The 71092-nt window shown below is 50.2% G+C and overlaps 1 protein-coding gene across 1 annotated transcript; it reads right to left on the bottom strand.

Moving 5' to 3' along the window:
* Window positions 1-26600: 26600 nt before the first annotated feature.
* NKAIN1 (sodium/potassium transporting ATPase interacting 1) lies at window positions 26601-70588 on the bottom strand. The gene is made up of 7 exons (XM_022575041.2): window positions 70123-70588; window positions 33648-33785; window positions 32148-32228; window positions 30928-31125; window positions 30509-30569; window positions 29390-29471; window positions 26601-29234 (listed from the first exon to the last, which is right to left on the bottom strand). The coding sequence occupies exons 1-7, from the start codon at window positions 70174-70176 to the stop codon at window positions 29225-29227; spliced, it is 624 nt and encodes a 207-aa protein (XP_022430749.1). The 5' UTR covers window positions 70177-70588; the 3' UTR covers window positions 26601-29224.
* Window positions 70589-71092: the final 504 nt, after the last annotated feature.

Genomic DNA, 71092 nt, shown 5'->3' with positions numbered 1-71092 from the left:
CATGTCCTGGCTATTGTAAATAGAGCTGCAATGAACATTTGGTACATGACTCTTTTTGAGTTATGGTTTTCTCAGGGTATATGCCCAGTAGTGAGATTGCTGGGTCGTATGGTAGTTCTATTTTTAGTTTTTTAAGGAACCTCCATACTGTTCTCCACAGTGGCTATATCAGTTTACATTCCCACCAACAGTGCAAGAGGGTCCCCTTTTCTCCACACCCTCTCCAGCATTTACTGTTTGTAGATTTTTTGATGATAGCCATTCCGACCGGTATGAGATGATATCTCATTGCAGTTTTGATTTGCATTTCTCTAACGATTAATGATATTGAGCATCCTTTCATGTGTTTGTTGGCCATCTGTATGTCTTCTTTGGAGAAATGTCTATTTAGGTCTTCTGCCCACTTTTGGATTGGGTTGTTTGTTTTTTTGATATTGAGCTGCATGAGCTGCTTGTAAATTTTGAGATTAATCCTTTGTCAGTTGTTTCATTTGTAAATATTTTCTCCCATTCTGAGGGTTGTCTTTTCGTCTTGTTTAGGGTTTCCTTTGCTGTGCAAAAGCTGTTAAGTTTCATTGTCCCATTTGTTTATTTTTGTTTTTATTTCCATTTCTCTAGGAGGTGGGTCAAAAAGGATCTTGCTGTGGTTTATGTCATAGAGTGTTCTGCCTATGTTTTCCTCTAAGAGTTTGATAGTGTCTGGCCTTACCTTCAGGACTTTGATCGATTTTGAGTTTATTTTTGTGTATGGTGTTAGGGAGTGTTCTAATTTCATTCTTTTACATGCAGCTGTCCAGTTTTCCCAGCACAACTTATTGAAGAGGCTGTCTTTTCTCCAGTGTATATTCTTGCCTCCTTTATCAAAGATAAGGTGACCATATGTGCGTGGGTTTATCTCTGGGCTTTCTATCCTGTTCCATTGATCTATATTTCTGTTTTTGTGCCAGTACCATACTGTGTTGATGACTGTAGATTTGTAGTATAGTCTGAAGTCAGGGAGCCTGATCCCTCCAGCTCCATTTTTCTTTCTCAAGATTGCTTTGGCTATTCGGGGTCTTTTGTGTCTCCATACAAATTGTGAAGTTTTTTGTTCTAGTTCTGTGAAAAATGCCAGTGGTAGTTTGACAGGGATTGCATTGAATCTGTAGATTGCTTTTGGTAGTAGAGTCATTTTCACAATGTTGATTCTTCCAATCCAAGAACATGGTATTTCTCTCCATCTATTTGTATCATCTTTAATTTCTTTCATCAGTGTCTTATAATTTTTTGCATATAGGTCTTTTGTCTCCTTGGGTAGGTTTATTCCTAGATATTTTATTCCTTCTGTTGCAATGGTAAATGTGAGTGTTTTCTTAATTTCACTTTCAGATTTTTCATCATGTGTATAGAAATGCAAGAGATTCCTGTGCATTAATTTTGTATCCTGCTACCTTACCAAATTCATTGATTAGCTCTAGTAGTTTTCTGGTAGCATCTTTAGGATTCTCTATGTTTAGTATCATGTCATCGGCAAACAATGACAGCTTTACTTCTTCTTTTCTGACTTGGATTCCTTTTATTTCTTTTTCTTCTCTGATTGCTGTGGCTAAAACTTCCAAAACCTTGTTGAATAATAGTGGTGAGAGTGGGCAACCTTGTCTTGTTCCTGATCTTAGTGGAAATGGTTTCAGCTTTTCACCACTGAGGACGATGTTGGCTGTGGGTTTGTCATATATGGCCTTTATTATGTTGAGGAAAGTTCCCTCTATGCCTACTTTCTGGAGGGTTTTTATCATAAATGGGTGTTGAATTTTGTCAAAAGCTTTTTCTGCATCTATTGAGATGATCATATGGTTTTTCTCCTTCAATTTGTTAATATGATGTGTCACATTGGTTGATTTGCATATATTGAAGAATCCTTGCATCCCTGGGATAAATCCCACTTGATCATGGTGTATGATCCTTTTAATGTGCTGTTGGGTTCTGTTTCCTAGTATTTTGTTGAGGATTTTTGCATCTATGTTCATCAGTGATATTGGCCTGTAGTTTTCTTTTTTTGTGACATCTTTGTCTGGTTTTGGTATCAGGGTGATGGTGGCCTCGTAGAATGAGTTTGGGAGTGTTCCTCCCTCTGCTATATTTTGGAAGAGTTTGAGAAGGATAGGTGTTAGCTCTTCTCTAAATGTTTGATAGAATTCGCCTGTGAAGCCATCTGGTCCTGGGCTTTTGTTTGTTGGAAGATTTTTAATCACAGTTTCAATTTCAGTGCTTGTGATTGGTCTGTTCATATTTTCTATTTCTTCCTGGTTCAGTCTCAGAAGCTTCTGCATTTCTAAGAATTTGTCCATTTCTTCCAGGTTGACATTGACTTTTGACACATCATCTCATCATGGTATCTTTCCCAGACAGGAAAGGAAGGGAACTATTTGTAGTTGAGTACCTACTAGGCCCTTGACATCTATTATCTAAATTGGTCCATGGTGTTGTGGTTACTCCCCACCTCTCACATCCATTCCACATCCAGGTGATGCAGCCGAGCTGGTCATGATAATTCTATCCCCCTTGACCATGATGGCTCAAGAATGATCATGGGAACAAATTCTGTCCTGACAGGGCTCTGCTGGTGGGCTTCTGGGTAATGTTTTCCCTGAAGAGAGACTCACAAGATGATATGGATCCCCTCTCCCCCTGAGCACTGTGGTGCTTGGACGTAAGGGCTGGAACTGTAGCTCCATCTTTCAACTGGTCTGAGGATGAAGCCAACACTAAGATTGGCAGATCAGAGAGATGGGCAGAACTTGGGACCTGGATGGCATTGTGGAGTCATCAGCCAACCTGGAAGCCCTCCCAAGTCTGGGCCTTGTTTAATGTGAAGTAATAAACATCCTTATCCTTTAAGCCAGTTTGAGTTGGGTTATCTGTTCTGTGCAACAGAATGCAGTGCAACTGATTCATACCAATATTGTCAACAGCCCTTCATCACACAGGTAGGCTGCTGAATTTGGATCAAAACGTAAAATGCTTTTACTATGCTTTACCTGAGGATACATACTGTTACCATGATGTCTGGCAGACAGATGGCTGAGAGGTGTAACAACTTCAGCTGATGCCCAGGAGAGATCCTGTCTGGACTGTAACATGCAAGATGTTAGCCTTCTGAGTATGAGAGAACACGGTGAAAGCGGGAATTGTTCTTCTCCAACAGTAAAACAGTTCTAAAGGCACCTGACCCAGCATGATACCTGTGAGTGTTTTGTAGACATCATGCAATGTCAAGGTTCTGTGGTCATATTGCACTGTAATTACCTCTAATTTGCATGGTGTGATCATCAGTCTTTACATTCTTTCAAGGTTGCTACCAAAAGTTCTTTAAATTTAAAATGTGAAGGGACTTCCCTGGTGGTGCAGTGGTTAAGAATCCGCCTGCCAATGCCGGGGACACGTGTTTGAGCCCTGGGCAGGGAAGATCCCACATGCCACAGAGCAACTAAGCCCGTGTGCCACAACTACTGAGCCTGAGCTCTGGAGCACACGAGCCACAACTACTGAGCCCACGTGCCACAACAACTGAAGCCCGTGCGCCTAGAGCCCATGCTCCTCAACAAGAGAAGCCACCGCAATGAGAAGCCCATGCACCCCAACGAAGAGTAGCCCCCGCTCGCCGCAACTAGAGAAAGCCTGCGTGCAACAACGAAGACCCAACACGACCAAAAATAAATAAATAAAATAAATTTTTTTAAAATGTGAAATAAACATAAAAAGGTCAAGACTGAACCACTGCTATATAACAATGCTGTGAGTTAGCAATAGAGGCTCAAAGAGCTCAGTGTCAGACCCTGGGCTTGACCTCAGACCTGTTTGCCTCCAAAATCTTTCCTCTTTCCAGTACAAACTGTAGGCACAATTTTCCAGGTTTAACTACATAAAGTCATAATGGAATGGCCAGAATTTTTTGAAGAAGACTTGTTGCACTGGCCTGCCCAATACTCCTTCCCTATCCTTTTGGGGATAAAAACCTTTTTTTTATAAGGATCTATTCTATGTGGTTTGACTGATTCTAACTCACCTATTCCTGCATGATAGGGGTGGGCACATGACCATGCCTTGCCCAACGGAGTATCCTATTGGCCTAACCTCAGTAATTGGATCAGGGAAAGAATGGGCTCTTGCCTCTAGGTGAGTCAAATGAGTGTTCCTGAGAGATTTTCTCCCAGAACTTTTTTTTTTTTTTAACATTTGAATTGTGTCATATTTAATTCTGCATGCTCTTGTAAGTCAGCAAAATATTCCATATATCATTTAAGTTGTCACTTACTTTTTTTTTTTACATCTTTATTAGAGTATAATTGCTTTACAATGGTGTGTTAGTTTCTGCTTTATAACAAAGTGAATCAGTTATACATATACATATGTTCCCATATCTCTTCCCTCTTGCGTCTCCCTCCCTCTCACCCTCCCTATCCCACCCTCTCCCAGAAATTTTGGAGAAAATTACCTCTTTTCCTTAAAGTTGCTAAGCTAAATCTTGGACTGCTGGAGGCCGTCATACTTCCCACTTAGACATCCTGTAAGACAAGAGGAATGGAAGGTATCATTTGAGCTCCTGGATCCAGCCATACCTGAAGCCAATAGTGTCATATTTCTAGTGTTCTAATCTCATTTTTCTTCAACTTATTTGATCTGAGTTTCTGCTCCTTTCAAGAGAATCAGTCCTATCATACATCACAACCTACAATACTGACACATGTGCTCCTTGAGTCTCTCAAGTATATGAAGAGATTTTTACGTGTAACTCAGGGTCAATACTAAGAACTTGCTTGAGAACATTTGGATGTCATTCATTTTGCATAGGTAACTTTTGGGGGTGATGTAAATAGGTGGATGGGATTCTGACCCCTTGAAGGTTCCTTTGGAGTATAAGGCCTCACCCTGATCCATGGAACTAAAAAGGCCTTGGATCCTCCTTTATGGTAGAGCAAAAAGAATTGAGTGCCAGCCAGGAATGTGATATTAGGCAGAAGGGAGGGGGGAAGGGCATAGTTTACAATCAGTGTCCTGTAGGGTTAATTGCACAAGCTTCAGGGTTAGTGACTCTGTCTGAATCCCATCTCTACCTCTTAATCTCTGTATGGCCCTGGGAAGTTCACTTTCCCTCTCTAAACCTCAGTTTTCTCAACTGCAAAATTGGGTTAATTATAGTGGCAATCCCATAGATTTTTTTTTAAGGATTAATGAAATAAGGCACATAAGCTAAGACTCACTTCATTTCCAAGTGATAGAACCCCAAATCAAACTCTCTTTAATCATAAAAAAGAATTCATTGGCTCATATAACTGAAAAGTCCAGGAGGGACAGCGTCAGGCATAGCTGGATCTAGGGGCTCAAATGATGTCATCAAAAGCAACTCTCTAGTCTCTGCTTTCTTTCTTGTATTTTATTTTATTTATTTGGCCACGCCACACAGCATGTGGGATCTTAGTTCCCTCACCAGGTATTGAACCCGCACCCCCTGCATTGGAAGGGCAGAGTCTTAACCACTGGACCACCAGGGAAGTCCCTCTGCTTTCTTTTGCTCGGCTCCATTCCGAAATGAGCCATGCCAAATCACTCTATTTTTCACCACAGCTACTACCCTAGTCCAAAGCACCATTGTTTCTACCCTGATGACTATAACAGCCTCCCAACTGGTCACCCTTCTTCGTACACCCCTACCCCTCACTCCAGTCTCAACTCCACAGAGTGCTCTTTAAAGAGCATGAGTCATTACATGACTCCCCTGCCCAAAACCTTCCAAAGATCCTTGGGGTAAAATCCATATCCCTCTCTAAGGCCCACCCGGCCCTTCAAGACTGGCCTCTGCCTGACCCCCTGACCTCATCTCCTGCTTCCCTTCTCTCTCACTCTACTGTACTGGCCTTCTTCCCATTTTTCCTCATGCTGGGGGTGTTCCCTCTGCCAGGAACTTACCCCTGTACCTTGTTCCCTAACTTAATTCAAAGCTCAGCTTCCTTGATCTCATCCCTCCAGTCTTCCTTCCTCACAATTCCAAGTCCGGTAAGAAAAAGAGAGCTCTCTTGCCCGACAGTTTATACACAAGTCCGGGGCTAGCTTTCATTGGCCCAAATTGCACTCTGGGCACATCCCTGAACCAATCACTGTTGCCAAGGGACTGAGATGACCTGATTGGTTAGGCTCGAGTCACATGTCCACCTGGACCTAATGCAAGTGTGGCCTGCCCATGGAGGAAGGCAATTCCCCAGAGAAAATTTGAGGCCATGTTACCAGATGGGTGAAGTAATGCTAGGCAGCCGAAATAACAGATGTCTATTTTTTGTGTTTTCATAAGTGCTTGACAAATAAGTGTTTGGGGAAAAGGAAAGAAAAAAACAAAAAGGGAAAAGAAAAAAGCTAGCAGGCATTGCCTGCAAACGTCCCCTGGGATCTTCAACAACATTCATTCATTTAACAAATTTTTATTGAATCACTCAATTCCAGGCTCTGTCCTAAGGGACTCTGCTACTCTCTTAAATCAAAATGTGATAATATAATAGATTATATGACTTGTCTAGAACAGTGCTGCGCATTCATTCAACAATATTTATTGGGCTTTTATTAGCATTGGGGAGGAGCTCAGATCACAGCGGTGAACACCATAGGTGGTCCCTCTCCTCCTGGGGCTTATATTCTAGTGAAAAAAACACAGATAGCCAAAAAGAACATTTAATCTTAAAGGAAGCACACGACATCCTTAATTAAGTCTGATACTTTCTAGAGAGAAAAAAGGAGTGGCCTGGGCCTCTTCTTCTTTTTTTTTTTTTAAATTAATTTAATTATGTATTTATTTTTTGGTTGCATGGGTCTTCGTTGCTGTACGCGGGCTTTCTCTAGTTGCATTGACCGGGGGCTACTCTCCGTTGTGGTGCGCTGGCCTCTCACTGCAGTGGCTTCTCTTGCTGTGGAGCACAGGCTCCAGGCATGCGGGCTTCGGTAGTTGTGGCACGTGGGCTCAGTAGTTGTGGCTCACGGGCTCTAGAGCGCAGGCTCAGTAGTTGTGGCGCACGGGCTTAGTTGCTCCGTGGCATGTGGGATCTTCCTGGACCAGGGTTCGAACCTGTGTCCCCTGCACTGGCAGGCGGATTCCTAACCACTGCACCACCAGGGAAGTCCCTGGGCCTCTTCTTTACTGATGAGCCTTTTGAACCTTTGGAATTGTGTACTCGTATTAATCATTTAAAAAATATTGATTCATTATTTTAAAAAGTAATGCCATAAGGAGATACATTGCACCCGCTAGAATGGCTAAAGTGAAAAGATTGGCAATGCCAAACGCTCAGGAGCACGTGGAAGAACTGGAACTCTCTTACATCGCTGATGAGAATGTAAAATGGTACAACCACTGCAGAGAACTATTTGGCAGTGTCTTATCAAATTAAACCTACAACAACCCTATAACCCAGAATTCCACTCCTTTACCTAAGAGAAATAAAAACTCAGGTCCACAAAAAAAAATTGAGACGTTCATAGCTTAATACTAGCCCCAAATTGAAAACAACCCAAATGTCCATCAACAGAAAAATGAATAAAGAAATTATGGTATGGCTATATAATGAAATACTACTCATCAATGAAAAGAAACAAATTACTTATCATACGATATGTATGAAATCTCAAGAAGAATATGCTGAATGAAAGAAAGCAGACTCAGAAAAGTCATACTGTATGCTTTAATTTATATGACGTTCTAGAAATGGCAAAACGTATCCAGGGTGATAGAAATGGGAACAGTGGTTGCCTGGGGTGGGAGGTGGGATTCATTGGGAAGGGAACTTTCTGTGGGGCTGGCAATGTTCTCTGTTTTGATAGAAGTTTAAGTTACAGGGATATTTTCCTTTTTCGGTTTTTGGTTTGTTGCTGTTGTTGTTTGGCCACGCAGTATGCAGGAATCCTACTTCCCCCACCAGGGATCTAACCCGTGTCCCCTGCAGTGGAAGCGCAGAGTCTTAACCACTGGACAGCCGGGAAAGTCCAGGGATGTTTTCAGTTTCTCAAAACTCGTGGAACTGCATGTTTAAGTTCTGTTTGTGCATTTCATTGAACGTAAATTATACCTCAATTAAAAAAAAAAAAAGTAGTTGCAAGTATTTGAATCGGGGAAGTTACTGCCTACTAGGAAATGTGTGACAGGATGACTCCAGGAGCCTGTAGGTGCGGGGGAGATCAGGGAAAGCCCTTACTGAGAAAGTGCGATTTCAAAATCCTGAGGATGGCCAAGAATTGTCCGTGCAAAATGGGATGAAAGGAAGGAGGTGAACTCAACACATAAGTGTTAGCTCTTTATCAGTGGCGACCTTCCAAAGCCAGGTATCTAGCGTTCACTTTGGGCCTGCAGCTTTCATAGCTGTGTTTTCGCAGTTAATCTCCCAGATGACGCTTCGATAGCAGCATTTTGGTTCCCATTTTACAAGTGAGCAAACTGAGGTTCAGGAAGGTCAAAAGACTTACTCAACGACTAGGACGTGGCAGGAGCCAAGTTTTAGGGCTGCATATTTGGTGTCACTGTCCCGAAACGTAACCTGAAACAGTAACCACAGACTCCAGGTTGGGAATGCTGGAGCAAAGGAACGTTCTCTGAACAAAAGAAGGGCGGGGCCGGCGCGGTCGCACCTCCCACCTCCCCAGGCGCCAACCTCCAGTTCTCTTGGGAGAGTGGGGTAGGGGTGGGGCGCCAAGGTCTGGTTTCATTCCGCTGAGTCAGCAGCTCCCAACACCCGGGAGCCTTGGCTCTGGAACAAAGGAGTCCATGGGGCTGAGGGGCGGGGCCCGAGCCGGGGAAGGAAGGGGTGGAGGCCGGGGCGGGGCTCAACTCTGGGGAGAGGGGGCGGGGAGCGGCGGGGTAAAGTGCGGAGTGGGCGGGGCCCGAGCTGGGGGAGATGGGCGGGGCTCAGAGGGGCCCGGAGCCTGGGAGACGCGCTCCACGGGGGTGGGGTTGGAGGCGGGGCCCGAGCTTCGGGAGCTGAGGGCCGGGAAGGACAGTAGTGGGGGAAGGCGTGAGGTTGGAGGGGCGCAGTGGGCGGGACCCGAGGGCCGGACGCCGAGTCTGAGCGCCTGGGGGGGTGGGCCCAGACGTTTCCAGGAAGCAGCTCGCTCCGCAGCTCCACCTGCTGGTCCCGCCAGATCCGCCCGTCCTGAGGACCAGAGGTCCGATTCTCTGCTAAGTCCTGGAGCAAGTCCTCCCCCTGCGCGGGTCCTGCTCCTCTACTTGTGGTCACAGGTACAGTGACCACGACCTGTCTTGTTTCGCAGGGTCGTTGGAGAGTGGATTGGGAGAATGGAAGTGAAGAAGACGCCTTGTTGTCAGCCCCGTAACCAACATGCATTTTATATACTTGCTAGGAAGAATTGTATTAATAGCTGTACTAATACTTCACACAATTTCCATTTTTCCCACACGACAATCAGTAGAATAGGTAATATTATCATCCTGTTTTACACTGAGAAAACTGAGGCTCAGAAGCGTTTATGTGGCATGCCCACGTTAACACAGCCAGTAGGTGGCAGAAGCACTTAAACCTGGGGTCTGACTTAGCATTTTTGGAGTCTTTCTTACCCTAAAGCCCATGCTCTTAACCACCATGTAATTACTGCCTAATTATTTATTCACTGATTCATTCATTTAAAAAATATTTATTGATCACCTACTCTGTGTTTGGTCATATAATGGGTGGAAGGTATGTAGTGAAGAGTTTCTACACAAATAAGGCTTACAGTCTAATTGGAAGACAGTGAAAAATTAATGACAAGAATAATTACTCAATTAAAATCGTGACATGTACTTTGGTGGAAAAGTATAGGGAACTATAAAAATGGTGTTTTCTGGGCGATGCGTGCCTATTATGTGCCAGGTTCATGCTAAACCTTTTATGAGTTCACTTGGGTCTCCTGCCCACTTAAGATCTAGATTAGACTTGTTTGAACATTGTGGTAACCAGGATTCTAGCAGTTGCAAGTGGCAGAAACCTACCACAAACTAAAGCCAAAAAGCGTTGGTGGTGGGCGGGGAATTACTGACAAGCTCTACAAGTATACTAGTTTGAGGTATGGCTCCATCTCTCTCATCATCCCTCAATTCTCTTTTCCATGCAGCCAAGCAAGGTGATTACAAACAGCCCTAGGCTTTCATTGAGTTTACAGCTCTCAGTCCCAGAAGAGAGAGCCTACTTCCGCCCAGCTTCAGCATAAGAAAAGAAGTCTTGGGACTGTTTCCCCTAAACTCCCTGAAGTTGTCCTAAAACCTTGCAAAAGCTGAATCCCAAAGCCAGGTCTGTCTGAGCTCCTCACTGTCTCCTATCTAAGGTTACAGCATTAACTGTTTTTCTTTTATAACAAGTATTGAACTTAATGCCTGTACCATTTGGCTTTAAATTAAGCATTGTTTTGTCACATTCTGGATTACGACCACATTAACAGGTTTTGATTCAGCTCCTCCCCCTTGTGTGTTGGGGGATAGGCACATGGATGTACAATTTATTCATTCGGCAAATATTTGCTGAGCTTTTGTTATGTGCTAGGTAAAAATCTTCTGGTGAGGAGAACAGACCCCAATCTTGCCCTCATGGGAATTTATTGTCTGGTGGCGAGACTGATAACAGACACTAAACACAAATGAGTATATAACTATTCTTGTGAGTAGTGCTAGGAAGAAGGGTAGGATGCTCTAAAAGCTTCTAAGCAGGGACACTGGCCTGGTCTGAAAGGTCAGGGAAGACACCCCCCCTCCCCCGCCAGAGGAATGTTTGATGTGACATCTGAAGGATTGATAGGTTAATTAGGCAAAATAGGAGAAAGAGCATTTTAGACAGAGGAACCTGTATGTGCAAAGGTCCTGGAGTAAAAGGGAGCATGGTAATGTCAAGAACTTGAAGGAAGATCAGCGTGGTGCATGCAAACAAGAATGAGGACTGGCATGAGATGAGGAGGAAGGGGTGATCAGAAGCTGGTGGATTTTCTCAAAGCTTACAGTCTGAGGAGACAGGGGCTGTGCACAGAGGCTAGTAAGGATAGTGGCTACCATTTGTGTGTGTGTGTGTAAATCAAATGAGGTGATGTGTGAAAAGGCATAACAGTGCCTGGCATTCAGACAATAAATGGTAGCTTCTAATATTGTCCACTGAACTGTGAATTCCTAGAGGTCAGGGATTGTATCCAATCCATTTCTTCTCTGTGTCTACAGGCCCTCTATGGAGGGAGAAGACTCAGCAAATATTTGTGAACCAAGCTGGAAAGGGTGGCATTTAATCTATGTCTCAGAAAACGAGGAAAAGAAAGAGCACTTCTAGCCAGGGGAGGGTATAGGCCACGGCCTGGAGGCAGGAATAGACTTTATTTGTTTGGGGAAGGGGGAAGAGACTTTGAGGTTGGTGGAAAGTGGAGGGGGTTTGTACCATAATGGGCATTGGTGGATTGCCTCCCAAGCAACCATTCCCTCTGATTATTTTTTTAATATAAATTTATTTTTTTTATTGTTTTTGGCTGCGTTGGGTCTTTGTTGCTGCGCGCGGTCTTTCTCTAGTTGCAGTGAGCGGGGGCTACTTTTCGTTGCGGTGCGCGGGCTTCTCATTGCGGTGGCTTCTCTTTGTTGCCAAGCACGGGCTCTAGGCACGCAGGCTTCAGTAGCTGTGGCTTGCGGGCTCTAGAGTGCAGGCTCAGTAGTTGTGGTGCTTAGTTGCTAAGTGCAGGCTTAGTTGTTCTGTAGCCTGTGGGATCTTTTTTTTTTTTCAGCCTGTGGGATCTTCCCGAACCAGGGCTTGAACCCGTGTCCCCTGCATTGGCAGGCAGATTCTTAAGAGGGAAGTCCCCCTCTGATTTTTATTTGGAGATCTACCAGTTCCCCTGCACTTAGACAGGTAAGGATGGAGCTACATCCTCAGCATCAGAGCACATGAGGTGGCTTGGCCAATCTTTTTTTTTTTTTTTTTTGCGGTACACGGGCCTCTCACTGTTGTGGCCTCTCCCGTGGCGGAGCACAGGCTCCGGATGCGCAGGCTCAGCGGCCATGGCTCACGGGCCTAGCCGCTCTGCGGCATGTGGGATCTTCCCGGACCGGGGCACGAACCCGTGTCCCCTGCATCGGCAGGCGGACTCTCAACCACTGCGCCGCCAGGGAAGCCCTTGGCCAATCTTTATATCCATTTTCTTGGCTGTGGTGATTGGCTCATGTGTGGGCACATGACCTACACAGGTCCAATCAGAATGGGTTTCAGGCAATGGCCTGGTGAGGATGGGGGCTGGAGCATCTCCCTACCATGAGGGCCTGTCTGAGATTTGGGCCAATCCAGAAGCCTTGTCACCGAGAGATGAAGAGGGAAAAACCAGTCTTTGGGGACATTATTCGAGAGCCTGCAGCCAGGCCTATACCTGGGCTGTTCAGCTGTGGGACCAATAACTTTGTGCTTCCCCTGGTGGGCATTAGGCTTTCTGTCACTTGGCTCCTGAGGTTAAAAAGTTGGTGAAACCAGTCTGGGAAGAGCCTGGATGTGGGTCCAACCTGACTTCAATGAGGAGACAAGTCAGCCCCATGCTATGTCTTTTTTGACCCACAGCACAGGAACATGGTGGAGACAAGGGTTCCCAGTGCAGAGTGAGCAGCAGGAGAGGAGCAGGCAGTGGAGGTGTGTGAGCTGAGACAACTGCAGAGACCTTGATGATGACAATTTTGTAGAGAATGGCCTGGGTCCTTGAGTAACTGCAAGGAACAGAGCTGGCCACCCCCCTGGATGATTAACAAACTAATTCATTCTGGCTTGACACAAGCTAATTCATTCTCCCTGTTGCCCAGCAAGCTCCTTCTCATCCTTTGAGGCACAGCTCAAATGTCCCCTCCTCCAGGAAGTCTTCTCTGAACTCACCCAGAGGAATAATCAGTTCTCCCTGCTCTGTGTTTCAAGGTTGTGCTCCTAAGTCCCTCCTTCAGGCCTCCGTCACCGGCCACATCTGATTCCGATGTGCTCCAGTTTTGTAGAGGGTGCTTCCCCTGTTGGATTGTGACACACTCCCCCACCAAGGGCAGGAATCGTGAACCCAGATTGTGATGGATCATTTGATTCCTCCATTCATATACTCTGCAGAGGTCCCTACACTTGCAAGATGTCTGCAAAATCCTGGAAATGCAGTGTGGGGATGGAGCTAGGGATTTGAGCCCCTGTTCGTGCTTAATTAGTTCAGCTCATGGAAGTATCTCCATCCTGTTCTCCTGTCTTCTGGTACTAATTTTTTAAACCAGATCTAGAACTCAGCCTCTTTCTCTGATTCCCACAAATCCCCCTCACACAGGCCTTTGTGTGGGTAGCAGACTACTGAAGTAGTTGTGGCACGCGGGTTCTAGAGCGCAGGCTCAGTAGTTGTGGCGCACGGGCTTAGTTGCTCCACGGCATGTGGGATCTTCCCAGACCAGGGCTCGAATCCATGTCCCCTGCATTGGCAGGTGGATTCTTAACCACTGTGCCACCAGGGAAGTCCTGCAATTTGTAATTATTATGTTTTTTAAAATATTTTATTTATTTATTTAGGCTGCGTCAGGTCTTTTTTTAAATTTATTTATTTATTTTTGGCTGCCTTGGGTCTTCGTTACTACACGCGGGCTTTCTCTAGTTGCGGCAAGCGGGGGCTACTCTTCGTTGCAGTGCTTGGACTTCTCCTAGTGGTGGCTTCTCTTGTTGTGGAGAACGGGCTCTAGGCACACGGACTTCAGTAGTTGTGGCACACAGGCTCAGTAGTTGTGGCTCACAGGCTCTAGAGTGCAGGCTTAGTAGCTGTGACGCATGGGCTTAGTTGCTCCACAGCATGTGGGATCTTCCCGGGCCAGGGCTCGAACCCGTGTCCCCTGCACTGGCAGGCAGATTCTTAACCACTGTGCCACCGGGGAAGCCCTGCGTCGGGTCTTAGTTGCAGCACACGGGATCTTTCATTGTGGCACGGGCTCTTTGTTGTGGCATGGGGGCTTCTCTCTAGTTGTGGCATGCGTATTTTCTCTCTCTAGTTGAGGCACTGCGGCATGTGGGATCTTAGTTACCTGACCAGGGATTGGACCAGCGTCCCCTGCGTTGTAAGGTGGATGCTTTACTGCTAGACCACCAGGGAAGCCCTGTAATTACTATGCTTATCTGTCTTTTTACTTTTTGTTTGTTTGTTTGCGTCCTCCACGAGACTGTAAGTAGGGACCTATCTTGCTCATCATCATGTTCACAGTGCTCAGCACTGGTGGACAGGAGATAGACATCAGCTGAATGAATGAATGAGAATATTAGACATCTGTCTGAAAAGTTCTTCTTCCATCGGAAGATCTTCATCCAGCTCACCCCCTGCAGGTTTCCCAGACCTTTTCCCCTTTCTCCCCTTCTTCCCAGTTTGTTCCACAGGGCCTCCAACTTTCTTCTCTCCCTGTACGTGGAAGATGTTCCATTCTCTCTAGCCCCTACTCCCCTGCAAATCCACCCCCTTAGGAATTCAGAAGAAACAAGACGCCTTCTGTACGAGAGAATCTTCACTCCTTAGGACACAGCCGTAGCTTTAACCGTCCCCTCTCCTCCGCCATTACCATTTCATCTTTAGTACCCTGTACATTGGCACAGCTGGAGCTGAGACTACCTATGTTGTATTAAATTCAGGGGAATGGAGAGACTTTAGATGGTGTGACAGATTGAAGGTGACCACAGATTCTTTGCCAACCCTCTCATTAACAGGTAGGGTCAGGAATTGCCTGGCGGTCCAGTGGTTAGGACGCCGCACTCTCACTGCCGAGAGCCTAGGTTCAATCCCTGGTCAGAGAACTGAGATCCCACCAGCCGCGTGGTGCGGCCAGAAAAACAAAAGAGGTAGGGTCAGTGGTTCCCTCTCTTGAATCTGGGCTGGCCGGTGGCTGCTTTGACCAATGGACTATGGTGGGGGTGATACTGTGCCAGTTCCAAACCTAGCTTTTCTGAGTACTCGCAGTTACCACCTTGGTTTCTTGGAGCTCTGAATCACCATGTGAAACTCCAACCATTCTGCTGGGGAGACCACGTGGGAAGACCCTGAGACGACACGGAGAGGGGCCCAGTTGAGCTCAGTCTTATTGCTGTTGCCACCAAGATGCCAGGCATGTGAGGGCAGCCTCGTGGGTGCCTTGGATCCTAAGACCAGACTAACCTGACCACTCACTAAATATTGCCCAGTGGCCTGGGTTGATGCCATGGAGCAGAATAGCCCAGCCGAAACCTTCCCAAGTCCTGGCCCCCCAGATTGTGAGATATATTAAAATGTTTTAAGCCACTACATTTTGTGTTGATTTGTTAGGCAGCAATAGATCATTGGAACAGAGGGAGCAAGCCCTTTGGGGAGCCGGACCAAGGATGCTGGCTGGGCCAACACCAGGACTCAGGAGGGCAGGCGAGTGACACTCTGGTGGGAAAAGAGAAGCAAAGAGAGCTTCATTTGCACCCTGATAGGGCTGTGGCTGGAGGCACAGGCAGTCACCGGCCACCCCGTCTCTCCCTGGCTGGCCTAAGCTGAAAGACTCCTTGGCGGTCCATGGCATTGGCTTCACAATGGAGGTGCTGATGTACCTTGTACTGATGACATGGGACAGAAAAGGCACATGTATATTGAGTTCCTACCGTGTGCCAGGCACAGTGATGCATGGCTCCTTACAAACCCAGTACACCCCAGAGACAGACAGAGGAAGAGGGAGAGAGGTGTGCAAATAACAGGTCTGTATAAGTAAAACAGAGGCTTGCAGAGGGAAAGTGATTTGCCCTGGGGCGGAGCTGGGATTGGAGCCTGTGCTGCCTCTTCCAAAGCTCCAGCTCCGGAACTGTGGCCTGGCCACATCAGAGGGGTCAGAGGGCCTTGAAGACTTCATGGTGGCAGTGGTGGTGACCGCAGATCCCAGTGGGGCCGACCCGTGCATTCACCCAGGGAATTAGGTCAGTTCTTGCCAAGCCCTCGGAGAGCAGGAAATGCTGCAGGACCCAGGCAAAGGGGCAGAATCTCCACCCAGAGAACAGTGGGTTTAGAGTCGGAGACCAGGAGACCGGCCACGGCTGCGTGGCCTGGCGAGGGAAAGGGCCCTTTGCCTCACCAAGCCTCAATTTCCTCATTTGTAAAAGGGAATAACCATACTAGCCGCCCTGCTGTTCTTTCACACATTCGTTTAGTCATTCATTCATTCTCTTACTTACTCAACAAACACCTACTGGGCACCGACACGACCAGGCTGGACACCTAAGGTGCGGCCCCAGCAGCAGTGTGCCCGTGACATCCAGACCCCCGGCCAGTCCTTGCAGGCATGGAGTGGGGAGGCATGATGTTCCCCAGACCTGGAACAGTTCCTTTCCCTTCCAGGGGCTCTGTTTTCACTTCTGGGCAATGGGAGTACTTATCACAGTGAAGGCTCAGGACACTTCCTGGGGCCTCTGGACAAAGGCTGCAGGGAGGTGAACAGATCATGGGGTGGAGAGAAGGCAAAAGGAGATGGTGGCTGGTTCTCAGGGCCAAGGCCTGTGACAGTGAGATGGGTCCTTTGCCCATTGCCATCCCAGGAGGGCAGACTGGGCCTGCAGAGGCAGATGGAGGAGGCCTCTGTGAGCCCCACGGTAGGTCCGAGCTGAGACTCAGGTGCCACCAGACTGCTCCAGAGTGTGGGGTCTGCCAAGGAGGCCTCAGGCCACTCCCAAATATAATGAGTTCTTTCCCTGTGTACAGCTTTTACAATTTCCAAAGCCCTTACCCTATAGGGCCTGAAGATATAAATTATTAGGGTCATTTTACAGATGAATCTTGAGGCTCAGAACAGCAGCTGACTTGTCTAAAGTGACCCATTAAACTGAGAAAAGAACTCACCTTCCTGGTCGCTCCCAGTGCTGTATGTCACCGTGACTCCTCCCATCTCCCCATTGACCTTCTCCCAATGGGGTCCCATTGACCCCAGCTCCCCATCTGCCTTCTCCTTGGGCCCCTGAAACCTCCCTGTCCCCATCCATGGTAATTCATGAGATGTTATCTTTCAGGAAGAGGGGAGATGCCAGGGAAGGGCAGGGATCCAGAGGGCACAGGCTGGAGTCCAGGCAGGCAGAGAGGACACCTTCTGTGCCTGGAGGCCAAGGGAAGGGAACTCACACTTCATATGTTACATTCAGTACCACCTGTGATCCTCAGAGAACTCTGCCCAGTGAGGGATTTTACAAGTGACACAATGAGCTCCTGAGAAATGTTAAGACTTTGGCCAAGATTACCCAGTTAGTAAGTACCAGAGCCAGGACACAAACCCTGGTCAAACTCCAGGGCCCATGATCTTTCTGAAGCCGAGAACAAGAAAGGAGAGGGAGAAGGAGGACACTGGCTAGGCCGCAGGATGGCCAGGCATTCAGGAGGACATGGACCCAAGGGTGGGCTGGGCGGTCCCCTCCCAGTCCAGATGTCTGGAGGCAGCACAGATGCAGCGCCAGCCAGCAGATGTCGCTGTGACAGCCGCGCTCCCCAGTTTTCTTATGGAAGGTGGCAGAGGGAGATAATGCGAGAGCAAGATTAAGATTGTGAAAGCAAGCGAGAGACAGCAAGGGTAAAGCAGGGGCTGTACCTCTGCTGGAGATGGTGGGGAGGATGAACGATATCATTTATGAAGAGGGCCCAGCCTGGCGCTCAACAAACAGGCGTCTTCCCCCTTCACCACCTGTGAAATCTTAATTTCTCTATGCCTCAGTTTCCTCATCCATAAAATGGGAATTACAGCAGCAGCTTCACAGGGTCTCTGTGAGGATTAAGGGAGTTAATGTAAGTCTGGAACGTTGAGAGGACTCGGTGAGTATTTAATATTGATTATTTTCCTCCTGTCAGTAGCATCCTACCCTGTTGGGTCCCAGGCCTTTAGTTCCCACCACCCTCACAAACCCCACCAGTCACACTGAGGACCCTCGCTAGACAGAAGAGCAAGAGGCCAAGAATGTGGACAGAAATGCATATAGGGTGTGTTCACCTGGAGAGTGAGAGAGTTTGGAAGTCAGTGTCCTTGGCAGGTGTTCACCTGGAGAGTGAGAGAGTTTGGAAGTCAGTGTCCTTGGCAGGTGACATGACACGATACTATATATAGAAAACCCTAAAGACTCGACACAAAAACTACTAGAACTGATAAATGAGTTCAGCAAGGTAGCAGGATACAAGATTAACATACAAAAAATTGTTGCATTTCTTTACAATAAAAATGAAATATCAAAAAGGGAAAGTAAAAAAAAAAAATCCCATAAAAAAAAAAAACTTCAGAATAAACCTGACCAAGGAGGTGAAAGACTTATATGCTGAGAACTATAGGACATTGATAAAGGAAACTGACAATGATTCAAAGAAATGGAAAGATATCCCACGTTCTTAAACTGGTAGAATTAATGTTGTTAAAATGGCCATAGTACCCAAAGCAATCTACCAATTTAATGCAATTCTTATCAGTGTCCTTAACTACGAAATGGACACGATATCACTGAATGAGGCAGCGGCGCAAGTGAAACCCCAAGCCCCGTGCCTGGCACAGTAGCTGCAGGACTTGGTGTTGGTGCTGGGGGCTTGGGAGTCCCTGCTCTCATATGATCATTAACCGATTTGTGATTCTTTTTTTTTTTTTTTTTTTTTGGCAGTACGCTGGCCTCTCACTGTTGTGGCCTCTCCCGTTGCAGAGCACAGGCTCCGGATGCGCAGGCTCAGTGGCCATGGCTCACGCGCCCAGCCGCTCCGCGGCATGTGGGATATTCCCGGACTGGGGCACGAACCCGTGTCCCCTGCATCGGCAGGCGGACTCTCAACCACTGCGCCACCAGGGAAGCTCACCGATTTGTGATTCTTAATCTGCTATTCGGAAGCCTCTGGTGACAGAATGGGGTCCTTGTGCTCTCGTGGTATTTCTGAATCCAGAGGACCATCCCATATTGATGTGGGAAGAGGTTGTCAAGCCAAGATGGGAATCTGTTCTGGGCTGGGATCACCAACTCTCTAGCAAGTCATGTGGTGAGTCCTGCCCCACAGAGCTGGGACAGCTGCCTTGGGCAACTGGGAAATAAATTAATCATTAATCAATGCTCTCTTTTTAAAAATGGGACCAGGATGAGGGTGGTAACTTAAAAAGTTGGGAGTCATTGATCTAGCTTCATTCCTCTCTTCACCCCAGTGCCATTGTGTGGGCAGAGACACCGAGGCACTAGTTTGGAGCCTAAGGATCACAGTCTCAAAAGCCGCCCGTGGTTTGACGAGACTGGGGTCAGGGGTTGTCATTTTTGTCTTACAATGGAAAGGAACTAACATTTATTGGGGGCCTTCTATGTGTCAAGTGCTTTATAGGTATTCTCATTAGTTACCACAATAACCCTTTCAAATATTGTGCCATTTTACAGATGAGAAAAAGGAGGCTCAAGTTAAGTGTTTTACCCGAAGTCTCACTCACCCCTCCTTGATGACTTAACACACTTTATTTCCTCTGTCTAGAGAGGTAATTCTCCACCAGGGGCAATATTTCCCCTCAGGGATATTTGGCAGTGTCCGGGGACACTTTTGGTTGTCACTGCTGAGGGTGGGGTTACATCTTGTGGGCAGAGCATGGGGTGCTGTTAACCATCCTCCAGTGTACGGGACAGCTTCCCGCAGCAAGGAATTATATGGCCCCAGATTGGAATAACACTGAGTTGGAGAAACTCTGATCTAGAGAAATCCATGCCCTTCCCTCTGGGTCACTCCAGGAGGCCCTCCCTGAGTCCCCTGGGAGAGGTTGCACCTCCTTGTAGCCCCTGCAGCCATCACCTTCCCTAATAGGTGCTGATCGTGCTGCCTCGAACCAGCTCTTTGGGTAAATGGAATTGGATTGATAATCAGTAAATGCTTCCTGCCTTGACACACAAGGTAGTGCCTGTCTTTCTTTTCTTTTTTTAAAAAAGTTTATTTATTATTTTTGGCTGCGTTGGGTCTTTGTTGCTGCGCGCGGGCTTTTCTCTAGTTGTGGCAAATGGGGGCTCCTCTTCGTTGCGGTGTGTGGGCTTCTCATTGCGGTGGCTTCTCTTGTTGTGGAGCACGGGCTCTAGGTGCACGGGCATCAGTAGTTATGGCACGCGGGCTCAGTAGTTGTGGCTCGCGGGCTCAGTAGTTGTGGCTCACGGGCTTAGTTGCTCCGCGGCATGTGGGATCTTCCTGGACTAGGGCTCGAACCCATGTCGCCTGCATTGGCAGGCGGATTCTTAACCACTGCACCACCAGGGAAGCCGGTGCCTGTCTTTCTATTAAGGCTTTGCTTCAATTAGGCTGGTGATTCCTAGCATTTCAGGACTGGAATGAAAGACCTCCACGGCCTCTTTGTCCTGGCCGGAGAGATGGTGAGCTTCCCGTCACTCCAAGTGTGCAAGTTGAGGCTACGAGACCACTTAACAATGCAGATGTAGTGCAATGCAGAGGTTAAAAACACAGGCTTGTATGTCAGAAAGATCCTGGTTCAAGTTCCAGCTCTGCCACTTACTCACCGTGCAGCCCTGGCCATGGTACTTAACCTCTCTGAGTCTCGGTTTCCTCAATTATGAACTGGAGATAATCATAATAGGCACCTTATAGGGTTGTTGTGAGGTTCAAATCAGACAGTCCGTCCACAGTGCTTAGCACGGTGCCTGGCGGGTGGCAGTCATCTGAGAATGTTGGCTATTACTATTATGAGGAGAGGCAAGGAGCACTGGGGTTTCCGCTAAATAATACCAAGGTTCCTTCTAACTCTGAAACTCCCCAAACATGCTAGGTTCTCTCACACCTCTACGTCTTTGAACAAGCTGTTCTTTTGGCCTGAAATGCCATTTCTCTCCACACAAGTCTTCCAAACACACTCCTCTTCATTCTTCAAGTCTCAGGTCAAAGTGCCACCTCTTCTATTAAGCCTCCCTTGATTGCCCTCTTCTTCTGTGCTTCCACCATGATTCTCCACTGCATCCCCAGATCATACTGCCACTTATAGCATCTATTTTGCTTTTTGTTTTTTGTATTAAATTTCCCCCCCTCCAGTCTGAGGGCTCCCTCTGGGGACAGGGACTAGGTCAGCTGTATCTTTGCACCTTAGCACCAGAACAGACATGTGGAGGCAGTTTATGAACCCATGGGTTCATAAACCCATGGAATGAACCCATATGTCTGATTATAGGAGGTCCTCCAGCAGGTGTCTTCCATAAATATTTATCAAGTGTCTACCATGTCCCAGGCACCATGCACTCTCCACCAATGAACAGATCAGATCCCCTTTTCCCTAGTGCTCAAAGTTTTGAGTTTTTGAATCCAGGTCACAGGGAAGAGTGGAGGAAAGGAGACCGACAGTCCATTTCTTCTATGCACCTGTTTGGTTTCTTAAAAATATTGGGTTGGCCAACAATTTGTTTGGGTTTTCCCATAAGATGTTACAGAAAAAGCCAAACGAGCTTTTTGGCCAACCCAATAATGTAAACGTATTATAACAACAATCAGAGTCGCTTTTAAAGTATGTCTACAAATTCTTTGACAATCTTTCCCTCAAAAGGTGAAGACTAATTGCTTACTCATTCATGTGGATTGGACTTAGTGAGTCAGTTCCAACCAACAGAATGTGGTGGCAGTGATGGTGTGTGACTTCTGAGACTAGGTCTTCCTAGCCTCCTTGCTCTCTCTTTCTCTCAGATCACTTGCTCTGGATCCACTTTTTATGTGGCTCACTTCCTCCATGTGAAAGGGAACTGACGCCTTCTATCAACAGCCGCGTGATTATGCAATCTTGGAGGTGGACCCTCCAGCCCAGCCAAGCCTTCACACATCTGCAGCCCTGACCTAACTCTAAACTGCAAGTTCATGAGAGACCCTGGTCAGCACCACCCAGCTAAGCTGCTCCCAAATTTCTGACCCATAAACTTTAAGACAGTGTTTGTTGACTTAAGCTGCTAAGTTCTGGGGTAATTTGCTATACAGCAGTAGAAAGCTAAGAGTACCCTAGAGCAGTGGTTCTCAGCCCTGCCTGGGCACTGGAATTCCCCATGAGGCAGTATGTGTTCAGTGGTTAGATAATGAGTCAGGGGTCAGAGTGGCTGGATTTAAATGCTGATTCTGCCACTTACTAGCTGGGTGACTTTGAATAGGTGACTTAATCTCTCCCAGCTTTAGTGACTCCATCTATAAGGTGGTGGTAATGGAAATTCTTAGGATTGTTAGCAAGACTAAACAAGAAAATATATGTCATTTCTGCCTAGAAGCTAAATTGTAAGAGAGAAGGCTAAAGCGTTGTCTGCGTTGTTCATTGCTGTAGCCTCGGTGTCTGGAACAGTGCCTGAAATATAAGAGGTGCTCAGTAAATATTTCTTGATAGAGAGTGAAATCAGTAAACTGAGTGAACTCAAAATGCTAGTTTGTATCAGCTCCCTGGTTTGCCTACCTCAGCCTTCTCTGCTGGTTCCTCCTAATGTTCTCCAGCTCCAAATGTACAAGTGCCCCAGGACTGTCTTCAACCCTCTTCCCTGTCTACATTCACTCTCTTGGTGATTTTATCTATTGTCGACTTGAAACACCATCTCAACATCAATGATTCCAAACTTCCTACTTCAGCCCAGAACTCTCTTTTATACCCAACTGCCTCCTTGACATCTCCACTTGAATGCCTAACAGGCATCTCAAACTTTAGGTGTCCAAAACCAGAACACGGGAGTCTGTCCCCAAACTTTCTCCTCCTGATGTCATCCCATCGCAAGGGCAACTCCATCCTTCTGCTCACTCAGGCTGAAAACCTTGGGGTCCTGTGTGACTCTGCTCTTTCATTCACATCCCACAGCCAACCCCCCAGCAAATCTTCTTGGTCCTACACTCAAAATATATTGGAATCCAGCCATGTCTCATCTCCTCCACTGCTGCCACTCTGACCAAGCACCACCATCCCACACCTGGATTATCTTGATAGTATCTGACCTGGTCTCTGTGTTTCAGCCCTTGACCCCTTACAGTGTATTCTCCACACAGTATGCAAAGGGATTCTTCCCAGCTCTGTGTTTTCCCAGCTCAGATTAAAAACTGAAGCCCTTATGGTGTTCTTCAAGCCAATACAGCACCTGACACTCCCCCCACCCCTTCATCTCTCGGACTTCATCTCCTACCACTCTCTCATTTCCTTGCTTTGAACCACCCTGGCCTCCTTGCTTCCCTCCAGTATTCAGGCTCTGACTCAGAACCTTTGCACTTGCTGTTCCCTTTGTCTTCTTCTTCAGGTATTTTATCAAAACTTTTCCTCAGTGAGACCTTCCTGACTAACTTGATGTCCAATTTAAAACCAGAATCAATCCCTATCCTGTGTTCCCTTCCCTGCCCTGTTTTGCTCCATGACACTTATCTGACACACCATATACTTTACTGGTTTACCCATGTATGTCTGCTTCCATAGATATCCCCTACGAGAGCAGGGATTACGTTCTGTTTTGTTCACTGCTGTATCCTCAGTGCCTGGCACATAGTAAGTTCTTAATAAATATTTGAAGGATGAATTCAGATGCTTTGGGTCCAATGAATTAGAATCTGGTACATGAGTGGAGCCCAGAAATCTGTTTTTTAAAAAGACATCCCAAGTACAGTTAGGATGGAGAAGCCCTGTTCCAGGTCAGCAGAAAAGAAGCCCAGGAACATTCTGCAAAGTCCAGCCCTCTCGTTTCACTGAAGTCACCAAGACCGGAGGCGGGAGGAGTGGCCTCAGGTCCCAGGATGAGAAAGGGGCAGAGGGAGAACTCAAACTTCGGTTTTGGAGTATTTCAGTATTGGATGCCCAGCACAGGGCTCTCTCTGCAGCCCCAGTCGGCCTGGGCCTGAGCAGTCTGGTTGAATCGCTGAATCCCTGGAAGCAAGGCTCAGGGTGGGGTGTGGTCCCCGGCACAGGTGGTGGCAGGCAAACTCAGACCTGCCTTTGCTCAAACTAACCAAGTGGTAAAGTTGTCAATGTTTAAGTTCAAGAGTTGATCCTAGACTTTGAAATTATTAACCCATTTTTTAAAAATTTAAGACTGTAACAATTATTAACAAATGCAATTAAACTTGGGGGAGAGAGTCTTAGAGTCGAGTTCTGATGTGAGGGAGCTGGCAGGCATAATTTGGTACGCCTTCCATGACACTGGAGGAGAGGAAGTTTCAAAAATGTTTGAATGCCTCTTTACCTGGGTCTAGGATTTCCCAAACCTGGATCTCCTGGGGCACTAGTGAAAAACACAAGTTCCTTCCACTGCCCAGATGTTGGGTTCAGTGTGGCTCAGATCAGACTCAGGAATTTGGATTTTTAAGAGATGCTTATGCTCTGCAAGTTTGAGAAACCCTGTCCAGGGCCATGCCTGTGGAGTACTGAATCTTATAAGGCAATAAGGTCTTGCTTGGTGTCAGGCCCTCCCTCATGCCTATAGTCTGTTTAGAAACAGCAAGACCCAATTCCAACGCATTCAAGCAAACACTAGTCTGTCTACAAATCCCAGGAGACTCTTATGCTTGTCAAATGCACCTTGGGGAATTTGTATTCTAGTGCTTCAAAGAATGGCTTGGGGGGACTTCCTTGGCGGTCCAGTGGTTAAGACTTCGCCTTCCAATGCAGGGGGTGTGGGTTCGATCCCTAGTCAGGAGCTAAGATCCCACGTGCCTTGGGGCCAAAAAAACAAAAACATATAACAGACCAATATTGTAACAAATTCAATAAAGACTTTAAAAGTGGTCCACATCAAAAAAAAAAAAAAAAAAAAAAAAAGAATGACTTGGGCACCGTTATGACCCAGCAGTTATTGGAAGGTATGTCCTACCTGGATTATTCGAACGTGCAGAGGTTGCCGGGAGATGGCCCCAGGATGGCAGGAGCCCCACGGGGCTTTGTGGGAAGGCCAGCTTGACTGGTTCCAGAGTGATGAACGGGGACCCAGGGATGTCTGACACCTGAAGTTCATGCTGACATTTACCTCCCAAGTTTACACACATACCCACAAGAACATACATACATTTACACAGGGAAGTAAGAAACCCTAGGCCTCTTCCAGACAAAACACTGCTTCCTGCTTCCTTTCTCCAACCCACCCTTCCAGCCCTGCCAGTTCTCTCTACAGAACAGTTCTAATTGAGTAGCTTCTGCTCAAAATCCTTCAATAGTTCCCCCTGCCATCACACCAGGCCGATGCACTCTGGTTTGACATTCAGGGCTTCTGGATACGACTCCTTCCCTGGGAAGGCAGAATAATGGCCCCGCAAAGAGGTTCACATTCTAATTCCTGGAACCTGTGAATGCATTACATGGCAAAAGGGACTTTTTGCAGATGGAATTAAGGACTTTGAGAGGAAGAAATTATCCTGGATTATTCGAGTGGGCCCAATCCAATGACACGAATCCTTATAAGTGGAGAACCTTTCCTGGCTGTGGTTAGAGAGATGTGATGGAAAAAGGGTCAGAGGTTGGGACTTCCCTAGTGGTCCAATGGTTAAGACTCCACGCTTCCACTGCAAGGGGGCGTGGGTTCGATCCCTGGTCAGGGAACTAGGATCCCACATGCTGCACGGCCAGGGAAAAATCAAAAAGGTCAGAGGGCTGTGATGTTGCTAACTTTGAAGATGGAGGAAAGGGGCCACGAGCCAAGAAATGCACATAACCTCTAGAAGCTAGAAAAGGAAACGGATTCTCCCCTAGAGACTCCAGAAAGAAGTGCAACCCTCCAGACATCTTGATTTTACCCCAGTGAGACCCATGTTGGACTTCTACTGAACTGTAAGATAACAAATCTATACTGCTTTAAGAGACTAAAGTTGTGATAACTTATGACAGCGATAGAAAACGAATACATTCCCCACTGAGGCTCCCTCCAGCTAGTTCGTCTCTGGCCGTTTTTACCCCAGACACTACGGGTTTTCCTCCCTCCACACCTCTGTTCATGCTGTTGGTCCATCCAGGATGTTCAGATCACCTCTCTCCCGAGCTCCTATTAACCACCCTTCACGCTAAGCTGTCCTCAGCATCGACCACCTGCTATCAGCGTCAACTTCTGCCTGCTCACCCCCTGGGCTCCCCACTAGACCATAAACTCCTTATTTCCCTCTGACTCCACGACCAGGAATGGTCCACAGAGGTTTGAATAGCGGACCTGGGCATCCTTATGTAGAACCTCTGGCTCTTGGCCCCTAACTGCATCAAGGTCACCTGGGGATCTTAAAAATCTCAATTCTACCAAATCATTGTGGAAGAATGGGAGGTAGCGCCACATGTGTTATGGGGAGAAGATTTCCAAGATTCAGGGTTAGGTGAAAGAAGCAGGGAGTTGAAGAGTGAGTAAAATATGTTACCATTTGTGTGAAAAAGGGGAAAAAAATTATATAATTAAAAAATTTTTGACTATCTGCGGAAAGATATGAAAAATAAGTAAGAGTACATAGCCCCCTGGAACTTTCTGAATCCTGTACCACATATACTTATTACCTATTCACACACAAAAGTAAAATTTTAAAATTCAAAATACTGATTCTTCTTGTACAGTCAGAAAAGGAGCCAGGATGTCCCAGTTGGGATGCAGGAATCTGTGTCTAAAGTACTGTCTGCCAGCTTATTCCAAGTCAGGGACTGAATTTTTAGGAAGAGGACAGAGCCAGGATGCAAAGGATATTAGAAAGCATAACCTTAAAAGGTACTTAATCGGAAAATAGAAAGCTCTCCAAGGGATTGCAAAGCCAGGTTTGGGAACCCACTGATTTAATCCCTTCTCTGCATTTTATGGATGAGGAAAGAGAGGGAGTGTGACTTGCCCAAAGCTACACAGCCAGCCAGAGGGACAGGCCAGTGCCCCAGCAATGTCTGATAATGACAATGACAGATTCCCAACCTCTGCCCACCCTCCATGCAAAGACTTCTCCCTTAGAAGACCCTGCCGACTCACAGGGCAGGAGGACAGAAAGAGAAGAAAACACCATCTTTTTTTTTTTTTTAATTAATTTATTTATTTTTTGGCTGTGTTGGGTCTTTGTTGCTGTGCACGGGCTTTCTCTAGTTGCAGCGAGGGCTACTCTTTGTTGCGGTGCATGGGCTTCTCATTGTGGTGGCTTCTCTTTGTTGCAGAGCACAGGCTCTAGGCACGAGGGCTGCAGTAGTTGTGGCACGTGGGCTCCGTAGTTGTGGCTCACGGGCTCTAGAGTGCAGGCTCGGTAGTTGTGGCACACGGGCTTAGTTGCTCCGTGGCATGTGGGATCTTCCCGGACCAGGGCTCAAACCCATGTCCCCTGCATTGGCAGGCAGATTCTTAACCACTGCGCCACCAGGGAAGTCGGAAAACACCATCTTTAATCAACCCACCTGCACAGAAACCAGGGCAACACTCCCTGCCTTGCAAGGTCCCAGTGAGAAGAAAACAGTCTCCTTGAAAAAACCATCTTACAAAAACAAAAGGCTTCAAAGCACCAGTGGCTCAAGTCGTTGAGTAGAAAGGGGCTTGGGGGTGAGATGACAGCTGGCTGGGGGTGGCTCTGAGAAGAGAGGGCTGGAGGCAGGACTTGGTCCAGGAGCAGACCAGCAGCCAGGCCTGAAGGGAACTGTTGCCCTCCTGAGCTGTACCCATAGCTAACCAGGCTCACCATTTGGGACCTTGGGCCCTGTAGTGACCAGAGGGACTCCTGGGTTAGGCTCTTTGGCACAGACCTGCAGATGGAATGGTGGGGTGGGGTCCAAGTTCAGGATATTTTGGCCTTAGATGGGAGGGAATGCTAGATCAGAGGGTGGAGAGCAAGGAATGGTCCACATGGATGGGCTCAGGTGTGCAACCGTCTGTATTTCCATCGGGTTCCCCCGTGCCTCCCACCCTCCTTCCTAAGCCAGGACCACTCCTACTTCACAAACTGGAAGCTGAGGCCTGATCCTCCTGCCCTGAGATTCACCAGCCAGCGCACAGGATGCAGGGTCCTCAGAAGGGTCTGTGGAGGGAGGCGAGGAGAATGGGCCCTCATCTCTACTTGCTCTTAAGGAAGGGTGCTGGCCCTCCAGACCACCCACTATGACCCCCACCCTGCCTCTTCAGAACAACTTCTGGATTTGTTAGAGGTTGCTTCTGCACACCGGCGTGATCATCAACACTGGTGATCTTTGAACACTGTTGACCAGGCAGCACAGATGAGCCCTTTTCCACTCCGGAACCACAGGTCTTCCAACTGGTGAGGTGGATAGAGCCACCAGTGGTTGGCAGAGTTGCTGAAGGGGTGGGGGATCATGGGTGCAGCAGGCTCAGGGATGTGGAAGGGGGTGGGGCGACTGAGTCGTGTCCCCCCTTTGCTAGAGAGAGCTTGAAAGCTTTGCCAAGGGTGGACAGAGGCCGAGTCTAAGAAGGCTTCCCTGTGGGTCAGGCTGAATTCAGGGCTCTGGGATCCGTCCATCCTGTTCCCAACAAGAGAACGAATATATTGCTTTAAGAGAGGAGTTAGCAAGTGGTGGTGGTGGTATGTGAGTGTGGTGTATATCACATGGGTTCTAGAGTGTCCAAGCTGGAAGGGGGCTTGGAAATGGGTTTTGGAGTCTGAAACTACAGATCATATTCAAGGCCTGCCGCCACCAAAAGCCCAGCTGTGTGGCCTCAAGCAAATTGCTTTACATCTCTGGGCCTCAGTTTCCATATCTGCAAAATGGGGATTATGTAAAATCCCAGTATAGTCCAGGGAATTGAGAGTCAAATGAAAAGGCTAGAAAGAGCTCCATTTACAAAGGGATTATTTTAATTATTTGAGGTCGGAAACTGAGGCCCAGAGAGGGCAAGGGCTTTGCCAGATGTCACATAGAGAGTTAGTGATGGAGCTGCGATTAGAACCCAGAACTCCTGCTGGTAAGAAGTTCAGGGTAACTTTCCCCAGGGCTGGTGAATGAATGTGGTGAGATGGGGGTGAGTCTGTCTGTCCTGTCCTTTCTCTCTGGACGGGGGACAGGATGCTGGGTGAAGAAGGGTGAAAGGGAGAGGCTGGAGAAGGGCGGGAGGCTCCGGCACACGCCAAGGTGGAGATAAAAAAATACAAACCCCGCGAACCCCCTCCCCCGCCCCACCCCTTAAGTCCAGGCGGCTAAGCGCCAAGTCCATGTCCGCTTCGGACCCATGTCAAGACGACCCAGGCTGCAGTCCGGTCAGCGAGCCGCCAGGGGGCACGCCTGCCATCTTGGCCAGAGCTCGCGGCTGCGGCGGTCAGTCTAGCCGCCGCGGGGGTGGTCCTGGGGCAGAAGCTACTACCCCGCCCTGCAGGAAACAAAGGCAGGTTAGGGAAGTGGACCCCTAAGTAGGGAGGCGGAGAGATCCGGCTGCCCTCTCCGCTCCTCCCTCCCCTTCTTTCTCCTACACTAACGCCCGCGCCGGGGTCCCTCCACCCCACCCTGCTCCGCGCCATGACCCACGTGTACAGAGGCTGCAGTTGTAAATGCGACGTCTTCTGAGGCGCCTGGTATCCATAGGAGTCAAAACCGCCGATGAAATCAACTGCGGAAGGGCAGATGGCACGTGGTTAGAGATGGGCCTGTGAAGGGGGCAAGTTATGGGAGGCTGGGTCCTGAAAGGGAGGAATCTGAGGCCAGACCCTGTACAGGGCCTTAGGGGTTGGGCTTTGTTCCAGTGTCCTGATGGATGGGCCAAGGCCCAAGAGGATAGAGAGCTGGGGGGTGGATGGGGAGGGTGGCCCTTTAAGGGAGAAGGGTGCGGGGAGGCAAGACCTGTTGGGGGTGGGAGTGGGACGAACTGGGAATGGGCGGTGCTTGACAGGAGTGGGGCTGTGGAGCCCCTCAGAGCGACAGGAAGGGGCCTAAGAGGGGCAGGTAGGGGGGCAGTGCTGGAGCCTTGGATTGGGCACCTGGACGTCTGGGCCTCAGCCCAGAATGGGCTGGCTATGCCATCCCCACTCACCCTGCTGCCTCTTCTTCCCCAGCCCCCAGAGGGGCCCCTTAAATCAGGGATCCCCAACCCCCAGGCCACAGACCGGTACTGGTGTTAGGAACTGGGCCGCACAGCAGGTGAGCGGCAGGCAAGCAAGCGAAGCTTCATCTGTATTTACAGCCGCTCCCCATTGCTCCCATTACCGCCTGAGCTCCGCCTCCTGTCAGATCAGCGGTGGCATTAGATTCTCATAGGAGCATGAGCCCTACTGTGAACTGCGCATGTGAGGGATCTAGGTTGCACGCTTCTTATGAGAATCTAATGCCTGATGATCTGAGGTGGAGCTGAGGCCGTGATGCTAGTGCTGGGGAGCGGCTGCAAATACAGATTATCATTAGCAGAGAGGTTTGACTGCACGGAGGGCATAATAAATCAATGCACTTGAATCATCCTGAAAGCACCCCCCCACCCCCCGTCCACGGAAAAAATTGTCTTCCATGAAACCGGTCCCTGGAGCCAGAAAGGTTGGGGACCGCTGCCTTAAATAACCCAGGGCTCCCTCCTGCTCTGGCCCCTGTCCAGGGTGCTGACTGCGTGGGGTGGCACGCGGCCGGGTTTCCCCAGTTCCCTAGGGGCTCCGCACTCACAGCTGTCCTCCTCCTCCAGGAATACTTTGCTCACGTAGCAGGCGAACACGAAGCCGAACAGCTGGGGGAGGACACAGCGCGTCAGGGAGGGAGGGAGGGAGGAGAGGGAAGCTCTTCCTTCACCCCCTGCCTGGCCCTGCCCACCCCCGCTGGGGGGGCCATGTGTGCTAAGAGGAAGGCAAACCCATAACAACTCCAAGTCAAATGACTGCGCCTTAAACTTAATATACCTGGTTCTATTCTTCATTCTGGGAGTATGATTTTGGACAAGTAATTATTTTACCTCTTTGAGCCTCAGTTTCCCCAGTTGGACCTGGGCAATACCTTACTGGCTTGTTAAGAGGAAAGAGGATCATGTAACTGTGTGTGTAAAGTGCCTAGGGCAGGGCTGGGACAGGCAGGGGGACAGGAGAACTCACAGCCAGGAAGATCTGCAGGGCACTGCTGAGTGCTTCAATGTAGGGATAGTCAAGCAGGCAGCCGGTGACCGAGATGACATGGTGGTCCTCCAGGGCCAGGCGGGAGTTCAGGACAGGTGTCACCAGGCAGCCTGGACCGTTCTCCATCCACCAGGAGCGGTGCAGGGATGTGTTGAAGGTCATGATGAAGTCCCGGTCCTAGGGGCAGAGGGGCCTAGGATACTGAGCTTGGGCCGGAGGCGGTTGGGGGGGGGGAGGGGCAGAAATCCTCCCTAGGCTCCAGGAGACTTCTTTTTTTTTTTTTTTTTTGGCAGCACCGCACTTCTTGTGGGATCCTAGTTCCCTGACCAGGGATCGAACCCGGGCCCCGGCAGTGAAAGTGCCGAGTCCTAACCACTGGACCGCCAGGGAATTCCCTCCAGAAGACTTTATATAAGGTCGGCTTCACACCTGGGTTGTAACAGCTTCCTTTCCTGGCTTGATTTGCGAAAGGTATGGAGAAAGTCTGTATCTGCAAGTCTATATTTGGCCAGTAGGTGGCGCTTGATGACCATGCAGGCCTCACCCCTCTATCAGAGATGGAAGGGGCTGGTTCAAACCCACAGGAGTCTCAGAATTTCAGGGCTGGAAGGGACATTAATGGTGATCGGGTCCAATTATCCAGCTGTTGGTGAAATCCTCAATACAGACCCCTTCACAGCCCATTCAGCCTCTCCACTGCTCCCTGTGTGTGACCCTGGGCAAACCTCTTTAGACCTTGGTCTCCCCTTTTGAAATGGAGAAGGGGCTGGCCTACATCAGAAGTTCTTACCCACGTGTGCATCTGTTTTCCTCAGTCCATTCACTCAGGCAGTCTGTTAACTGTGAAATATTCACTGCATGCTGACTTGGTGCCAAGCACTGAGATGTTCGATCTCCTTTCATCCCCTCAGCAACCACATGAAATTGGGGTTTCTATTAACTATACTTACTAGATGACGAAATTGAAGCTCAGAGAGGGTAAGCCACCCTCTGGACCGCGAGGGAATTCCCCATCATTTGTTTTTAAGAAGTACGGAGGATGCCAGAAATGAAAACGTAGGGGTGGGGGACAGGGAGCACAGATTACTCGAATGTGTAGAGGGCGGTCTCTCCCTGAGACCCACACCACAGGAGCCCTTGGGGCAGGGGATGGGGAAGGTCAGTCTCTGCTCTCTGGCACTGCCAGGCCTGAGGCTTACCTGGGACAGCTGTCCAACCTCCAAGTAGAAACAGATGATAAACGCATTCCAGCCAACCCAAAGCACCAGCCAGGCTGCATACTGGGGAAAGCAGAGGTGGGATCAGGGTGGGGCCTGGAGGAGTGGGGATGGGGCGGGTCAATGGACGGAGGAGACCTTTGCAGGGGAAACTATGACAATGCCTCACTCAGAAAGCAATATAGTTTACACATCATTTTACAACCATCCAGTCCTTACCAGAGCCCTGCAGGGAAGGCGCTGTCTTTCTCTTTAAAGATAACTAAGTTAAGGCTCAGAGAGGTTGACATTTTCCAAGATCACACAGCTAGGAAGAGGTAGGGCTGGCATGCAAACCTAAGTCCTCTGGTAGCTCATCCTATCCACTCTGCAGAGAACCACAGACACCAGACGGCATCCTACCCATGGCAAAGAACTAGAGAGGAGCTGGATATTTCCACCCAAATCCTATGCCTAAACCAGCGGCAGCCGCCTGGCAGACAGTGCCATTTACAGTGGTGCCGGGAGCTTTCCTGAGAACTGGAGAGAAGGGTCCTCTTATCTCAGGTGAGGGAGAGCTTCGGAAGGGCCCTGTTCACCTGGCTTCTGGAACTGAGCCTGTGGGAGGTGTGGAGAAGCCCTAGAATGAGCGTGAGTGGGCTCTGGGGGTGGGGCATGACATTACACGGCATTGTTACTTTGGGTGTCAAGCATTTCTGTCGTAAATCTATTGGAAAGCCTTTTCCCTCAAGAGAGGTGTATAAATGAGTCACTGAGGAAGAGCAAGGGACAAGGATGAGACTAGTTGAAAACAGGAGTTTGATAATCAAGGACCAGAGCTTGGAAAGAGGAAGTAGGAGGAAGGAGCCAGGGACATAATGCACTCCTGGGATTGGGGCACGGGAGGCACTGGCCTCAAGGCCACACTAGCCACACTAGACCACATTTTTGATGAACATCAAGGGACAGAAGCCAAGCCTTCCTGAAGCAACTTGAGAAACCAAACAAGACAAAGTCCATCCCTCGCACGGGCTTACTGGGCAGCGTGGTGATGCGGCAGGAGCCTTCGCTCTGGACAGGATGCTCTAACCCTGCCACTTATTAGCTGTGTGACTTTAGGAAGCCTTGTCACCTTTCTGAGCCTCATTTCCGCATCTGGAAAATGGAGATAAGATATACTTCGAAGGGCTGTCGTAAAGATAAGTAAAGCAGGTGAAACTCTTAGCACGTGCCTGGAATATGGTAGGCACTCACTAAATGATATACCTTGTTAATATGTGGAATTTTCTGTAGAAAATTCTTTAGGAAAAATACTAATTTTGTCTCCACTGAGCAAAGAAGCATTGGGATTTGAACATCCACATCACCAGCTGGGCTGGAGCCCAGCCAGAGGCAGGGGTCTAGGTGCCCAGGGTGGAGGGCAGCTTTGGCTGGAGAACAAGGTGGGAACGGATGGGGATGAGAAGAGGGGGTTGGCTTGTGGAGAGGCCAAGTGAGCCATACCAGAATGAGGTACCGGGAGCGGTACTGCACGGTACCAAAGATGCCCAGGATAACTGCCATGATGTGCAGGAAGTTGGCTAGGATAGGAGCCCACTGGTAGCCCAGGAAGTCAAAGATCTGCCGCTCCAACGCAGCCACCTGTGGGAAAGAGCAGGCTGAGGCCACAGTCACCACCTAAAAAAGGACAGGTACTCCTTTTCAACCCTGTGGAGCAGGTGACACCAGTTACCATGGTGATGAGGAACCATGACCTGATTATACACAAGTCTCAGCGCCATCCCAGCCCCGCAGTACCAAAGGGATGCTGGGAGGTGAGGACAGGTCGGTGAGGATGAGCGGGACAGAGCCCTGTTCATCAGTTTGGGGTGGGCGAAAGGGAGACGGGAGCCGGGGTTCAGAACGCCTTCCTCCCTGCCAAGAAGCTTCCCCATTGGCACCTGGGGGGCGGGTCTCTGCCCGTGGTCAGGATCCAGACTGCCTGCCCCTAGCTCTGGCCTAGGGCTGAGCCAGGGCCCTGGAGACCCCGGGGAAGCCCGGGGGCTCGGTCACGTTCTTCCAACGACCCCTATCTGGAGGTTGCCCTGGTCCATGGGATCCATGGGCTACAAAGAAAAGGGATTTTTTTCACTCCCTGTCCCTGAGGGAGCTGTAGTACGTTGCACAATTGGCCTCAAATTCTTTCTCTTCCTACTTCCATGCTCTTTAGCAGTGCCCTCCCACACTAATTTTGTGCTTGGTCATGTGACTTGCTTTGTTCAAGGGGACTTTAGCAAAGAGGAAGCAAGTGAAGGCTTGAAAAACGCCGGTGCATTGGAGCTTGCCCACTTGTTATACTTGTAACACAGAGAACACCTTGTGAAAGAGCTCAAGCCGACCTGCTGGAGGAAGAGAGGCCACAGGGAAAAGAACCAAGGCACCCCAGCTGACAGACAGTCAACCATCAACACACACGAGTGAGGCCATCCTAGATCATTCAGATGCTAGCCAACAGGTCGCCAGACCAAAAAATCTCCCAGCTGACCCACAGAATCGTGAGCTAAATAAAATGGTTGTTTTATTTTTTATTATTATTTTTCTTCAATTTTTGGCTGTGCCACGCGGCTTTCACGATCTTAGTTCCCTGACCAGGGATCGAACCCAGGACCATGGCAGTGAGAGTGCTGAGTCCTAACCACTGGACCACCGGGGAATTCCCTAAAATGGCTGTTTTAAAAACCACTACATTTTGGAGGGATTTGTTACGCAGCAAAAGGTAACTGATATAGGACTCAATCAACACTCCCTTTCCAGAAGCCCCTGGTTCAACCTTTCAGCTGATACATTTAGGAACAAAGGTACCAAGGATACCAGTTGTTATTGACTGTCCCATATTTCTTCTTCTGTTGACAGAACTTATCTCTTTGTTTTGGAAACTGCCTCCCAGACCCTCAGTCCATGTGGCTTGGGTGGGGCTGAGCCCACTTCTAATTTCTTTTTTTTTTTAAATAAATTTATTTATTTTATTTATTTATTTTTGTGTTGGGTCTTCGTTCCTGTGTGCAGGCTTTCTCTAGTTGCGGCGAGTGGGGGCTACCCTTTGTTGCGGTACGCGGGCTTCTCATTGCAGTGGTTTCGCTTGTTGCAGAGCACAGGCTCTAGGCACGTGAGCTTCAGTAGTTGTGGTATGCGGGCTCAGTTGTTGGGGCTCATGGGCTCTAGAGTGCAGGCTCGGTAGTTGTGGCACACGGGCTTAGTTGCTCCACGGCATGTGGGATCTTCCTGGACCAGGGCTTGAACCCGTGTCCCCTGCATTGGCAGGCGGATTCCTAACCACTGCGCCACCAGGGAAGTCCCCCCACTTCTAATTTCTGCAGTGGGCTAGTGACCCAAGTCTAAGCAAATAGGCAACACACAGTGATCTGTCCAGGGATGGGCACTCAGCCTGCGCCCTGAGAGTTATCCTGGATACTTGCTGGGGCATCAGGACAGAGATGCCACCTGCCAAGATACCTGGATGGGCATAGTGTCAGCTAAGAGCTGTTGGTGGCTGTCTTTGCCACCACTTGGGGGACAGCCGGCTTGAGGAGGAAGCCAAAGCTAAAGGAAAGAGAGTGAGGAAGGAAGAGTGAACAAACAAGGGGAGTGTCTGGGAGACATCGTTTTAGGTCTGAGGATCTAGCCATGCCTAAACAAATTCTCCCTCCTTGTACTTCTGATTCTGTCACTTGCACCCAAGAGTCCTGACTACATAGAAGGAGAGAGAAGAGGGTCTGCCTAGGGAGGAAGAAAGAAGATCCTGATAAAGTAAGAAGATCCCAGAAGGCTTTTTCCTGGCAGGGAGGCAAGAGGAGATGGAGCTGATGGTACCACACAGATGGCAAAGCTTGGGCAGAGACCCAGGAAGCTGCAGGCCCAACCCTGGCACCCACCCACCTGGCACCAGCCTGCCTCTTGCTGGTGACTCCCCTCCCAGAGCTCTGCAGATTGTAAACAGCCTTCCAAGCTCATCTCTCACTGGATACTTCTTGGCAGAAAGGCACTGCTGAGATCATTAACTCAGAAGAAAGAAACCACGAGGCTCAGAGAAGGGAAGTGACTTGCCCAAGGTCACACAGCAGGTTGGTGGCAGAGCCAGACAGCCATTCTACCTTTGTCTGCCTCCTGTCCCACCTTGGCACCAACACACCACCTTTCCCAGTTGGCACTGGCTCGGGAGTTAAGACATGTGGTTTCTGGTTGAGAGTCTGACACTGATTCCTGGCTTACTTGGGCAGGCTACCTTCTCTGTGGGTCTTGAGATCCTCTTACATAGAGGCTGCCAGACTAAATGACCTCTAAGGGCCCTTCTGGTTTTGAATCCAGTGGCCCGCCAACCTTGGGGGAGAAACTCCCCAGGCTGCTTCCCCTCCCCAAAGCTCCTGCCCCACTTCTCTTCTCCTTTCTACCCTGACTCTGTTAGGCCTTAGGGAGTCCTGGTGGTTTGCGGTCCAGCTGGATGCTCTCGATTCAGCTGGCACAGGGTCCTGGCAAGGAGGGTGAGACAGAGTTGCCCAGGCTCATAGTGTAGTTGGGGAGACACCCTGCCTGGATACAACTACCTAAACCTGACATCACCCCTACCCCCACTCTGGCCCTAGCTCAAAACTCCTGTGTTCTCAGGGACCTCATTGATAAAGTGAGCAGCACTGGAGTCACTAAAACTCAAGTTCAAACTGCAGTTCTGCTGTGTGACTTAGGGCAAATTACTTTCCCTCTCTAAGCCTATTTCTTTAACTATAAATGGGGAAGATAATCCCTCCCCTAAGAAGTTGTTGTGAGGATATGGAGACATCACATAAACTAATAATTAGACTTAATATATGGTGGTTAATTAGTAGGAGACCTAACAGTCAAAGCTTCTTAGTTGGGCTTTGAAGGCTGCTAGGATCTGGCTCAATTCTTTATTCCCAGCCAGTTCCTGCCCCCAAGCAGCTGAAATAACAGTTGAGGATCCACCATCATTTCCCTTTCCTTATATCCAAGTCCTCCTTGGTTTTCAAAACATAGCACAATTTTCTCCGTTCCTAGGAAGACGTCCTGACTGGCCCAAAGGGATCTCTCTTTCCACTGAATATGGAGCACTGGCTGTTCTTGTCACTCTGAGCCATCCCTCCAGCCTCCCTCCAGCCTCCCTCCAGCAACTGCCCACTCATTCATCAAAACACCATCCACATCCATTTACTCCTCCATCTGACATCTGACATGCCCTCATCCATCCAGGGTACATCATTTATTTATTCACAGAACGTTTAGTCTGTTTCAGACCCTGTGCTGGCGCGGGGATGCTGAAATGAATACGTTGCAGTCCCTGGCCTTTGGGAACTCACAGCCTAGGAGGGGAGACGGATGGAAAACTGTACAGTTAAAAACCACTGTGATCAGCGGGATAACCCAGGCCCGAACGATGCTGCCTCTCCCTCCAATGGTGAGTGCAGAAATCGATGTAAATAAATAAATAGTTTAATTGAGATTCAGTGTCTTATAAATAACCCCAATTCTAAAGTTGTTATCTTTTATTCAAAAACCAAGGCAAATATTCCAGAACTCCTGCTTCTGCAGCAGTGACCTGCAGGTAATTAACAAATAAAGATAAGAACAAAAAACAGGAGGAATATCTTCCCCATCTGGTTGCAATGGCTTAGGAACAATAATCTCAGGGCTGCAGTGGTGGTAAATCATAACTGGCCTTGGAGTGTCTCTTTTTTTCTTCTTCCTTCTGGCCGCACTGCTCTGCATGTGGGATCTTACTTCCCCAACCAGGGGTCAAACCTGTGCCCCTTGCACTGGAAGTGCGGAGTCTTAACCACTGGACCACCAGGGAAGTGCCTAGTGTGTCTTTTTTACTTTGATGGGAGGACCTGTGTGGAGACAATAGCAACCTACTCTGTTGCAAAAAGTTCAAGTACATGTGCACTGAGAGGGAAAAAGTGACTTCGGGGGGCTTCCCCTGGTGGTGCAGTGGTTAAGAATCCCCTGGCCAACGCAGGGGACACAGGTTCGAGCCCTGGTCCGGGAAGATTCCACATGCCACAGAGCAACTAAGCCCGTGCTCCACAACTACTGAGCCTGTGCTTTAGAGCCCACGAGCCACAACTACTGAAGCCCACGTGCCTAGAGCCCGTACTCCCCGACAAGACAAGCCACCGCAATGAGAAGCCCACGCACTGCAACAAAGAGTAGCCCCTGCTCGCCACAACTAGAGAAAGCCCACACACAGCAACAAAGACCCAACGCAGCCTAATTAATTAATTAATTATTTTTTTAAAGAAGTGACTTCAGGGATATTTTTTCCTGGTTAGCCTACAAGTTAGGTGAGGCTGGCTTCTTGGGTCTCTCTCCTAAGTGGGCCAGCACAGAAGCTTCTGTGGGCAACTGCTGTAGCCTCCCGCCTCATCTCCTGGCAGAAGGAGGCTGCCTACCAACCTACCGAATGCTTTTTCTAAAGCACAAATCTGGTCGAATCACTCTTGTCATCAATGCAGCCCAGAGAGCCTGGGGTAATCCTTATGGCCTCTGGGCCAGCCAATCCCCCAGTCACAAGGACCCCAGATAAGCGGGATGAGTCCCCTGACTGTAGTCCCAGAAAGACAGATGAGATCCAGTGCCCCCAGCCTCACAGCCCTGTCTGGATCTGTCAATGCCCACAGAGTAAGTCCCACTTTCCTGCCCATTGGTCCTCTCTGCCCTTGATCTCCACAACGCTCTATGCCGCTTCCTCTGACCCAGCCCTCCCCTGGCCCCCGGCCCCCTTTCATGACCCCTTCCACACCAGCAAGTGTCTCTACGGCCTCGGCGCCTTCCCTAAGGGGTCCCCCCACCCCTTAAACGTTGCACCCAAGGACGCTGTTTTCCCTGTAGTCTTCTCAGTGACTCTGTTCCTCTTCTCTCATCCCATGCTCCTCAGGCCCAAAGGTGGGGTTGGTATCCTCTGGGGTCCCCAAACTGCCTGCAGGACTGTGCGACCCAGTGGCTACCACCCTCACCCGCTGCTGGACTCACCACCCACTGGCCTCCGGGTCCCGTCCCTTCCTTGAAACGATCCCACGACCACGGCATCATCCTGGTCGACTCTGACATCTGGGGCCACCCCCTCCAGCACCCTAACCTCTCAAGTCCTCTCCCATGACCTTTGCTTCCATTCTTCCTCGTCCATGGCCACTTCTTGGAATGTGTCATCACCCATAACTGCCCTGCCTCCAAAGTCGCCAATTTGAGAGCCCCTCTCAGACACCCCAGCTTCTTCCCAACACCCTTCACGATGACGGGCCCATCAGCCTGCTGGGATCACATGATCCCTCACTTCACCATCAGCTTTGCCTGTAACCCGAACTGCCATACTCCTCCGCCTTTTCATCGCGCCTGTGAGGAAAAGCCCACACCTGGATAAGCCCGATTAAGAGCTTCCTCAGCTCCCGCAAAGCAGCCAAGCACTTCTGGAGAAAGTCACTCCACGGGGCAGACTGGGGCCACTGGAGATCCGGAATAATCGACTACAAGAAGCTCCCCGATGCTGTCCCACAACCCAACTAGGCTTCTCTGAGGAACTCACTCCTAATATTTCAGATCTTCTTGCTGTCCTCAACCCTCCTGGGTCCCCTTCGCCCCCACCCTGGTAAAGACCTGGTCTCCCCCCACCCCCTATACTTGACGCTCTGTCCCTCCCCGCACTGAAAGTCAATGCCTCCTCCTGCATTCTGAACCCCGTCTCCTACCTACTCGGGAACCCACATCATCCACGATCTCTTCTCTTGTAAACCCAACCTCTTTCCCTGCCCAGAATCCTTCCCACTGGCTCCTAAACATGCTTAAGCCTCTTAAAAAAAATAAATAAATAGAAAGTCCCCTTTTCCCCCTCCAACTAGTGCCTTATCTAGCCCAATGCTCTCACATCCAAAACTGTTTAAAGGTCTCCACGCCCTCCCTGCTACTCACCCCTCCACCCACTTGCTACAATTTGGTCCAGGGGTTAGGAGCAGAGCTGGGTTAGAATCCTGGTGCCGCTGGTTTTTCTACAACTCTGGGAAGTCACTTAACCTCTCTGTGCCTCAGTTTTCTCACCAACAAAATGGGTATGATTCATAGTACTTCCTTCATCTGGTCGTGAGGAGAGTCAGCATTATTTAAAATTATATTCCGCTGCAGAGCTCCCTGCCTCCCCCGCCTCCCCCCTTGCTTTATTTTCTCCACGGCACTTATCATTGACTAACATACTATTCACTCCTTATTTACTGCCTCCTGCATTAGAAGGCAAACTCCAGGAGAGTGGGGATGTTCACTGCTGCATTTCCAGCGGCGAGAGCCGTGCCTGGCGCACACATTCTCCACCTCCTTGGCCTGATTCCGGTGCAGCCTATCCTCCTGTGCAGTCAGGCCCCCAAGTATCAGAGCACCTCAGGGCCACAGCCCAGCCCCTCTTCACACTCCACGTGTCCCAGCAAATGCATGTCCCCCCCCCCAGCTTCAGTTCCTTCAGCCTCCAGCCCCTTTATAACCAAGTACCCATTGGATGGTTCATCATGAACTTAATACATCCAAACCTAGTCCATTTGCAGTGATGTGGGCCCCATGATGTGTCCGGCTGCATGACCAAGAACGGTAAGCTGTAGGCCCTGGTCTTCCTGCTGCTCACCTGCGTTCCCAGTCTGTCATCAACTGGCTCTCTACTCTTCTGAATCTCTCTCACATCTGGCCACCTTCCTCCCTCTACCTTCTCTCACCTGGCCAACTGCAATACCAGCCCCCAGTCTACTTCAAGCCTAACCCACCCCTGTTTCCGGAGTGAAGCTTCCACGAGGCTCCCCTGCTGCCCCTCCCCCTGCCCTTAGCTCCCCACCCCCATCGCTGATTATTTATTTATTGGGTAGCTGCCAGCTGAGGAGGATGCAGTTGCCATGGGAACTTTCAGTCAGGGCTGCCTCTGCTCTCAGTAGGATGCTCTTGTCTGTCTAGACGCCAACCCCAGGAGCCCAACACCAGGTGGGGGGTTGGGGAAAGGGAGTGAGAAATGAATAATGCAGGTGGGCCCACCCCGGCCCCCAGGAAGCCGGCTGGGAGAGAGGGCGGGCAGAGGGCTGGGCTTGGGGCCACAGAACCCGTTAGAAGCCTCTTGTGCCCAAGCCCTTGCCAGCCAGTTCCGCAAGTCAACTACTTTCCTGTCCAAAATTCCAGCCATATCGCCAGGGGACTTAGATACAGAAGTCAGGCTGTCTGGGGAATGATGAGGAAGGGGCTCCTGACGTTTCTGGAGAATAGTTTGGTCGCGCCTGGTCTCCTTTACTGACTTTAGTTCACATAGATGCTGAGGTGGGAAGAACCCGCCATTGGGGGTCAGGCACACCTGAGTTCCATTCCCAGCTCAGTCCCTGACTCACTGTGTGACCTCAGGCAAGTTACTCCCCCTTTCTGAACCACCTGTTTCCTCACTGGGAAAACGTCCTGAGGATTTGGACAGTGCATGTAAAGCTCTCATCCCGGTACTTGGTACACAGTTGGTGCTCAGGATATGACTACAGCCTTTGCTGCATCCCCAAACTCAAGCCCCCCTTTTCCCAATGGATTTCTGAGGCAGCTGACAAAATTAAACTTGACTCAGCCCCTCATCCGTGAAATGAGGTAGTGGGACTGAAGCTGCAGATGGCAGAACTGGAAGGACCCCTGGAGATCTGTTGGTCCAACCCCCTCATTAGAGAGGTGAGCAAACTGACAGCAGAGAGGGGCAGTGACTCGTCTAAGGAGAGGGTCTTCTCTCTTTCTCTGAGCTCTGTCCCCATCTCCAGGGTCCATCTGGCGTCCATGCCATTTGAGTATGAGTTGAAATAAACACCCAGCAAGAGATTAAAAGGAGTACAGTCATGGAGACCAGGTAGTCTCTGGCAGGGTCAGGGAAGATGGGCCTAAAAGGGACTCAATTCAGCGAACAAATATTTCTTGAGCACCTACAGGGTATACAGCAATGAGCAAGCTGGTGTGGTTTCGGCTCCATAGAGTTCTAGTCTAAAGACAGATACCACAGTCCTCTGGGAGCTGATGAAGGGGGCTTCTCTGCCTGGTTTCCCACCCACTGTGCATAGTGACCTGTGGGGAGTTCTTTCTACCCCCAACACACGCACACATTCTCTCTCTCTCTTTCTTTTCCAGGGCTCCCACAGCCGTTCTGCCTCTCTCTGTCACAGCCTGGATCCTGCTGGAAAATGGCCAAGGCTATCAGAGTTAAGTGAAAAAAAAAACAAAACAAAACAAGCTGCAGAACAATGAGATTCCATTTATGTAAAAAAAACAAAAGCAAAAAAAAAAAAAAAAGACATGAAATGTGTGTGATTGTAAATGCAGAATCAAGAGCCTGGGAAACATAACAAATGGTTATGAGAACTTCTCTCTAGGGAGCGGGAAACTTTTACTTTTAAATACATAAACTTTGGTATTTCTAAGATGTTTTAAAACAAAGCTATAATTTTTAAAAAGTTAAGAGAAATGTTGTAAGATGTTGTTGACTCATTGTTAGACTGTGTGAAAGAGCACTCGGGTGGCTCAGAGGATCTGAGGTCTCCTTCTGTGATGTGAATGTGCTTTGGGACCCAGGGCAAGGCTCCTCTGGGCCTCAGTGTTCTCATCTGTACAATGGGGGCCTCTGCCGCTCCAAGTCGCTATCTAGGCCTGGTGTTGCTGCAGCCCGCCTGCCTTCAGGGGGACTGCCACTGGGGTCCTGTGACCTCTGCTGAGAGCCTAATGGCCCATCTTCACCAGAAGGTGGTTCTGCCAGTCCCTGGTACAGCCTGCCTCTAGGTTCTGCCTGGGTTATCAGAGCCCTGCCTCTCCCTGACTACACACAGATCCACCATCACCCCTCCTCCAGGTGCCATCAGCCCTCTCCCCACAGCCCTAGTGTGGCCACCTTGATATGAGGAGGCTCAGTGTGGTCACTTGAGTCTCCTGAAGTCACTCAGACAGGATGTGGCAGAGCTAAGGTCTGAGCCCTGTCTCTACACCCACTGCTCTTCCCACTCACCAGACACCTCTCCAGAGACAGTCACGGGCATACGAAGGGACAGAGTGGAGGCGGGGGCAGAACCTGCTCTGCATCAAAGGGCCTCTCATGAGCCACCCAGCCCAGCCTCCCATGGGCAGTGAAGTAACAGCTAATGTTTATTAACCTATTAGTGCCAGGCACTGTCCTAAGTACTTCACACCTGTTCATTCATTCATTCTACCAATTCATTCATTCATTCTACCAATTCATTCATTCGTTCTACCAACAGTTCTTGAGCGTCTTTTCTAGGCTTAGTGCTGAGAACTCAGTGGTGAATACAGAGGGCCCAGCTCCTGTCCTCACGGGATGACAGTCCTGCCCGTAGCCTCCTCAGTGCAGTCATCAGAACACCTGCCCCAGGCCAGAGAGCAGGGGAAGTGGGAAAGGGGCAAGAAGAGAGGAAGCTCTTTCCCACTAGAAAACTAGGGAATTCCCTGGCAGTCCAGTAGTTAGGACTCCGTGCTTTCATCGCCGAGGGCCTGGGTTCAATCCCTGGTTGAACTAAGATCCTGCAAGCCGCGCGATGCGGCCAAACAACAAAACTAAACTAACCTCTCCCAATGGGTCTTAGAATTGTAGTCATTTATTGAGTACCTACTGTATACTACCCCTCATACTCGGGTCACATTTCTCTTTTTTTTTTTTGGCCTGTGCTGAGTGGCTTGCAGGCCCAGGCCCCCGGCAGTGGAAGTGCAGAGTCCTAACCACTGGACCACCAGGGAATTCCTGGGTCACATCTCTTAATCTTCCCCCTACTGATAGATGAGGAAACTGAGGCTCAGGAAAGTCAAGGGGCTTGCCCACGGGCACACGGAAGAGCTGGGTCTGCAACCGGTCTGCTGGGGCAGAGCCCTTGGTTCCCCACCAAGTGGTTCTCTGAGACTAGGCTACTCTCACCCCTACAGCCCTGCTCCATGGCACCTTCTGCTCTCAAGGGTAACCTTCCTCCGCTCAGTGCTGCGCCCTCCTCCTCGGACAGCTCCCCAGCCCCCAAGTCTTCAGACTGCCATCTGTCTGTCCTCACACCCTCCCACTATGGCCCAGCCCCCTACCTCAGTTGGGCCTGGGGGAGCCAGGGAGCAGCTGGTCACTACCTTCCACGTAATTAGCCCTCAGAGACCATGCCTGGAGCTGTTAGAGAGGCCCAGGACTGTCTCAATGGGCTAGTCTGGCCAGCCCTGAACCTGTCAGGAGGCAGCGGCTGGGGCTTGGCCTGTCTCCATGGCAACCCCATCCCCTCATCCCAGTGATTACTGACCCGTCCACAGCTGGGGGGCTCCTCAGGCCCCTTCTGGGCAGACCTATCCCACTATACCTCTGAGCTGGCAGCTCCATTAGAACAACAGGTCTGGTAGAGGTCTAATTAGCATATATCTACATTAATTTGCATAACTCCTGGGCCTAGCAGCCCAGGGTGATATCAAGGTCAGTCTAAAATCAAAGGGTCCCTCTAATCTCATGGGGTGCCTAGCTCCTCATCGACCATCTGGTCCAAACTCACAGGCGCCAGACTAGGAGGTGGTGTGGGCAGTGCAGAGAAGGGCCTTCAGGCCAGTGACTCTCTGTGACTCAGTCTCCTACTCTGTAGAATGGGCACAAGGTGCCTACTTCACAGCGGTGTTGAGAAGATCAACACCAGGACTTCCCTGGTGGTCCGGTGGTTAAGACTCTGAGCTCCCAATGCAGGGGGCCCGGGTTCCATCCCTGGTCAGGGAACTAGATCCTATATGCCGCAACTAAAAGATCCTGCATGCCGCAACGAAGACCTGGCGCAGCCAAATAAATAAATAAATTTTTTTTTTTAAAAAATGATCACGGGGTCTTCTAGATTCATTCCCAAGTCCAGGCCTCACCCCACTCCTCCAACCCCCAATCTCCACTCCTGGAGCGCTCTGCTTCCTGCCTGTGGGGCAGGCCCTTCTTACAGGCCCATAAAAGCCTGCAGGAACCTGCTCTCCCCCAGGAGGCTCCTCCAACCAGGCCCTCCCTCAACCTTAATTTCTGGGTCCTGGCTGGAAGTGGATTAGAAGCTGCAGGCTACCAGCTTTGGCCTTTCATCAACAACGCTGGGCTTTGACCTGGTTGGTGCACAGCTGAGAAGCAGGGGAACAGAGGGCATCTGGCCTCACCCTGGCCCCCAGCACCACCCACTCCAGCGCACCCTTTGGAAAACCATGTGAGGCAGTTTAGGGCATGCTCTGGAGTCACACTGCTTGGGTTTATCTTCCAAATGAGCCTCAGTGCCTCCATCTGTAAAATGGGGATAACAAGCCACACTTCTTGGAGTCATGAAAATTAAATGAGATTATGTATGTCAAGTGCCTGACATAGTAAGCACTCCATAAATGTTAACTGTTATTATTAAAATAATGACAGTAATAAGAAAGAAACCTGAGACCACCTTGAGGGTCAAAGAAGGGTTTACAGAGGAGGTGATATTTAAATTTGGCCTTGAACTGACTATAAAAAAAAAAAACCAACAACACTGCAAACACTCTGGATGTCCATCAGAAGGACACACAGTAAATTATGGCATCTCCCTGTGATGAAACCAATACAGCCATTACAATGGTGAGGAAAGAGGGCCAACCTGCGTGGTGTGAAAAGGCTACAGGGCCACTTGAGATGTATGATCTTATTTTTGTGTAGAAGAAAGAAAAAGAGGCTTCCCTGGTGGCGCAGTGGTTGAGAGTCCGCCTGCTGATGCAGGGGACACGGGTTCGTGCCCCGGTCCGGGAGGATCCCACATGCCGCGGAGCGGCTGGGCCGTGAGCCATGGCCGCTGCGCCTGCGCGTCCGGAGCCTGTGCTCCGCAACGGGAGAGGCCACAACAGTGAGAGGCCCACGTATCACAAAAAAAAAAAAGAAAGAAAAAGAATCATCAAACTGATAACTCTGGAGAGTGAAATTGAAAGGGGTCTTTGAGAGTCAACTAGAGATATTTCTGTAAGGTTGTTACATTGATGAGTAATACTTTTATAAGAAAACAAAATAAAGAAGAAATTACTAGGGGATGAATGAGCATGGGCAAAACCCCTGAGGTGTGGGCGGGGTGACCAACTGTCCTGGTTGGCCTGGGGCAGTGGAGTTTCTTGAGGTGCAGCACTTGAGTGGATAAACCCCAAAGTCCCAGGCAAACTGGGACAAGCTGGTCACCCCAGATGTGGAAGGGTATGGACCACTTATGGGCCTGGGGACAGCTCTGGATGGATGAAATGAGGGGTGGCAGGGTGGGAACACTGGGCTGGGCCTCAGACCTAGAGCTTTATCCTGCTGGCCCCAGGAGCCAGGGAAGGTTTGAGCAGAGGGACATGGAAGCTGGATGCTTCAAAGCACGGGGCTCTCTGGCTGGGGAGGAGGCTGGAGGTGGGCGATCAGGTGGAGACGCAGAGGCCTTCCTTGGATGGCTGAGGGCAGGGCCCAGAATCCCTCTCCATGCTCGCGGTCCCACTCTCCTAGAAATCCCACCTTCTTAGAGATGCCCTCTCTACCTCTGCCCCTGTCCCCGTGTCCAAACTGTTGGCACAGCCCCAGTGCCAATCCTCCAACAGGCTCCGGAGCGGGCAGTGAAGGCCTGGGAGGAGGGCGCCCTCCAGAGAGAAGCACTTCAGACAGGGTGGAGGGGAAGACAACCCAGATGGAGAAAACCCACCAAAAACCAGGCTCTCCCAGGAGATGCCAGCTGCAGACAAATGGACATTTGGATAAATATAAAGGTGATTAACCAGATCTCCCCATTAAGTATAATGAATGACACCACATAATTAAGTCAAAAACTCATGGCAGAAAGCACCTTAATGGAGCAGGCACTTAGGCAGGGAGAATTCATTAAGGAGGTGTGGAGAATTTCAGGAGTGGCTATGAGGATGGAGGCAGATGGCAAAGACCAGAAGGTTGACAAAAACAATCGGGAGTTAACATCTGTCCAGAATGGGACTGAGAACAGAGCCCAGGAGTTATCAGCTCAGGCTCTGGAGTCAGGCAGACCTGGGATGGAGTCCCAGCTCTCACTTACAAGCTGTGGGACCTGGGAAAGTCATTTCTTGGAGCCTCAGTTTCCTTACCTGCAAAATGGGAATACTACTATTACTAATACCCACTTCCTGGGGTTGTGAGGATTCAGTGAGGTAATGTGAGTAAAGGACTTTGCATATAGTAAGTGCTCAGTAAATTATCATTAATTGGACAAGTCACTTTCCCTATTGGGATCTTAATTTCTCACTGACAAAAAGAGGATAATGTCCTATCTTCTTCCCAGAGAAACTGGAGGATGAAGTAAGATCACAACCGTGAAAGCAATTGCTTTACTATAATATGCTTTTTAAACTGTGAAGTGCTCTACCCACATCTGTCATTATTAGGATAATTATTAAGTCCTTGGTTTCATCCCAAGGCCAGATTCTTGCTGTTTCTTCCCAAAGAAGCTATACAGTGTAGTGGTTAAAAGTGTGGCCCAGAAGCCAGACTGTCTGGGTTTGAACTTGACCTTTAACGCTTACTAGCTGTGTGACCATCAGCAAGTCACTTAACCTCTCTGTGCTTTAATGTCTCCATCTGTAAAATGAGGATGATGATAATAGTACCTACCTCATGGGGGTGTCGTGAGGCCTAAATGACGGAAGATGTGTAAAGCATTCAGAACATTTCCTGGCCGACGGCTATAGGTAAAGCCAGGTTAACTGCGATGATTGTTACCCATCGTGTAGACTCCGGGCCTGAGTCCCTCACAGGTTCAGAGGACTCCTGTTCTGAAGGAGACGAGACCACAGTCGTCCTGGTATGCAGGCCCCTTTGGGGCCAGGTATTACTCCATGCCCCCCCCAAACCCCCACCTCACTCCATCCAGTCCAGCAGCTGCCTGGCCCAGCCTGGCCCCTTGCTCCACCCTTGCTCTTCTCACTCACCCACCGAGTATTCGTGGACTGGCTCTGCGCCAGGCCTGCACTGGCTGCACAGACGACCAACTCCAAGTGTCTGTGTAGTGAGAGCAGAGAAGACAGCCAGGCCTCCACTCTGGGCACCTGCCCTGTACACGTGGCTTCATGTCCATTTCACTGACTCCTTTCACTCTTGAGAAGTGTCATTTTACACATGTGGAAACTGTGGAGCAGGGAGTAAAGTCACAGACCCCAGGTCACAGAGCAGGATTCAGACACACAGCTGTGGGCTCCAGAGCCTGCACACCGCCCCACGTTTCCCTATTAGCTCCTCTGGTCCATGCACAGCATCGCTGCCACCGTGGCCTGACCACCTCCACCCCGCCACCACTGCTGAAACCGGTGCCCTCTCAAAGGATCCGTGACAGCCACGGAGAATGCTGAGATGTGTTCTGTTCGAGCCCATCATTTGGGGACCTCCCTGGCGAGGCAGTGGTTAAGAATCCGCCTGCCAATGCAGCGGACACGGGTTCGAGCCCTGGTCCACGAAGATCTCACATGTCGCGGAGCAGCTAAGCCCGTGTGCCACAACTTCTGAGCCCGCGCCTACAGCCCGTGCCCCGCAAAAAGAGAAGCTACCGAAGCCCGTGCACCACAACCAAGAGTAGCCCCTGCTTGCCACAACTAGAGAAAGCCCACATGTAGCAATGAAGACCCAACGCAGCCAAAAATAAGTAAATAAATTTATAAAAAAACAAAAAAGCCCATCATTTGCGAGCAGTGTGAAGTCCAACAAGTCTAAACCTCCTAAGCCTCGGTTTCCTCGTCTATAAACAGGAAAGAATTAAATCTACCTTTCGGAGTTGACATTAAAGGATGTAAAGCAGGGTACCTGGCACAGAAGGCGCACCCAACAGATGCCATTCTTTGGTCCCTCTGGGTCCAATCCTTCCGCCCACCCCCATCCCCACTTTTATAGATGGTGTTCTGAAGTTTTCTCATTCCTTCAGTGAAGGTTTCTTTCATTCTTTCTGGAGGCCTTTCTTCTAATAAGACAAGGCCTTCCTGCAGCCATTCTGCTATCACCTCAAGCAGGGCGGCCTGCCTGCCTTCACAGCACCCCTGCAAACCTTCAGTGTTAAGTGTGCTATTCGCTGGGTCCCAGGGCTTCCTCAAAAAAGCTCCCTTGAAGCTGACCTGGCGCTCCCTCTGAGCCAGCCTGGCTAAGCCAGTCTTTTTTTTTTTTTCTTTTGCGGTACGCGGGCCTCTCGCTGTTGTGGCCTCTCCCGTTGCGGAGCACAGGCTCCGGACGCGCAGACTCAGCGGCCATGGCTCACGGGCCCAGCCGCTCTGCGGCATGTGGGATCTTCCCGGACCGGGGCACGAAGCCGTGTCCCCTGCATCGGCAGGCGGACTCTCAACCACTGCGCCACCAGGGAAGCCCTGAGCCAGCCTTTGAGAGCGGTCAGCCCTTGCCTGTAGCAGAGGCGCTCTGACAAACACCGGACAAGATGCCTCTGTACAAAAACCTCCTGACTTTCCGTGCCTCCTCCCGACTCTGCCTTCTCCTTCCTGGACTCTGGTGTGAGTCTATGACATCCTGTCTGACTCAGAAAATGATGATGCTGAGACCTTGAGCAAATCATTTGACCTTTCAGGGCCTCAGTTTTCTCATCTGTAAAATGGGACTTGTAACCCCTACCCTTCTTGCCTCCCAGGTTGAGGGGTGGATTCAGTGGGATAACTGACACCTGGGAACCATCAAGCTCCCCCCCTTGCTGGGGAGACCTCCAGGGCTCGCACTTTCTGTTCCAACTGGGTCAAGAGAAGCAGTGCAGTAAAGCCCAGGCTCTTCCTTCCCACCTGAGCACCCCCAACAGCAGAATTGACCTCCACGGAGTCTGGTGCAAGAGAGGAATCTCCTGGAAGTCTGTTTTATCTTAAAAGAATATGCACCTAATATTCTGCTCTGACATAGAGCCTTCTCCTTCGATCATTTCCCACCAGATCAGGATAGAATGGATGCTCTGCAAAGATGCAGATCTTTATCCTGTGGCTCAGCCTCCTCCTGCCCCCAACCAGGCAGGTACAGGAACCGCAATCTAAGGAGCCAGCCAGACCGGGTGCAAATCCTGCCTCCACACTTACCCACAGGCCACACAGCTAGTAAGCCATTCAGCATGGCTGAGGCTGTTTCCTCATCTGAAATGGAGATAACTGATCCCAGGGCCCACGTCTGTGGGTCAGACCAGGGTAAGGCTGAGGGGAATGAGTGAAGAGAAAGGGTCCAAACCTGAGGTCAGGGACATGGAAGCTGAGTCACTGTAGGAAGGGTCTTGAGAAGATTGGGCTCTTTAGGCCATTATGAGACCTTTTCATTCTCCTTTCATTTGCTCAACCATTACATCGTTACTGAATGTCAGTCCCAATACTAGACATTGGAGATACAGTGGTGAACAAAAGCAAAAATAGACACAGCCGCTGACTCAACCAAACACTCAACTAAATGGGAGCAGAAGGGAACGTCCTCAGCCTGGTAAAAGGCATCTATGAAAACCCCCACAGCTAATACCATACTTAATGGTGAGAAACTGAACGTGTTTCTCCAAAGATCAGGGATGAGACAACGATGTCGACTCTCCTCACTTCTATTCAACATTGTATTGGAGGTTCTAGCCAGGACAATTAGGCAAGAAAAAGAAAGCAAAGGCATCTGGATTGCAAAGAAAGAAGTAAAACTATCTCTATTTCCAGATGGCATGATCTTTTTTTTTTTTTAATTGAATGAAAGATTCTTTAAATTCTATAGTGCTTTACAATTTTCAAAAGTTTTACCATAATGGAAAAGAATATGAAGAAGAATATGTAAATATATGTATAACTGAATCACTTTGCTGTACACCAGAAACTAACACAACATTGTAAATCAATTATACTTCAATTTTTAAAAAAGTTTCACACAACTAATTTCATATAATAACCCTTTTTTTCCCCATCCCTATATTGCCCCTCCCCCTTCCCTCTCCCTACTCTAACCACTAGTTTGTTCTCTGTATCTGTGAGGCAGATGACATGATGTTGTATATAGAAAGCCCTAAAGAATCCACAAAAAACTTAGAGCTACTAAATCAGATCAGCAAAATTGCAACATCCAAGATCAACATACAAAAATCAGTTGTTTTTCTTTCTTAAAAATTTTTAAAATTTAATTCAATTTATTATTTGTTTATTTATTTTTGGCCATGCCATGCGGCATGTGGGAGCTCAGTTCCCCAACCAGGGATAGAACCCACACCCCCTGCAGTGGAAGCACAGTCTTAACCACAGACTGCCAGGGAAGTCCCTCAGTTGTTTTTCTATACACTAGCAATGAACAACCCAAACTTAAATTAAGAAAATTCCCTTTACAATAGTATTGAAAAGAATAAAGTAAACTTAACCAAGGAGGTGCAAGACTCATACACTAAAAACTACAAAATATTACTGAAAGAAATTAAAGAGCTAAATAAATGAGAAGAATCCAGTGTTCATAGACTGGAAGACTTAATGTTGTTAAGACTGGCAATACTTCCAAATTGATCTACAGATTCGATGCAATCTCTATCAAAATTCCAAGTACTATTTTGGCAGAAATGGATAAGCTGGTCCTAAAATTCGTATGGAAATGCAAGGGACCCAGAAGAGCCAAAATAATCTTGAAAAAGAACAAAGTTGAAGGACTTACACTTGTTGATTTCAAAACTTACCAACACACTACAGTAATCAAGACAGCGTGGTAGTGAGATAAGGTTAGACATATAGACCAATGGAATAGAATCGCGAGTCTGAAAATAAACCCATATATTTACGATAAACTGATTTCCAACAAGGGTGCCAAGACTATTGAATAGAGAAAGCATACTGTTTTCAACAAACGGTGCTGGGACAAATAGATATCCATATGCAAAAGAATGAAGTTGGACTCCTACCTCGCACCATATATAAAAACTACTCAAAATGAATCACAGACCTAAATGTAAGAGCTAAAACTATAAAACTCTTAGAAGAAACCACAGGTATCAATCTGAGTGACCTTAGAAAAGGCAACAGTTCTTAGATATAACACCAAAGCACAAGCAGCCATAGGAAAACTAGATAAATTGGACATCATCAAGATAAAAAACTTTTGAACATCAAAGCACATTATCAAGAAAGTGAAAAATCAACCCACAGAATAGGAGAAAATATTGGTAAATCATAGATGTGATAAGGGTCTAGAATCCAGAATATACGGAGAACTCTTACCAATCAACAATAAAACGATAAATAACCCAATAAAAAATGGGCAAAGGATTTGAACAGAAATTTTCCCAAAGAAGATACACAACTGGCCAATAAGCACATGAAAAGATGCTCAACATCATTAGTCATTAATGAAATGCAAATCAAAACCACAATGAGATGCTACTTTACACCCACTGGGACAGCTATAATAAAAAATACAGATAATAGTAAGTGTTGGTGTGGTGAGGATGTAGACAAACTGGAACCCTCATATATTGCTAGTGGGAATGTAAAATGGTGCAGCCACTATGGAAAACAGTTTGACAGCTCCTCATAAAATTATATAGTTATCACATGGCCCAGCTATTCCATGCCAAGGCATATACCTGAAAATTAAAACAAGGTTCACACAAAACTTGTATAGGAATCTTCACGGCAGCATTATTCATAGCAGCCAAAAAGTGGAAACCCAAATATTCATCAAATGATTAATGGATAAACAAAATGTGATACGTCCATTCAATGGAATATTATTAAGCCACAGAAAGGAATGAAGTACTGACCCATGCCACAACATGCACGAACCTTAAAAACATTATGCTACGTGAAAGAAGACAGTCACAAAGGACCATGTATTGTATGATCCTATTATACCAAGTATCCAGAGTAGGCAAATCCAGAGAGACAGAAAGTAGATTAGTGGTAGGCAGCCAGGGGCCAGAGGGAGGGGGGGATGAGTTTGAGGTTTCTTTTTTGGGGCAATGAAAAATGTTCTGGAGTTAGCTAGTGGCCATGGCTGCAGAACTCTGTGAACATATTAAGAACCATTGAATTGTTAAAATGGTGAATTTTATGGTATGTGAGTTTTATCTCAATAAAAAAAGGAGAAAAAAAACCTCCAGACACTTTTGCCCTCCTTGTCCTTATGGAGGTTCCATTCAGTGGCGGGTAGTGGGAGAGGGAACCCCAGGGAACCCCCCCCCCACCTCCCCACACCACACACACACACGTGTGCACAGAGACAAACTGAAATTACTTTTGTGCTAAGTGCTCTCAAGAATGACAGCTATGGGCTTCCCTGGTGGCGCAGTGGTTGAGAGTCCGCCTGCCGATGCAGGGGACACGGGTTCGTGCCCCGGTCCGGGAAGATCCCACATGCCCCAGAGCAACTAAGCCTGTGCGCCACAACTACTGAGCCTACGCTCTAGAGCCCACGTGCCGCAGCTACCGAAGCCCGCGCGCCTAGAGCCCGTGCTCCGCAACAACAGAAGCCACCGCAGTGAGAAGCCGGCGCACTGCAACGAAGAGTAGCCCCCGCTCACCGCAACTAGAGAAAGCCGGTGTGCAGCAACAAAGACCCAATGCGGCCAAAAATGAATAAATTAAAAAAAAAAAAAGAATGACAGCTATAATGGAAGTAGTTGAGGAAGACTTCCGGGAGGAAGTGATCTGAAGGAAGAGAGATTAGCAACAAGAGGAAGGGAGGGAAGAAGTTTCAGGCAGAGGGAAGTGCAAGGATCCTGTATGGGAGGGAGCTCGGCAAGTAGAAGGGTCCAAGACCCCTGTGTCTAGAGTAGCGGGGAATGAGAGGGCGCAGGGCACCAGAGAGAAGGGCTGGGAGGCCCACTGTGGCTGGGGAGGGGCCCCAAGCCCTCTGAGTGCTCTGGGTCAAGATTCATGGGGCGGGGGCGGGGGCGGGGAGGAATATGCACCTACTGCAGGGGTCAAGTGCTCCCAGTCAACATCTGGAATGAGTTGGGAGGTCATTTCTCCCGACTGAATCACTCCTCATGTGACCTGATGGAAGGAGGAAAAAATCCAATTCCTTGACTTATTTAGTGGCACCTCTTGTACTGATGCTCCCAGGGAGGAAATACTGATGAAAACCAGCCTCACTGCTATGGCAACAGCAACCACTTCTCACTTTCCGACCCGATTAAAGGCCAGGTGGGAAGTCTGCCTAGCAGCAGTGCTAGGCGACAGAAGCCCCTCCCAGGGGCTTCAGGATCCCCTCCCATCACCGTCCAGGCTTTGCTCGGGTCCCAGCTTCTCCTTCCAATGGAGAATCACAGCAGCTGCCAACACCTGAGCAACGCTTCCCAGCTCAGGGCGTGACTTATGCCACCACCCTGTAATGTGGAATCGTTAGCCCCACTGGACAGATGCAGACACCGAGGCTCAGAGAGGTGAAGGGTGCTTCCAGCATCCTTCCCTCTGTGCTGCCTTTACTCCCCCATATGGTAAAGGTCTGTTTATCTGTGCAGGTCTCCTGCTCTGATTCATCTGTGGCATGAAGGAATAAGTGAGTGGAGTGAGTATCACCCCCCCACTCTCCTGTCACCCTCTTCCTTCCTTGGTGATCTACAAGTTCCGGGGGACCCCACCCCGCAGTGTTCTGTTCTGGCCAGGGGAGAGGGTCATGTGGGGCCTGTGAGAGCCAGGGCGGTAAGGAGAGATGGCAGGAGAGGGCCTGCATGGGAGGGGGTACCCCTCCACCCCCCTGCCAGGGGACAGGGCTGAAGTGTTTCCCTTCAAAATGCCTGGCTCGGAACTTCAACACGAGCATTAATATCGATGGCTAATATTTTGGGTGCACTTACTGTGCACCAGGCTTTGTGGCAAGTGCTTTGCGCGCGCCCTCTCATTTGAGTGAGGGATGGGTTATCACCCCTGCTCCATGGAGGGCAGTGCAGCCTGAGATCTGAGCTGGAGAGGCGGCAGAGCCGTGGCAAACCTGGTGGTTCTGGAGCCAAAGCCTGGCTCTTAACCAGATACCTGCAGCCCCGAGGAGACCATCTCGTCCTCACCTCCCCATCCCCCATCCCAGGGGCTGGCTGGGAAGATGAAAAAGAAGGGCAAAGGAGCTGAGGAGTGAGAGCAGCCTCCTGCAATCGTCTCCTGGCCCCAGGCCAGAAGGCTGCTGGTGGGCCTGTTGCAGAAGAGGTGCGCTGTCTGTGTAGCAGCAAGAGTGGAGGGAGGGCCCCTCCGGAGGACTAGGTCCTGCCTGATCTTCAGGCCTGGTTTACAGGAGGAAGGAACGGGAACGCATAGTTCTCAAGTGCCTACTATGTGCATATGCTGAGCATCGCCCTTTACAGGTGGCATTTCACTTTACCCCCAGAATGACACTAAGAGAGACTAACAGCTAACGCTTATGATACGTCAAGCATCTCGGATGCTCACCATGCTTCGATTCATTTAATCCTCACAGAAACATGACAGCTACAGACACTCTGCACATGGGAAAACTGAACCATGAAGAAGAAAAGTATCTTGCCCAAGGTCACACGGCTGGTAAAGCTTTGATCCAGGTCCTCTGGCCCTAGAGTCTATGAGTAACACACTTTGTATCCTGCTAGGGGAGTGTCGTCCCCATTGTCCACAGCGGGAGAGTGAGGCCCTTTCTTGAGGTCACCAGGGGTCGGAGTGGGGTTTGAGCTCCGTCTCCTGGGAATGTCTGTGGCATTTTGACTTCGTGGCACCCTGCCCCTGCTCCCCACCAACTCCTGCCCAGAAACACTGAGACCACAGGAATGGTTCTAGCTGTAGCTGCTGGCCCATGGCTGCCCAGAACTGAGCAAAGAGCAGCCCCCCTCCACCCACCTGGAAAGCTTATTTTTGTTCACGGTTTCTTTGTCTGGAATCACACATCCAACCGCCATCCTTCCCAGAAATGGCGCCAGCCTGCTTCCTGGAACAGTCCACGAAGGGCCCCGATGCCAGGCTCCCTGACTTTCTTTGGGGCGGCAAGGGAAGGAGACAGGGATTAAACCCCTCGGGCCTTACCGCCTCCCTGGGCCTCTGTGGACCCATCCATACAAAAGGTTGGCACGATGTCTCTGGGGACCTTCAGGCTCCTGCATTCCAGGATTCTCTGCCAGGAGCTTCCCACTCAGCAAACAGTCATAACTGTGCGCCTTACAGACGCACCACCTCCCAGAGCCTCAATGCCATTCCCATTGGCTGTAATTACAGCAGCTCCCATCTCCTACGTGTTGACTGAGTGCCAGGTGCTGTGCCAAGTGACTTTCGTGGATTCTCTCACTGAATTTGCTGGACAGCCCTAAGAGGCAGGGCCAGTGACCTCCACTTTACAGATGAAGAAGCTCGGCTCAGGGAGGCTGAGCACCTTGCCTGCGTGCACACTCCCTGGGAGCAGCAGAAGCAGGACATCTCACCGTTGCCTCATGCAGCTGGGAGGGGGAGAGCCGATCGCGTATGTCAAGGATTTGGCCACGGGCCTTGATAAACCACGTCCCCACACCCTCCATCCTGCCCCATCAGGCCTGGGCGCCCACCAGCCCAGCCTGTCACAGCTGACAAGCATGGTGTGATTCCCAGACAGCCTCTCACTTCAGTGGAGGATCCCTGTGTCCCTGGCAACCTATCATGAGAATGACAGCTAGTGGCAGCTTGGGGACAGCAGCCCACTCAGATGGCTCATGGGGCTGCTGACCGGCAGACAGACAGTGCCAGGCTGGAGCAGCTGGCATCGCCGGAGGCAGGTGAGGCACCTGGGAGCTTCTCATGGCACCCACCCCCAAGTCCAGACCCTTCGCTAACATTTGGGGGCCTTCAGGACTGAGGCAAGAGTACCAACAGCGCACCATGTGTCCAAATATTTAAGTTACAAATCAAGCTAACTCTTAAATAAAATATGTTATATCTTCCCACCCAGACATAATGGTCTGGAAGGCCAGCCTGTGCGCTGAAATTTCTCAGACTCCCGACTTCCATGCCAGAAGACAGCAGTGCCTTCTGGGTTCCTTCTGTGCAGGGGCCTCATACACAGGTCTGGACACCCTGGGACACACATGTAGGCAACATCCACACCTGTCCCTCCCCCAGGCAGCTGGCCTTTGTCTATCCCGGGGGCTCGGGGGGCGCACACACCAGCTGCACAGGCTCCCTCTGGAGATGCCCTGGCAGGTCCTGAAAGTGGGCTTGGAGCTGACCTAACAGGGGACCCTGGGGTCTGTCATGAGCAAACTGGTAAACCCTCACTTGGAGACACGTTCCGAAGAAAGAGTCTCGGACCACACAGGTGCCTGGACTCCGGGCGGCCCAGGGGGAGGGAGAGAGCTTAGGATTGAGCACAGGAAATCCAGGCAGACACCAGCTCTGCCATGTGCGTGCTGTGACTTGTGGCCCGTGAATCCCCCTCCTGGGTCCCATTTGCTCATCTGTAAAACAGGGACGACAGTTCCTGCCTGGTGGGGCCGTAGTCAGGAGTAAATGCAGTAAGTCCATGAAAAGGTTCCTGCCTTGCTTTCAGACTGTTCAACTCCACTGAAGACTGTCTCTAAGAAACCCTCCCTTTAACACTGGACTCCTTTACCGTCTGCTTTTCCGTATGTCCCTGGCCACACCGCAACATGAACACTGACAGCATCTGAGCCCACACTGGCCGGGTGCCTCCCACACCACAGAATCCCCGGCACCTAGCACAGGGCCAGACACAGAGTAAGCAGAAGCTCTGTGATTATTCACCCGGCCTTTCCACCTGCTTATGGGGTTCACCCAAGCATCGCCATCACTGAGGGCCTTCTGAGGGCCAGACTCACCACCAGGCTCTGAGGACCAGATGGCTCAGGCACCTCTCCAGGCCACACGGAGCTCGCAGTCTAGAGAGAGCGATTTGACGTGGAAATGAGAACAGGTGACAACAGAGGGATGCCTGCCGTAATGCAGGCAGGAGGGGCAAGGTGTTCCCAGAGGCCAGAGGAAGACGGGTGCAGGAGCCCCAAAGAGGAAATGATGGGTGAGCTGGCCTTAAGGAGATTAAGAGCGGAGGGGACTTCCAGAGACAGGAACAGCAGGTGCAAAGGCACAGAGGTGTGAGGTACAGCTGGTGTGCTCACCTCAACGTGGCCAGAGCTCAGTCTCTTAGGAAGTGGTGAGTGTCAGGGTTGGCGGGGCCGCCAGGGCCACCTGGTGTCCCACTAGCTAGCCCAGTAATTCTCAATGTGTGACTAGCAGCATTAGCAGCACCTTGGAACTTGTTAGAAATGCAAATTCTCAGGCCCCACCTCAGACCTACTAAATCGGAAACTCGGGGCAGGATGCAGAAATCTGTATCTGAACGAGCTCTCTAGGTGTCTGTGATGCACGCTAGTTTGAGAACCACTGGACTTCCTCTTGAAGGCAACAAGGAGCCATGTTATAAAGCGGCCCACATCTGAAAGTTGGCCTCACGTGAGCCCTCACCTCCAGCGGGACAGCTGTGTGTGGCAGAATAATCTATCTTCACCTGTGAGGGAGGGGGCCACTGGGAAGTCAGTGCCCTGGTGGGCACAGGGCCCGTTACCAGGGTGACCACCTGTCACTGGGAGAAAGGGGGCAGCGCCCTACAGAGAGTCAAAGGCTTCCTCCCCTCGGGTGGGACAGGGTAAGGGAAGAGGGGAGCCTGCGGTGTCAGGGATCCACCCCCATCCCCAGGTGGGAGCACCACGGCCCTAGGCTCCTCTTCTGACTGAATCTAGCCCACCATCCCCTTCTCTGTCCATCTGGGCCCCAGGTGGCAATTTTCTCCCCTCCCCATCACGAAGCCACACCCTCCTGTCACAGCCTAAGGGCTGTGGGGCTGCCTCCTTGGTTACAGCCTGGGCTCCTTTATCCACGGTGAGCCTCTCTCAAGAGGCCCCACACCCTCATCTGCTAGGCCTTCACTTTCCTTGCCAAGGCTGGCTCTAGGGGCCGTGACCCAGATCAGTAGCAGGGCTCTCCCACTCTCTCTTTAGCTGTTGGCACACAGTGAGAAAAAGAGGAACCAGAGGATTCAACACGTTACCTTCGACCAGGAGACGGACACAGGGGGTGCGTCAAATAGCTTTACAAGGTGCAACTTGATGTTCAAGAGAGAGCAAACTGCACCCTCAAGCCTAGTCAAGTACAAAGCATGAGAAGGGAGGGTTCTCGAGCCCGAAAGCCCTGGGTGTGAGTCTGCACCAACCCTGTGTTATCTTGGGCAGGCTTTGTTACTTCCCGAGCCTCAGTTTCCTCACCTGTATATTGGAGATAATATTAATATCTACCCACTAGGGTCTCTGCAAGATTAAGTAAGAAAATGCATCTGAAGTGAGAAACATAGCACCTGGCACCTCACTGCATCTTACCTTCCTGCTCCTCAGAGAGGGGGAGGAACGCCTGTTCCCGGGTGACCTCTCTCTGCTGGTGGGACACCTGGTGGGGAAGAGCAGTGGCTCTGGGGTTAGACACAATCCATAAACATCCACTGCTGGTACCATTATGATTACTATTAATCATGGGCAATGAATGGAGCCCGGCCTGGTAAATTGCTTCCTCCAGGTCATTTACATTTCCTATTGTCATTGTAGCCTTCATTCAACGCAATCTGATACAGGGATGTTTTCTAGAAAGCAGAAGCCATGTTGTGCTTCTTAGTTATCCTGCAGTGCCTGGCCCCTGGCCCTGGCAGGGAGCACCCAAGCAGCTCAGCGTGGAAGGGACTTGGAAATCACCCACTCTAACTTAGTATGCAAGGCAGAAAGCTCTCCTCCCTGGCTTTATCAAGTGCTTGGATGCCTCCAGGGATGAAGTCCTTATTCTCTGCTGAAGATGGACTAGTGCCTGGGACTCCAGGGAGGCTGAGCCCTGCTAGGTGAGCAGGAGCTGAATGGGCAGCCGCAGGAGTTGGGGCGATGGGAACTCCTAGGGCCACCCCTACACCCTAGCAGCCCTCCTTCCTCTCCCGCTGAGGGTTGATAATAGGAATGGTTCTAATTATGCTCTAATTGCTTGCTTCCAGGCAGTTTCTCTGGAGCCAAGGAGTTCAGAGTTCATGAATAAATGAAGAGGGAGGAAGCGGGAGGGGATGTTTATTGATCCACAAATCTCCACGTGCCAATGTCTGCCCCACAAATGCTTGGGCGTGCAGCTGCGTGCAATTTTGCATACATACATACGTACAAACACACAGATATACACACCACAGTCCCCCAGACGCCTCTCTCCAAAGGACTGGTGGGGGGTAAAAGGAAGGTAACAAGAAGTGTCCTAAACTGGTTTTGGGTCCCAGTCTCAACTCTGCCACTGACTTGCATTGTGGTCTTGGGAAAATCCTAGTTTTCCCAGCTGTAGAGTACGGAGGTGAAGTGATGTCTGATACCCTCCTCCCAGAAAACCCAGCCTTTAGGATTTCAATGGGGTATCATCCAGTTAGACAGAACCCTGGGCAGTGCCAGGTGGGCACTGTCACCCTCAGATTGCCCTTTCACCTGGATGCCTCATTCCCTAAGAACTGGCCAAGCAGCTGGGGGCTTCAGGGAAGTGGCAGGAGGAACACACACATCTCCATCCTGGTGGGACACTTAGTAAAGATGAGTAGAGGCTCTGGACTCGGGGCTGTGGGGGCCCTGGGCAAGGCACTTGAACTTCTTGAACTTCAGTTGCTTTGTCTGTTAAACGGGAATGAGAGACTCTGTGTTATGAAGGTTCACCCAGGGCATATAGAGGCCTCAGTCGAGCGCCTGGCACACAGTGAGCATCTGGTAAGTGGTAGTTGTTATTGCTAATACTGTCAACACCCTGCAAGGTATAGACTGGTGCCTCATAACAGAGGAAGAAACTAAGGCACAGAACGGCCAAGCAACTTGCCCCAGGTCATGCATTAAGTGGCAGGATTTTAACCCAAGCCCATCTGACGCTGAAACTTCTGTGTTCCAGTCTTGTTTCTCCACTTTGTCTGATCCATCTGGTCCCCAAGAACTGGCACACAGTAGGTATCCATACTATGCTGAATGACAGAGAAATGTCGAAAAGAAAAAAAGCATAAAAATACGCTCTGTTTCCAGTGACCAAGGTGGGGGTAGACAGATGAGAGAACTAGACCAAGACTCCCTCCAAGATCAAATCGAAGCGTTGGGTCTGGGCGGACCGCAGGCCTCCCTGCCTCATGGCTGGGGCTAGTCCAGGTGGGGATCAAGGGGGTCCTTGGTATGTGCTTGAGGAAGTAAATCTTTTCACTCTTTATGATTTGCACTAAGAAGCCAAAGCTAGCAATCCTGGCTTTTGGCATCAGCCAGAACCTGCTATGTCACTGCCTTGCTGTGTGACGCTGGGCAATCAACTGCAGCTCTCTGAGCCTCAGAGCCCTCATCTAGGAAATGGGGATAACAGTGGTCCAGCCCTGGGGCTGCTGGGAGGGTGATAAGGGATGACACATGTGAGGTCATACGCTAGAGGTTAAGAGTAGGGCCTGGAGTCCGGCTGCCTGGGTTGGTATCCCACCTCCTCCACTGCCTGACGTAACCGCTCGCAGCCTCAGATTCTGCTTCTGCAAAACGGGGATCATAACAGTCTACCACAAAAGGGTGCAGTGAGGGTGAATGAGCTGCCACAGGTAGAGTGGTTGCGACGTTGGCAGTGCTTTGAAATGCTCAGTAAATCTTCTTTATTGGACATTGCACATATGGGGAAACCGAGCCCCTGAGCGGGCAAGGACTTGTCCAAAGTCACAGAGCCAGTTCAGGGCACAGCCAGTCCTCTGTGGGAGCTGGCTGTCTGCAGGGCCCCTTGTCCAGACCACGGCTTGAATGGGTAACCACAGACCTTTCACAGCACCTGGGCTATCCTGCTCCAGCCTTGAGGACTCTGGGGGACCGAACCCCCCCCCTTCCTGTCCTTCCCGGTGCCTCTGAGGCTGGCTCAAACCAGTGGGGTATGTCAGAGGGCAGGGAGGGCTGACCTGCCTTCCTGGCCCACCTGGCCGGCCCCTCCACACCAGGACTGGCTGCAGAGGCCTCAGAAACAAGCCAGGAGTCCAGGACCAGAACACCATTTGTCAGCCCTGCATGGTAGTGGCAGGCTCATCTCCATGGCAACAGTGCAGTGTGAAGGCATCCTAGCATCATTAGGGAGAGAGAGCTCTGAGTAGTATAAACAGAGGCTGCAGTAGATTACATGCCTATTATGAGCAGTCTCAGGCTCTGAGCACTGGTAATTATGCCTAATTGTGCATTTAATTCTGTAATTGAAAACCCACATCTCTGGTTCAGGCTGGGGCTGCAGAACCTACCCCCCAACCTCAAAAGAAAGAGGCATAGGAGCCACCCCTACCCTAATAATCCCAGGGCTGCCTCTCCTTCTAGGGCAAGGGGTAGCCAGAGTGGGCACGGAAGTAAAGCACCTACAGACTCCCATTTCCCCCACTTCCTGTGCCAGGAGCTCTGCCACGCTCTGTGATTTGGGGTAGGGGGGACCATGCTTAAGGCAAAGGGACATCGTAAAAGCACAAAAATGCTCACAATTTTCATTATTCATAATAGAAACCATTTTGCACTATTGCCACTGTCCTCTCAGGACCCAGAATCAGCCTCTGGTGGTTCCAAGGAACTTGGATCATCACTAGATCCATTACACATCCAAGTCATCCAACCTACATATAAATTCTTAATCACTGCCAGAGACAGGGAACTCACCACCTGATTGTCAGTCCACCACTGCAGAGCCTCTGTAGATAGTTTGAAGACCGCTGATGGAGTTCAACACTCTCTCCTCCATCCCCTGGTTTCACAGACTGGAGAAAATGAGACCCAGAGAGGGGCAGGGCCAGCTCAAAGTTGCACAGGAAGTGAGTACCAGAACCCTGGGATTCTGACTTGCAGCTCAGGGTATATTTTGTACCCTAAAGTCACTCAGCACCAAGAATCGTGCCCAGCACTTTGTAGGTGCTTCATAAATACTTGCTGAATGCAACTCAGGATAGGGTTAGTTGATGGCAAAGCTTACTCTCTTACCCAACAATATTTTGCCTTTCTAGGGGTCAGGAAGTTCCCCTGTAGTGGCTCAGGGGTTAATGATGGGCTAGAACCTCCTGCTCTGAACCTCTGGGGTCTGAGACTTGATCTTACAACCAAATATGCCATGTAGGCATTTGGGATGGGGATAGTACCGACACTCATTCAAACAGACAGAGGAAAGAACAGGTCACCTGAGTCCCTGACAGCCTGACACCCAGGTGTCAAGCCTCAGGCACGCCATTGGAAGCAGGAGTCTCCTCCTCTCCCCAGAGCCTGATACTCCCATCTGTCATCGCTGCCTGCAGCAACGTGGGATGATGTGGCTGCGGCTCCGATCTCCACCTGGGAAAGGGCGGAATTCACTGATAAGTCAGAGCTGGAGGAGTCCTTTGAGATGGTGAGTCCAACCATCTCCCTTTACAGAGGGGGACACAGAGAGCCAAGATTCCTCTCTGATTCCCTCTGAATGAGCACTGGACTCTGTGCCCAGAGCTCTCCCTGCCTTATCTCAGGTCACCCTTACTATAGTCCCATGAGGATGTGCAATTATTATTCCCATTTTACAGAAGAGAAGATAGAGGGACAGTAAGGCCGAGGCCACAGAGGTTTAGCAGAACCTCTGCTTCAACTTGGGCCTTCAACTGGTTGAAAAAAAGGACATGTCCATTTCCCATCCCACAATATTCATGTTCATAGAACCTGCTGTCTCACTTCCAGGGCATTGAAGAGTGTGAACCCTTTGTGAACTCCTACTCAGTATATCTTACCTACGGGAAGGACAATTCTCTGAGGACGATTACTAGTATCCTGATTTAGAGAAATGCAGGTGGAAGCTCAGAGAGGTTAAGTGTCTTGCCCAAGGTCACTCAGCTATAAAGAAGCAGAGATGGAACTCAAACCCCAGCCTGACTGCACAGCTCAAGCTCTTCCCAGTTGAACTCCCTGCCTCTGGATGTACCAGCTGCTCTGAAAGGCAGGGGCCAGGAGGCCAGAGTATCCCATTAAAACCTGCAACCACAGTAACTGCTCTTCCAAAACCCTGGTACTTGCTGGCAGGAGCACATGTCCCAGAGAGGCGTGCTTTGCTGCCTGAGTCTCTCCCTCAGTCTCCGAATCACCATCCCTCTCCCTCTCCAGGACCAGCAGGGAGACCAAGAGCATTGGGACTGGCGTTCCCCAGACCAAAGCCAGCTCCATCTGCTGTGGCCAGGAGTTAGCTTTTAAAAACACATCTCTGGTCTCATCTTGCTCTCCTATCACCTACTCCTCCCTGAAACTAGATGAGAAAAGAGACTTCAACCATTAGAACTGACCATCTCCACTTGGTCTAGATTTTGCAATTGTTCTCAAACCCTTTCCCTGTGATCATTTATGTGAAGCCTAGACTGTATCTTTTGTTTCCTTGGTAACAAGTCACTTCATTCTTCTGACCTCAGTATGCCCATCAGTAAATGGGTATAAAGACCATCCCTATCTCATAGAGTTGTTATGAGGGCTGATAACTCTTCAATACAGGTTAATTTCTTTCCCATATAACTTGTTCTTAACCTGCATCACAGTTCCCTTAAACCGAACACAGGGCTTGGGGTGAGGAGAAATGGGGACGGGGGATGGGGTTAGCATTTGAATAAGCAGCTCAGAAGGTCTGGCATCTAGTAACAACCCTTTATGGATGAAGAAAGATTTAGATCTCTCCATCGGTTTCCACATCCAGCATTGCCACAATCCTACGGGGGAGCAATAAGGCATGCAAGGTAGAAGCTGTGGAGTCCTGATGTGTGAGTGCTCATTCTGTCCCTACTATTTATGTGGCCATGGATAAGCCAGATAGTAACAAGGGACAAGGTATATAGAGCACTTAAGCACAGTGCCTGGTTCATAGCAGACACCAAATACAAGGAAGTTGTTATTATTTCCCACAGAACTATTCATTTTCCATATAAAGAAACTAAGACTTGAAGAGTTTATGGGTATGAGTCCGGTCACTAAAATCTCTAATCCAGGCAGAGATGGGGGCTGAAGTGACTTATCCAAACTGCAAGGCAAGTAACAGCCAGCCGCAGGGAGCACTGCCTGGGCCAGTGCTGTCTGGGCACCATCTCAGGGAACCCTCCCAAAATACCACGGGGTAGGAGCTGTTGTCCTGACTACTTTACAGGAAAGAGGCAGAGGCTCAGAGAAGGTAAGGGACTTTCTGGAAATCACAAAGCAAGGCAGCAATGTCTGCCTGATCCCAGAGGTCCTTCACCCCTCTGTGCCAGATGTCAGAGCAGCTGCCATTTATGGGGCACTTATGTCAAAATCCCCCAGCAACCACCCCTGCAAAGGAGCAGAACCAGGGCCATCCACTGCACCTCCCCCCCGGGTGGGGGAGGGCCCTGCTCCATTCCACCTTGCCCACCTCATAAGGGTTTTGAGGGCAGTTTGGCCTCAGTCTGTCCATCTGCAAAAGGGACTTGATCACCCCAGCCTCTACCCTGTCAAAGAGGTATAAAGAACAAAGAGGGTCAGTGGCCCGGACGATTTCGTGCTCTGACTCTGAAGCCCGGCCCAAGGACCTGAAGCACCCAGAGCAGAGCCAGCCCCTCCCCAGGAAGCCATGAGCTTGCAGATGCGGCTGCTTCTGAACGCAGGCCCCTGCAGAGCCTAGCTCCCTCCGGTCTTCACGTCTTCACCATCCGCTGCTAATAACGACATCAATCAGGCTGACCACGTTTCACACCATTACTCGCAGCTCAGCAGGAAGCAACATATTTCCCCCCTTACCCACCATCTTCCAGAAAGCAAAGAGCTTTCCAGAGGGGAAAAGAATGAAACCGATATGTTTTCTGAGTACCTACTGTGTGCATGGCAGCTGCCTAAGCCCTTTTTCTAACTCTGAGAGGTAAGGAAGACTCTTTTTCTTTGACAGGGAACGACACTGGGGTCCAGAGGAGCGAATGCATGTGTCCAAGGTCACACACAGCCGGGACAAGTACAATCGTGGCAGTGATGTATTACTGGCCACTCACTGGCTCATGGTGCCAGGCACGTGCGTGATCCTATTGAAACAGTATCATTTTCGTTTTCAGATAAGGAGACTGAGGCCTGAAGCAGTGAAGAGACCTGTCTGAGGTCACGGGCTGCTTAAACGTGAGGAGCAGAGTGACATAGGGCGGAGAGGGTGGCTCTCTGCTCCGGCAAAAGAGCGCATGAATCTTGGTGCTGTCACTGACCAGCTTAGAGACCTCTCTGAGCCTCAGTTTCCTCATCAGAAAAAGGGGCTCATAAAAACATCTATCCCATTTTGTAGGATAAAAATAAGAAGGATAAAAACCGTAAAACAGCTAACGGTTATCGATCGCTGAACACGCACCAGGCAACTTTGCCAAGCACTTGACATATGTAAGCTCGCTGGGTTTAATGAGGTTATGCATATAAACTGCTCAGCACAGAACTCCAGAAAGGGGACTCATCATGGTGACGATGAAGAAGTCTCCCTGGTTCATCCTCTTACTGGAAGAATAGAGTAGCCTGTAAGCTTTCAGGAAGGAGGTGGACCAGGAAGGAAGGGCAGGGTCTGGACAGGGGAGGGAAAAGAGAAACACATAAAAATTAGGGTGTGAATAGCATTAGTAATGTTAAGATGATATGCCAAGTAGGGAGAAAGCAAGGCACCCAAGACGTTCTACAGAGTGGAACTAGACTGAGACACACGGAAACCTCCAGGCCAGTCCAGACATCCTCCCAGGGTCCCAGATGGGCAGAACTGGCAGGACCCTAGAGACACAGACCAATGGTTCTTCCCATTTTACAGATGGGGAAAAACCAAGGCTTGCAGTAGGGAAAAGAGTTGTCCAAGTTCACAGGATGTCAGTGGCAGAGGCAGGCTTGAATCCAGGCCTCCTGACTCTTAGCTCCATGCCCAACTACCTGCTGCTTCCCACAAAGGAAGAGTGCAGGAGGGCATTTGGATATGTCTGGGTCACAATTCCAGGGAAGCATACCAGGGTACACATCATTAAGATAATCAAAATCAAAAACTATAGTTTATTGAATGCTCACCCTGTGCCTGGCACAGTGCTAAGCTCATCTGCATTAAGCTACATGCATTTCATCCTCACAACAACCCTAAGACTTGGGAACTGTTTCTATCATCTCTATTTAACAGATGACAAAACTGTGGCTCAGAGAGGCTAAGCAACTTGCTTAAGATCACACAGCTAGGAAGTGACAGAGCCGGGGCTCAAACCCACGTCTGTCCTGTCAAACCCCAGAGCCTTGTCTCCTTTACTTGTCCACCTGAACGGTCCAGCCCCCACCTGCTTCTCCCACCCTCCAGTGCACCCTCACATCCTACTCCCTCACCCAAAGCAGGTCTACCCCAACTACAGAACAGTGTTCAGAACTGGCCTGTTATCTTGTAATCATCAAGCCCCACACAAGAAAGAAAAACGACATAGTTCCTCTTCTAAAGTTTTCAGCTGAGAAACATTTAACAGTCTCTTCCTTCTCTGCGCCTGTCCACCGGATGAGAAAACAGGCTCCCTTCTCCCTGGAATGATGTCAGGCTGGTGAATTCCAGCAGCCGGGAGCACATTACCAAAGCTGCCAGGCAGCGAAGGCTCCTGGGGGTTAGCGACAGCTGAAGGGACCCACTCTGCAATCGGACCAGACAGAGCAACAGACTCAAGAGACCAATTTTCAAGTCCCTCCTCAGAGCACCTCCCCAAGTTATGTCATGTAACCCTCACAAGCTGCCCAAAGGCACCCAGCCAGGATGTAGAAGGATCAGAATCCCACCCAGGTCTTGTCTAATTCCAGAGCCCCTTGTGCTGGTGAGCCCTCTAAGTGGAAGCGTGGCTTTAGCTGAGCTGGGGAGAGCTATGGAGGCAGGTAAGTGAGAGGCAGGGACACTGTCTCGCCACCTTCATCTCTCTAGAGTAGGAAGCACCTCCCAAGGGACCCCTGAGTCACCAGAGCCAGAACTACTTTTACAGTTAAGAAGGTAACAGAGGACGCTGGTCAGCTGTCTGGCTTCACAGCCTGGCCCCTAACTGTAGAACTTTGGGCAAGCTACTTCATAGGGTCGTTAGGATTAAATGAGTTAATTCATGGAAAAGTGCTTACAGAGTACCTAGCACCTAGTAAATGCTCCCCAAAGCTAACCACTGTTATTATCATCAACAGAGAATGACCGTGGGCCAAACTGTTAATAGTGCTTACCTTTGGGGTATGGGACTGGGCATAGAAGGAAACGTCTTTAACTTCTGCTCTGTTTGGTTATTTATTGATTTAATCGTTTTATAATATGTGTGTGTTACTTTTCTAATTAAAAAAAAAGTCCTAGTTTAAAATTTTAAAATTAACACAGAAAAAAAAATTCCTCAGAAAATTTCAGCACTTCTTGGCATTTTATGTTCCTCAAAGGAGATAAAGAGGAACTGGGAGCCTGGAGTTGCCAAATAACTGATTCACTCATTTATTTTACAAATATTAATGGAGTGCCAGGCACTGTTCCAGCTGCCGGGGATTTAGGGGGAACAAGGAAGATAATCTCTGCCCTTCTGGAGTTTCCATTCTACCTGATCTTAATTAATCCCCTGTGCCACACTCAAGGACGAGGAATTCACCGAGAGGCCGACCAAGATGGCCCAGCCCGGGGAAGTCACTTGCCCTGCAGCCCACAGCTGGGAGCAGGGCTACAATCTTCAGGGCCCAGCTGTTTCAACCGCTGCCCAAGAGGGCAGGTCTGTGGATGCAAGTTTGGGGCTGGGATCCACAAGAGGAGAGAAAAAAGATGAACGAGGAGGTCTGTATAGCCACACTCAAAGCTTCATTCTGCATTACTGTACACACCTGTGGTGGAGGACGGGCAATGGATGCAGGCGAACGTGGAGACCCAGACCACGGAGTCAGGCAGTAGTGAGGCTCAGGTTCCCCCAACTCAGCCTCAGACCTGAGTTCCGTCCATGGAGGTCCCCATGCACCTCTGCCCCCAAAGTCCCCAGTTGTTGGGCCTCAGCTCTAGGGTAGGCAGGAGATCCTGGCCTCTCCTTAAACACCTTCCCAAATTCACCTGCCAGAGTCTGAATTGAAGGGCAGAGCTGGTCCCCTTCGGCCCCCAAATTCACTCCACTGGCCTCCCTGACACAAGAACCTGAGTTCCCTGGGCTGGGATTAGGTATAGTGTCCCCAGATGCTCCCCTCCTCCCCAGGGCACCCAAGTATCCCACCCCTATCAGTGCCAGCCCAGGCAGGGGAGCCTGCCTCCCCCCACCCCCACTCTGGTGGCAATGGTGACTGACAGAATGCCTGTGGCCTCAGCCAAAGCAGGGAGGGCGATCCCCACCTGGTTGGTCAGACTGGCCCAGGACCTGGTAGCTCCTTGTGACCCTCTCCAGGGAGGGGCTCTCCATTCCCAGGCCTGCCCAGTCAGGAGGATAGAGGGAGGCAGGAAGAGCACAAAGGAGTGAACGGTTCCTGGAGTCTATGATCCCGACACACACAAATGAACATGGACCAGAAATGGTCAGAGATCTAGAGACATACCAAGGAGAAACCAGGAGAGAGACACACACAGGAGCAGAGACTTTGTGAGAAACACTGAGGCGGAGACCAGAGGCTGAGACCCACGCAAACGAGTGATCTAGAGGAAAACACACGGCAGTGACCTCAACGGATCCACACACCAGCCTCGGAAACACCCCCAAACCCCGGCGAGCCACAGTCCCACAGCGCATCTCCCCAACAGAAGGCCGCTCGTACAGTGCGGGCGAGACGCGCCGAGCCCCAGGCGCGGAGCGGGCCGGGGGGACTCGCGCACAGGACGCACTCGGGGACTGGGGAGCGCCGGGCGAGAAGCGCACACAAAGAGACAGCCGGGCCAGCCCGAGCAGGCTCCGCCCGTCCGCTTCGTGACTCCAGACCACCCCCCAACCCGGGCGCTCGCCCCAGACCCACACACAGAGACACACACCCCACCCGCACGCCCCGGGACCCCGCCCCGCCGCACCCCACCCGGCCCGGCCGCCCGGGCGCGCGGCGCTCACCAGCTGCAGGCAGCAGAAGGCGACCAGCGTGCAGCGCCCGCTGCACTTGCCCATGGCTCTGGGGGCCGCGCGCGCCGTTCGCCGCGGCGCCCCTCTAGCTCGGCGGCCGCCGCCTCCTCCGCGCCGCGCGGGCTCCGCGTCCTCCCAGCTGGGCGCCCCGGGCGGCGGGGCCGGGCGCCTAGGGCCGGGACCGGGAGCGCCGGGTCCTCAGGGCTGCGGCCGGCCGCTCGCGCTCGGAGTCCATGGTCAGTCCGCCCGCGCGCCGGCTCTGCCGCGCCTCCTTTGTCTGGCCGGCCGGCCGCCAGGCGCGCCTCCCGCCCCGGGGCGGCTGGCGGGGAGCGCGGAGCGGGGAGCGCAGGCACCGAGAGCGGCGCAGCGCAGAGCAGCACTGCCCAGCAGGGGCAGCCGCCCGGGCGCTCGGCGGCCGCGGCTTCCCGGCCCCACCACGTGGCTCCGCCGCCGAGAGGTAGGGAAGGAGGGAAAGACGGGAGGGAAGAGGAGGGGAGGAGAGGGGTGGGGCGGGGCGGCAGAGCAAGCGGAGGGAGGGGAGAAGGGGGAGGGAAGCGCAGAGCAGAGGCGAGAGGCAGGAGTGAAGTGGGAAGAGTGCAGGCTTGGGGACTGATGGCCCTGGGTCAAACGCAGCTTCACTGCTCACTCGCTGTGTGACCTTGGGCAAATCACGTCACCTCTCTGGGCCTCCGTTTTCCTAACAAAATAGGAATAATAATGACTGCTTCAGTGTTGCCACAAAGATGAAATGCAGTTAGGTGAATAAAAGCACTTAGCTCTGTGCCTGGCCTCCCGAGGGTGCTGGAGCATTCCTCTGTCCACCTTGTCTCTAGGGCCCGGCGGCTCCAACCTTGGCCCTCTATTTCCACTCCACTTCCCAGATCTGCTCCCCATCCCAGCCTGCCTCCTGAGTTCTTCCTTCCCTCTTTTCTTCTACTGGCATTTATTGAGCCCGACTGAC

The sequence above is a fragment of the Delphinapterus leucas genome, chromosome 1 (genome assembly GCF_059928025.1).
Source record: "Delphinapterus leucas isolate spDelLeu-1000000601 "Yukka" chromosome 1, BTC_Dleu_Yukka2, whole genome shotgun sequence".
NCBI classification, from domain to species: Eukaryota; Metazoa; Chordata; class Mammalia; order Artiodactyla; family Monodontidae; genus Delphinapterus; species Delphinapterus leucas.
Note: the sequence above shows the minus strand (reverse complement) of the source record. Positions and strands in the feature narration are given on the sequence as shown.

Excerpts from the sequence above, each read along its gene's own strand:
- NKAIN1 (XM_022575041.2), bottom strand. The coding sequence starts at position 70,176 with ATGGGCAAGTGCAGCGGGCGCTGCACGCTGGTCGCCTTCTGCTGCCTG. Across the intron at positions 33,786-70,122 it reads CCTTCTGCTGCCTGCAGCTG|GTGGCTGCGTTGGAGCGGCA; the intron begins GTGAGCGCCGCG and ends TCTTTCCCACAG. Across the intron at positions 30,570-30,927 it reads CCCTGCAGATCTTCCTGGCT|CTGTTCGGCTTCGTGTTCGC; the intron begins GTGAGTTCTCCT and ends GTCCTCCCCCAG.